This window comes from Ornithodoros turicata, chromosome 1, assembly GCF_037126465.1.
Source record: "Ornithodoros turicata isolate Travis chromosome 1, ASM3712646v1, whole genome shotgun sequence".
NCBI classification, from domain to species: Eukaryota; Metazoa; Arthropoda; class Arachnida; order Ixodida; family Argasidae; genus Ornithodoros; species Ornithodoros turicata.
In genome coordinates this window covers 231,354,280-231,422,321 of record NC_088201.1, presented here as the reverse complement: position 1 = coordinate 231,422,321, position 68,042 = coordinate 231,354,280, and the positions used below count along the sequence as shown (strand labels likewise).

The following is a 68,042-nucleotide window of genomic DNA, read 5'->3' as shown; positions in this document are numbered from 1 at the left end:
TGGCGAAAGAAAAAGCCCGTGTTGTTGTTGTGTGTCGTTGCGTGTGCCGTGGAGTGTGGCGAAGCGTGCGCAGGCTGGTCGGACTCCGGTTGAAAGAAAGGTGAGAGCCGTGGGCGTAAGGTCGAGGAGGCAGCAGAAGTGCAGCCCCCCCTCGATTCGTGCCCCATAAACGCACGGAAAGTAACGGAGATTTTCACCTGTCTTTTGTCTCTGTGTGGTAGCCAGAAATGGGACGAATCCAAAATTTTTCGAATCCGGATCCGGATCCAAGGGAGGTTCTACAAATCGAAGAATCTTACGAATCTTTCTAATTCTTTCTTTAAAAACGAGCTTAAGACGCCAGAAAAAAAAAAAAAAACACCTCTACTGAAAAGTGTTGTTGGAGGAAAATTTAATATAACGTGGTAATGCATACAAGTGTGAATACGACAATTAGTACAGCAAACAAACAGCAATACATACATACAGCAATACATACAGAAAACTCCACAACTACAAAGAACACAAGTCAGTAAAATCAGTCTATATACAGTTCATTACACGCAACATCTCGGCAAGCGACGTGCGACAACAAGACAGCAGAATATTTACAACAAAACCTCTCACACAAAAGGAATAGAGAATGTACAGCAGCAAGGCATTGACCCAACAATGTGTAATAAAACCGCAACAGCACATGCAACAGCAAGCCTGAAAATATATACAGCGACACCAACAAAAGGAAAGTACATTATGTACAACATTAAGGCATAAGCTAGCCCAAGTATGCGCAAAACCGCAACAGAAAGATCAGGTTTTGAAGCACAATACGATATCTTTGTTTAGCGAAAAACGAATTAAAATAATGCTTCGGTTTCAGGGGAAAATATTCCCATATATATATAGTGTTCTTAAACGTAATTTATTTAACGTGTTGTTCACTTACTATAAGAAACGCGTAAATACTCGTGGCTGAATTATTTCCATAAAACTAGGCAACAATCACAACCAACACCAGGTTACTCTTAAACTTGTAACGTAGCAGTTACTGCCCGAACTGTTTCAGTCCAACAAACAAACAACACTCTTAAAACTGAACTTCACCGCATAGCCCGCTCTTAGCCAACCATCATCTCGAATGATATCGTTATCTGCCCTGATTTGTTGAAAATGGGAGGAGTACGCCTTTTTTGTGACAATTATGAACAGCATAAGTGTCACAAAAAAAGGCGTACGCCTCCCGTTTTGAACAAATCAGGGCAGATAACGATATCATTCGAGATGATGGTTGGCTAAAAGCGTGCTGTGCGGTGAAGTTCATTTTTAAGAGTGAAGAAAATGCCTCTCGGCCAATGAGGCTTTCGGTGAACCCAGGAGGTTCCAATTTGAAAGGGATTCGAAAGATTCGATTCGCTGTTTTGAGCACTGGGATTCGGATTAGCAAATCTCGAATCCCAGCCTAGGATTCGTGGATTCGCGGATTCAGTCTTCACATCCCTACACTCTTAAAAATGAACTTCACCACATTGCACGCTCCTCGCCAGCCATCATCCCGAATGACAACGTTCTCGCCCCTGATTTGTTGAAAACGGGAGGCGGAGACTATTTTGTGCCATTATGCACGGCACAGAATAAGCTCCGCCTCCCGTTTTCAACAAATCAGGGGCGAGAACGTTGTCATTCGGGATGATGGTTGGCTATAGGAGCGTGCTATGTGGTGAAGTTCGTTTCTTAGAGTGTACTTTTAGCCTTGAAAACAAATTCAAGAACTTGATCACAAACATCATTAAAAGAAATGCTGCCGCGAATACTCTCTTCGGCATCATCTGAGTCGCACCATCATCGTAAGTTTTTTCTCTTTCCCTTGTATGTCGTAGTAGTGAGCTTTAGCGAGCCAGTTTGCAACGTCCCGGAACGGTATCACGTTACGCGAGACTGACTTGGTTGAGGTTTCCAATACATCGTTGAAGGAGACGGTACGGTTAATTAACGTCATAGCGCTCCCACATGGCATATACCGAACCCTGATCCGTAAAAGCCTTTCGGGGCTTTACGCTGTTGAGGAGTTCTGTCATTGCAATTCATTTCGTTGCATCCACGAAGGCGTTACTCGCAATCACCTTGAGCAGCATAAAAATGCTATGGGAATCCGCACGGCCACCTTGCTTCTCGCGTTAGTTGGCCTAGTTTTCTTCTTGGTTTCCTCGCAGAGCCCCGCACCCCGTGTGACGTCTCGATCACACTGTACGCTACGCTAGCACGGTACGCTATTCCTCGAGGAACTCCGTACCGGCGATACGCTAGCAGAGCTCCAATAGCGCCGCCCATGCACCATGAGACCAACGCCATTGCGGGTATCGTATATCGGAGATGCCAAAATGGTCTACGAAAACAACTCTCTATTATATCACAAACGAACACAACATATGCTATACGTGCAGCCAAAGAGCTCCGGCTATTTTTTTTTCCCCCTTAGATACTTCACTGACTTTGCACTGGGCTTTCAGTAGTGCGTTAGCACACCCTGACGGGAGGAATCACGTGTTACGTGGCCTTCAGACGCCATCCACTCAAACGTTGCCTGCCTGCGTACTGCTAGCGATGACCCAATAAGGCCAAAACGGCTGTTCAGTACTGGCATGGCCACGTTTGAGCACTTACGAACTGCAGACGTATGCTATACGGGCAGCCAACGAGCTCCAGCTACTTTTTTTCCTTACGGACACAAATAGACATCTTCGTTCACCATGATCGTGATCCGCGAGTCCACCACTTCGACAAGTTCTCTAGCTACACTCTTAAAAATGAACTTCACCGCATAGCACGCTCCTAGCCAACCATCATCTCGAATGATACCGTTATCTGACCTGATTTGTTGAAAACGGGAGGCGTACGCCTTTTCTGTGACAATTATGAACAGGATAAGTGTCACAGAAAAGGCGTACGCCTCCCATTTTCAACAAATCAGGGGAGATAACGATATCATTCGAGATGATGGTTGGCTAGGAGCGTGCTATGCGGTGAAGTTCATTTTTAAAAGTGTAGTTGTACAATTTTTTCACTTTACGCATCCAGGCATATACTGCTCGGATTACCGAGAGTCATGGGCCGTCTTCATTGTGCACGGTGTCAATATTTGTCCTGAAGCATCAAATCAGTAAAGCCGACGTTCAGAACCTCACCCCGGCCGGTCAAACTTCCAGTGTCAGGTTGCAATCCCATTGCCGGTTAATCTGTACATCACACTATATATATAATCTACCGTAGGCCTATTGGTCTGAAGGAAAGACAAGCCAGTTGTGTCATCAACCCCCGTTGTTTCAGTTGCACCAACACTACCGGACAAAAAAAACAAAACAAAAGAAGTCAATTTGGGACCCCGTGAACTGTGAATGTCACACACCTTGTGAGACTCGTTCCATTTTCTTCGTCCCCCCACTCTTTATATATCCTTCTTTAAAAAAAAAACGAGACTCTCCGGTAAATTAAAAGGCCCGTCGCATTCTTGCTTGGCTAAACAGGAAGATTGCCGGTTTGACCACCGTACCATACCGACATCTTCGGCATCTAATCACCGTGACGTCACGTGAAAGACTTCCGGTGGAAGGACGTCTCACTTAAAAGGTGAGGAATACGGAGAGGAATAAAAAAAAAAGTTGTTGGCACCTCGGCGGCGTGTGAGGGGATCTTTGCGAACAATGTGTGAGGAGAAGATAAAAAGGCACCGACGGCCGCAAGGTGGAAGTCTATGGAAAGGAAGCTTTTCTTTCACCTTGTTTTGCTTTGCGTTTTCTTTCGCATTTTCTTTTTTGTTTTTGTTTATTTATTGTTGGCCTGCGAACCCCCCCCCCCCCCACACACACATTTTGGTGGTGTATCCAACCAATATACGATGTCCCCTGTTACCTTATAGCCTCCGGATTTGATGGCAGCACCGCTGAGCGACTATGGCTGTAAGCGCTCTGGAGCTCGCGTCCGTGGCGAAGCGATAATCCCCTATAAGAACTTTCGGGTGCCGTCTAATCGCTGGTTCCACACTCTACGACGATAAGATCAAGATAGGATTATTTATATATACATCGTTTTCCAGCCAGCCTCACACCCAGCTGTTTTGCAGCCAGCACAAGCCAGAAAGCAGGATAGAGATACAAAGCAGTAACCTTCTCTATGGATGCAATAAACTGTTTTCAACGTGCCCCCCCCCCCCCCCCCGTGATGCTAGATTGCATTTTGCAGATGATTTCTGTGATGCTAGATTGCATTTTGCTTTAAATTTAGCGACATTTTACATTCACACAGTGCCACACGTACTAATCATGTTATGCTTACACATTCCTTTTTCTCACATTTATTCTTTTAATGCTACATTTCATTCTGCTAATAAACATAAACTATGCTCACTAACCCAGACATCAACACTAGATTGTTAGGAAGCCCCTGACTGTATACACTAAGTCACGCATGTACGTATTACGCCACAATAAACGATACGACAGAATTTTATATAATATTTCAATGAGATTTATAACACGACGGTATGCATAAACTGGCATTTATACAGTGATACTCTTCTGCAGATATGTCGTACCACCATGCAATGTATTTCCATTAAATTGGTGGCCAATTATTTGCAATTGAGTACTATAGCCGGTGCTTTTGCTTCCGTGACGCCATAAGTTCCGGTTCCCGTTCAGTCACGCAATCATTTTGTTGAAAGAGGCAGTCCAAACACAAACACATGTTAAACAAACTATCACACGCTTTGAGACGCCGTGCGAAATATTTGGAGTAAATTCGTAGCATGTTATTTGTAATTAAATTCTGTACCGATGCAGTGTCTTCAGTGACGTGAGCATACCTGTGTAAATTACTCCTAAAATGTAATTGAATTGCGTTACTCATTACTCCAGTTAGAATTTAATGAAATTACATTACTCATTGAAATGTAATGAAATTGCATTACAATTACTACGAAAAAGTAATGAGATTACTAAGTCATTACTGCGAGCTTAATCACACTCTTCTATTTGTCTCAGGGTGCCACGTATGACGTATATCGTTCCACAATGTATAGAGACGAAGATGACGCAATGCCTCACGGCAGCAGGAAGACTGGCCGGAGTATGGGGCCAGCAAACAATGATTCACAAGTGCCACAAACCGTTAACCTGAATACTCGATTCTTTAAAAAGTAATGAGTAATGTCATTAAACTTACAGCCCAAATGTAATCAAATTACATTACAAATTACATAATGTCAAAAGTAATGCATTACATTACAAATGACCAGAAAAAGTAAATAACAGTAAAAAGTAATAAAAAGTGTAGACATTAGAGATGTAGACAGGTGGAAAGAGGAAAGCAGGAAGGAGTGGGTGACAGGGTTCTTTTTAATGCGTCCATGGGCCGACTTCAAGAGGAACTGCGCCGCCATTCCTTCGCAAAGTCTTCGGAAAACCCAAGGGAAAACCTCAGACAGCACAGCCGGTGATATCGGATTCGAACCCACCACCTCACAGTCTTGAGCACGACATTGGCTACCGCAGAACGACCCAAGACTGCGGTTTCTCGCGCGTATACGTCACGGCGAAACTAAACCAATTGTGAACGTATTTCGTGCAATTGAAATTTGGTTCGCATTTGTTAGGTGTGTTTCACGGAAAGTTCCTGTGTGTTTCAACCTCAAAACAGTTGATGATGATGATGTTGATGTTGATGAATAAAACAGTTACTTTCTTAACATGTCGTCCGTTTATCTTAAAAACCACGGCCCACTGCTATGTAGATACACTTTTTCTCTTGGAAGCCTATACAGGGTGTTCAAAATTAGGTTTCAGGTTTCAGGTTTTATTTACAAATTTAAGCATTCACTAGCACTTTATAAATAGGCGAACAAAGGAAAGCTGGTAGGAAGGGAGTTGCCTCAGGACAGAAGCCGCCGATATTTCGAACAGAGACTGTTCTTCTTCTGGGCACCGTCTGGTGCTATTTTTCTGTTCCTTGAGTAAGAAACAGATACTACATAATTAGCAGCACCTGTTTCTTGCACAAGTAGCGTAAAGTTATCATCTGGTTTCCTGTCACCGCTGTGTTTGCGTAGCGCTCGTGAAAGCTTAGTTTTGAACACCCTGTATACATTGAAAATCACGGCTTAATACAACATAAATCTCCGATCTAAAATCATGTGAGAGCTCCAGAATGCCCTTTTAAATACGGAAACAATTAGCTTTCAGAGTTTCAGAAGTTTTGTTTCATTAGTACCGACCTTAGTTGTTGACCTTGATGAAGGAATCAAACGCTATCTCCCGTGAGTGAGAGCGCGGAATGCATTAGGCTTAGGAGTTATGCATTAAAGCTACTGTAAAGCGGTAGACAAACAGGATATGCTGGCAACGTGGCTTGAGACTTTGTTGCCTGTAAATCCCAGATGCGGAGCCATACGACCGACAACGCTTTCTAAATATTTCTAATTTATCATGAAAAATCCGGCGTAGTGTAGGCAGCACACAACATAGGTCCAACATTGGCACAAGGCCGGTTTCATTTCGGACACATATGGAGGCCCAATCAAGTAAAAAAAAACACTTTATTGGCTAGATTTCCTCGCAAGCTTAAGCAAACCCCTGCCTCTGTCTTGTTCGTACTATGTGTTCTGAGGCAGTGAACCTCATCGTCCTTGTCGACAGGTTACACGAATATGCATCGTATCTAGAGATGCGAAGCCCCCTCTCCCCCCCCCCCAAAAAAAGAAGAAAAGTTTGAAAAAAAAAACGAAAACGTTTCTTTTTCGTTTTTTTCCTCGTCTCCAGAAAAATAGCCCAAAATTTCCAGGCGACAAAATTAAAAAAATGACAGTTTTCGTGCCTTTGATGCGTTCCAACCGCCAACAGTGCCTTAGGTGCCTCTAATCCACCAACAACCACCAACTTAGTGCTCCGTCTGGCTGCTCCAAGCGATCGCCATCGCGTTCACGTAATGTCGGAGCTTTGGACGGAGTGGACGGGTTGTTCTAATTACCTATCGCTGAATAGACAGCAGTCTCATGGGATGCTCTGCTCTGCATTTATGCCTAGAGGATGAACATTACTAAAGCTTCTAGCTCATTGTGTGCTGTGGTTTAGCCGACCATGCTTCGACTCAGCAGTAACCACGTTTGTTTCCATTTTCTCCAATTTTTCGGGGGAAAAAAAAAACCCGAAAGAAAACGTTTTTTTTTAGCGATTCAAAATTTCCGGAAATTTTGCATCTCTAATCATATCACGACCTATACTAGTATATAACGACCATGTCATAATCGGCAGCCCCTATGAGGAGCCCGACCGCACGATCCGCCAGGGGCGCTGCTCATCGGGCCGCGAGATCTACGTCATGATTGGACAATGAAAATTTGAAAGGCGGACGTACGACTACCATAGCAGACGACAGCAACAGCTCCTATGAAAACGCGTAGAATGATGATAACCAACTTTAGATTGACGCATCTCTCTTGGGACACCCACCGCTTCTACAAAAATACTAAGGTAAGTTGAAGTACAAAGTATTGCAGAAATTCAGGAAGCAATACCCGGGCCGATAAGTAGCGCCACCGCTAGCCTCCAAATGGAGCTAAGCTCCAAATGAAAGATGAAGAAAAGAAAAAGAAAAAAAAAAGAAAAAAAGGAAGTGTAATAATGTAGCGTTTCCGCTTACATCTGCAGAGGCAACCAAGTAATGGAAGCGTTTTTATTTCCAGATTTATTCGTCCGTGCATATCTCTTGGTATAGTATGAAGAACAACATCAATTCGTTGTTTTGGTCAAGAACGCTGCTTCTGGACACGAATCTTGCGAATTATTTTCCCTTTTTCTTTTTTTTTCTCTCATATCCAGTTGGTTACTCGAGTACTTGATGGGTAAGTACAAAAGAAAAGTACTTAAATTGCAACACAAAGTACCCCACTAGAAATGCCCCTAGAGTAGAGCACAAGTACTCAGAAATGCACCTAACTAGAAAGGTATTGTAACGAAGCGAACAGAGAGGTTATGTTGGCGGCGTCACAGTTTAACAGTTTGTTGCTTGCAAACCCAGCACAACAAGTTATATACGTGACAGGAAACGCAAATACTCTTTTTAAATGTCCTAGTAAAATTCCGGTAAAATGGCTCGGGACGGCGTTTGGTGCACGTTTATAGCCAACGTAGCCTGGTAATTGCCAATATTGAACCAATATTTCCATGCTGAAGCCATTATTGGCTGGCCATTGGCAAAACCGGTCCAATATTGGATCAATCCTTCCAATGACCAACCAATATTGCTCCAAAATCCAGTGCTGCCTGGGCACTTTGTCAAGCAGCACTGATCTATGTTCCCGACTGTCCTGCTGCTCTCGGCGGCTACACTGTAAACTGGAAAACACCCTTATGGGTGTAAATGGCTTGTCCTATAACTGACACCTCCTTTTGCACCGTACATGGTCTGGAACACCCTTTTTAGAGGGTGTATTCCGTGTAAATCACCCCTGGAAAGGGCGCTTTTCTTTGAAAATGCCCTCTTTTGCACCCTTTAAACACCCTTCTAGGAGGGTGTAAGATCGTTAAACACCCTCCTAAAAAGGTGTATAAAGGGTGCAAAAGACGGCATTTTCAAGGAAAAGCACCCTTTCAAAGGGCGTTTTACACGGGATACACCCTCTAAAAAGGGTGTTCCAGACCATACGGTGTAAAAAGAGGAGTCAATTATAGGACAAGCGATTTACACCCATAAGGGTGTTTTTCAGTTTACAGCGTACGTAGCCAACACGTGGCTGACTTCTTTTGTTTCCGACACAGTGTTATGCGCATGCAGTGTAGTTTTGCCGCCGTACTAGGCCAGCATTGCACAGTTCTGGTGGCAACTTCGACACAGTGTTGCTCGTCATATTATATTAGAATTTTCTAGTTAAAAAAAAAACGATGTTAACTTAATGGGTAAGAAAACTATGACGTAAGAGTATTGAGGGCTCAGGTTAGCAGGTAACTTTCCTGATACTAGAGCTCTACTGGTATGCAGTAGTACTTGGAAGCAGACATGTACATTTCAAAACATTGTACATTGAGATACTCAAAAATGTATTTAAGATAAGATAATAAATACTGACGTTAGAATGTAATTAGGATAGAGTATAAATACATGAAAATTAAAGTAATTAAGATACAGTACAAAATAGTTCAAAAAGTATTTGAACTACAATTAAGATACTATTTATCCTTGAACGCAAAAAGTCACCGGTCATTGGTCAATGCGGCACGTCGCCGCTATGTCACATGAGGTACCCGGGTTCGAATCCCAGTGCCGGCTGTGCTGTCTGGGGTTTTTCCTGGGTTTTCCTCAGACGCTTTCAGACATATGTCGGCACAGTTCCCTTAGAAGTCGGCCCAGGACGCACATTCCCTCAGGGCGTGAGTCGTGACGTTGCCCACATACGTGAGGCCGGCAACGGCAAGCCCTATCACCACCACCACCACATGAATCACCTTAACCCCGCGCACTACGCTAGCCGCCGCTGTGTGACAGGAGTCATCTAAACACAAGTCCCAAAAAGATGACAAAGTGATACCACATAACTCCACTAAGTATATGTGACCCAGAACGAAGCTCAAACTTCTAGCAGGTTCCTGCTCGGCGAGGTCAGAATTCGGCGTCACCGCGTCAGGGCACACGTAATAGAACACTCGCTGGCCAAGGATTAGTACACACGGGGCAAGATCTCTAAGTGGAGACTTCCAAGAAGGGCCAGTGTCCGGGTCAAGTCCGAGGGACCCAGGAAATTTCCACTGAACAAGCAAGATAATGGAAAGACGAGACACAGAAAGTTTGAGAGGGTGATCCAAAATATGTAATTAGAGTATATTGAGTAGAAAATACCTAAAATGTATTTTAAATAGAGTACAAATACACAAAACAAAAAGTATTGAGTAGAGTACCAAAATACCGCAAATTGTATTTAAAATACAGTAATTTAAATACAATACTCCAAATACGTACAAGTCTGAGTCCGAGGCTCAGGAAATTTCCACTGAACAAGCAAGATAATGGAAAGACGAGACACAGAAAGTCTGAGAGGGAGATCGAAAATATGTCATTAAAGTATATTGCGTAGAAAATACCATAAAATGTAATGTAATTTAAATGTAATTTAAACCAAATAATGTATTTTAAATAGAGTACAAATACACAAAACAAAAAGTATTGAGTAGAGTACCAAAATACCGCAAATTGTATTTAAAATACAGTAATTTAAATACAATACTCCAAATACGTACAAGTCTGCAGTTGGAAGTACTCCCCCTCAGTGAAGCTGCAATTCCTTTAAAGGACAAATGCAACTGGAACGCCAGTGTACGTTGCAGCACCCTCGCTACGAGGCAGCTACGAAACAGGAGCCCCGCCAGAGGGCGTCGTCAGCTCGAACCCCTAGCCCGAAAAGAAGCATGGAACTCGAATGGTTTTAATAGGAGAGCTATAGCAGACGACAGAGCCCTCTCATTAGCCGTCTCACGATCCATTCTCCAGGTGCACCTTTTTCTCCGGACCGAGCCTTTGTGGCGCATTGTCAGTTACAGGGCGAGGCTTCGTCCATCCATTCTGTCACCCACCCACCCGGTGTGTCTCACGGTGTAAGCGGGGCGACGCCCCGCTCCTCTCCCAGGACCGTCACGGCGGCGACGAACGTATACGCAGACTTGTACGTATCTTGAGTACGTACTCAAAATACAGTATTTTGAATACTTTTTCCGGTATTTTGGTACTCAGTACTCAAAATACTTTCCTTCCTGGTCAAGCCATATCCAGCACGCTTTCCGCCGTGCCGAGATTTTCAGCTCACTGGAATTTAACCCCCTTTTTCTTCGTTTTCTTTTTTTTGGGAATTCGCGAATCTGTCATTTATCCTCTTGTACACTAGGCTGGTCCCAAACCTGGCCTTGCTTCTCAATAGCAAGGTTCGTCAGAAAACCGTTCCTATTCATATTGCCAGGTGAATCACCAGGGGATTAGGTACAAGATAATCCCGGCATTTATTTCCTTGGTCATCAAAGCAATAAACACGTGCCCGAGGTTGAAAGACCCGAACCGACATACAGGAGAGATTACGAAGTTTTGGGTCAGAACATATCAACAAAGTTTACTTGGGTTCACCAAAGTTCTCCAAACATTACTTGACACCAAGTAACTTGTAAGGCCACGTTCAGAATACGCGTTTCACTTACTGCTAATACTAAAGTACTTTAAATAGTATCTTAAATACTTCTTAGAGTATTTAGTACTCTACTCACATTACTTTCAGTTTTGAGTATTTTGTACTCTATTTTAAATACTTTTTCTGTAGAGTATTTAGTATCTTATTTTAAATACTTTTGCGCAGTATTTTGTACAAGTCTGCGTATACGCCACAGTCTTCATTGCCCTCCAAAGTTATAGCAAGGAGGGAACTCGAAACAAGATGGCGCGCGTCTGGTGTGCGCATCAACGGTTAAAACTTTGCTACGAGAACAAACACAAAAGAAAGGAGAACGCAACATTCCAAAATTTCGCGAATACACTCTCAGAGAGCGAGAGAAAGAGAGAGAGAAAAAAAGGATGGAGCAGTTACACATTTTACGGGGTAATAGTTGTAGCATACACTCTAAAAACTGAACTTCACCCGATAGCGCCAACCATTGCCACGAATGAACGTCTTCTATTCGGCCACAGGTGCCGATGAGCAAATGATTGTATTAAATTTGACGAAGATGCTTTGTACAACAAGCTCATTTGGTAGCCGCTATCGTTGTCCGCAACAGTGAGAGACTCGCCATCTAAAATGGTTTGTCGAATGCGCATGCTATCGCAAACACGGCATTACTGGACCCCAAACTCACCCTTCTTCCCTGAAGGTCAAATGCAAGGCAACTTTAAGATGCGAGTCAGTATATACTGTATTTAGAAGTATTTATAAGGTATTTACAAGAGTAATTACCCAAAAAATTTTATTTAAATATAATTATAAATACATTTTCCAAGTCTGTATTTAAATACAAAATACATGGTGTTCAAAATTAAGCTTTCGCTAGCACTTTACAAATAGGCGAACAAATGAAAGAAAAAATGGTGCTACTTTTTCTGTTCCCTGAGTAAGAAACAGGTGCTACATAATTAGCAGCACGTGTTTCTTACACAAGTAGCGTAAAGTTGTCATCCGGTTTCCTGTCATCGCTGTGTTTGCGTAGCGCTCGTGAAAGCTTAATTTTGAACACCCTGTATAAATACATGTATTTATTGTATTAATGTAAATACATGTATCAAATGTATTTATATTTGAAATAGCATTTTAATTACAATGTATTTAAATACGGCCCATCTCTGTCAAAGGTTCTGATAACAGATCTAGTCCCCAAAAGGTAAATCCAGTCGGTTCCACCAGCGCGCGTAGGGTTGTGGTTAGGGTGATCGCTTCTCAACGTCGCGACTGGGAGGTGAGGCGGGTTCGAAGCGCGGCACATAGCTGTGGTGTCCGAGGTTTTCTTTGAGGTTCTTTCTTTGAGGTCTGAGAACATTTCAGACGAATGTCCGCACCGTTCCCCCGAAGTCGGACCAGGACGCGTACTAACTCCCCCACACACTGTTTCCTGTTGTTTTCTCTCCATCTGTCTGCACGCTGCTCACAGTCAAGATTGTTTCACGGCGCTAACTGGAAATTTAAAAAAAAAAAGAGTCTGTTCCACTTCCATGTAGTTCACTGTCTCTCTCAAACTGCGGGTCACGAGCCTTTTCCGCGGGGGGGGGGGGATATGTTTATTAAGAAAAAAGAAAGGAAATGTCAGCCAGACGTGGTTGGCTTGCTATTCCAAAAAAAAGGAAAATGGGGAAGAAAAGAAAAGGGACAGAAAAATAAGTAAAGAAAAGAAAAAGTATTAAAAAGGAGAAAAGGGAAGACAAAGAAGAAAAGAAACGAAAAGGGGAAAGATCCTGGGATCATGGAGGGTCCAAGCAGTCACACGATATGCCTCGAGACACGCAGACCAACGCATTGATTTGCTTGTATCAAGAAAGCAAATACATCCTTCACATTCAAATACGTGATTAAATCAATGCTTCAACAAAAAAAGAACAAAGAAAACACGAAAAAGCTTTTTTTTGGTAGCTCTCTCTGTGGCTAATATATTTTACAAAAAAATACGATGTAAATGCATCTGCGTCATTAAAAAAAAAAAAAAGTAAATTTTCGGGAGCCTTATAAAGGTGGGGGGTTATGGTAGGAGTTTGGTACTATACTCAAAGGGGCCACGTATTGGAAAAGTTTGAGAAACACTGATTTGGTTCATTAATCTTTTTTTCTCGCTTACAGAGTACGAACTGGGGGGGGTGTTAACTAATGGAATCGTCCGCTTGCAACAGTGCTCCCGTTTTCTTGGTTTTGGCTCCGTTCACGAAAAACCAGCTGCCGCCGCCTCTCCAGACTGGCTTTTATAGCGAAATTGGGAACTCCCAAGCCCGGCGGTCACCTTTCCTCCTCCCCCACCTCAAATATCTTCCTCCGACTTGCTTTATATAGCTTCTTTTCTCACAGAAGGACTCTTCGCACCTTTCAACTTCACACGTCAAATAGGTCCCGGTGCACCTAGACTTTCAGTTTGCCGAATTCCCCGCTGTGTTTATTTTCCGCAAAATCCCCGACGCAAACCGAGGGTGTTGTATATTCACAAAAATGTGGGACAAAATGCTCCGCGCTTCTTCTTTTGTAAGTTTTTCGGTCTGAAAAATTTCTTTGAATCGATTGGATTGGATTGGAAAAAGAAAGACAAATATGGAGATTCTTTGAGGCGAGTTTTTGGAGCGTCGACTAAAAGGATCTCTCGTCGACGGCTGTTATGGTGTTGTTTGCCTCACGTGCAAGAAAGGGAGGCAGAAGAGGAAGATGACCTCCTGGAAGAAGGCATTCAAGTCTCCCGTCTGTTTGAACTTTGGGCTCTTTCTTGAAGACGGTTAATAAGGGAGGAATATGTCTCAGAAGAAGGTGGTGGTTCCCTGAACCGAGGGGGGACTGGTCACGTATTTGCGTTACAATAGAGAGGGGACGACGTGGAACGATATTTAGTACGAGGATTGGCGGGGCAAGGGTCCCAGGGACTCGATCACACACGCCTTCTCCCTATTTTCGATTATGGATATCTTTACACTTATCAAATACAAATTAATTTTACTAGTACACAGATTGGTGTACTCCACTTGTGTACTTAGTTCTGTTTCTCTCACATATTACAACACAACTTACTCGTCGCGCAGAACATACATGCACCTTAGAATGCCCTTCCCAAGAACAAATTTTGGTATATATAGATTTAGTTATTGCGGACCAAAAGCATGGAATGAATTACCAAACGAGCTTCGGCAATTAAATAACTTTTTCTTATTTAGAAAGCGACTACGAGCACATTTAACTGGGCATTAATACACCGCTATTATTGTCACTGTTTTACTGTTTGATACTGTTGTCGCTAGTGATGCACGTCATTTAGTATTATTAAGGCTAGTCATTTTACTTTAGGTGTTAGCATTGTAGTTGAGATAACTATTACTGATGCTGTTAACTTGTCGTACATCTATTATTTACCTGTGGTTTCATTTTATTACATTTGTGCCGATAGGCTGACCCACAAGACATGTAACATAGTTTTCATATTGTTTGCTCACACGGGACTACATAACAGGCTGCGGCCTCGTAGTCCCACATTTCATCAGTGTACGAGCAATGTGTCAGTAAATAAATAACTAAAAAAAATAGATAAACAAGAGGAAAGAAACGTAAATTTCAGTGCGCTGAAAGACTTGAAGAAAGAATTGAACGATCAGTCAAAACAGCCATATACATCGCACAGGACTTTGAGCGCGTTACACAGGAACTACAAGGCGCCAGAGTTGTACGTAACGCGTTACTAGTAATCGCGTTACTAGTAATCAATTGCTTTTTTTAGTAATTTTATAACGTAATCAATTAATTTCATGAGCAAGTAATTTTCCAAGTAATTTGACTACAATTTTCGGTAATCAGTTACTGAGTATTCGATTACTTTTTTGACCTTCTGTCAACAATGGCAACCCTTTTTGTTATAATGCATTTTATATGCATTTTATATCCGCATTTTGGTTATAATGCGGAATTGTCATATTAACGGGGGGGATCTGCGGAGGTTTCACTACATTGTTCCCCAGGAGTATGGTCGTAAAGCGCGTATGTCAGATTATCGGGGGTCATATTAAAGAGGGTTCACTGTATTATACGAATCCCCTGCGCCGACTGTTCGGTCTGGGTGTTTTGTCTGGATTTCCGCAGGGTTGTTTGGATTTTAATCCACATGAATTTCATGCGGTAGATTTTTTTTAGATTTTATCCTTACAATTTAATCCGGATTTTTTTATAGAGATTTTGCCGAGATGCGATGTGAAAGACGATCTTAATTCAACGTCACACGGAAAGCTCCCGCTCTATTTTATTGTGCAGTGTTGGCCGTTTACAAAAGCCCAGGTACGCGCAACATTAACTTCTAACTTTATAATTTTTTAGCTTGACTTTTTGAACTTTTCAGATTTAATTTTTTTCCCCGTTTTCTTCTACTTCTGACCATTCAGGAAGAGGCTTTCATTCTGCTTCCTGGAGGCATTGTAACTGAAGTACGACAGCTAATGCAGGCGTGCAGGATCTACAACCATTCACCCACGCATGCATGGCACTCTAACTTTCGGAAAATAATGGAAACTCATTCAATGTTACTGGGACAGGCGGTTCCATAAACCGAAACTATGAGAGGTCACCCGAAATCTAGAAGAACAGCAAGACACATTTGGTTTTACTCCGTGTCACATTTCTGGGCTTGTCTACATTCTCTAAAAATATAAAAAAATATATCCGGGTTTTATCCCGAAAAAAGCCCACTGGAGATGATCTTTTTTTAAAAAATATCCAGATTTTTTTTCAACCCTGGGGTTTCGTCAGACGCTTTGAGACAAATGTCTGCACAATTCCCTTTGAAGTTGGCCTGAGCCAACTTCAATTTCGATTCAGTTCAATTCTTTATTTCACGAACTTGTTTGGGAAATAAAAAGAAGTGAATTGAATTGAAATTGAAGTTGGCTCAGGACCCACGATATATATCCCACCCGCGAGCAACATGCCGGCAGAGGGCTCGGAAATGGTACCTCACCACCACTCCAAAACAATTATTGGAACTTAACTAACTTACCTAACCTAACCCAACCTAACCTAACTTTTTTTTTGTTTGCTTGATTCCGCGTTAGGCGCCGCGAAGAAACTGTGGCTGCGAGCAGCCTACAAGCGTGCACAGATGACAGCAGGAGGGAGTGATGTACAAGGGGGGTTAGTGTGCGTCCTTGGCTGACTTCAGGGGGAACGGTATACCGACATGTATGGGAAGTGTGCCGGAAAATACAGGGAAAACCTCAGACAGCGCAACCGGTGGCTGGACTGCAACCCACCACCTCACAGTCTTCAGCACGCAGCGGGGCCAGTAGGTCATGCTGTTCGTTCTGTAGCGTTAGAACACTACGTGCCGCAACGGCAATAGCGCATACAGGTAACAGCAATTTTGATTGCGCCGAACTTTTATCTTTCACGATTAACAGGTTGTTAGTCAAAACTAATGTTGACGACGTCCAAGGAGTTTGCCAGTGCTGAGTTAAGGTGACCCACTTAATTCAATTCAATTCAATTCAGTTAATTCAATCGTATTATTAGTTATGCCATACACAGTATACAGTAGGGGCCCCGTAGCATTGCTAGAGGTGGGGCCTCCCGGAAACAATCTGAATATCATACGTGGCGACAACATCAGAACAAGTCATAGAATATAATGATGCACATTATATGGAAGGTCAAGGGAATATACTGTCACGGTCAGGGAGAAAGCACAAGAGGGCGAAAGAAAGAAAAACAAACAAAATAAATAAATAAATAAATAAATATAAGAAATAAAAAATGAGAATCAGCAAAAATGCGGCGCTTATGAAGGTAAACAGCGCAAGCGCAAAAGCCCATGGAAGAAACAAGACAAATAGGGGAAAAAGCTAATGTGTATGAAAATAAGGAACTAATTCATGAGGTGGTTCCTTATTAAGACGATCCGAAAGCGATGGAATGAACGCACTGACTGTAGATAAGATTAAGACACAATATATGTCGCCATTCACTGTCATTGAAAGAAATGATAATAAACTACGTTTTCGCCTTGTATAACATTCTGTCCGTAGCTAAGGCAGACACACTGTGCAGATAATAGTAACGGGAAAGGGGAATCCAGACAGCCGAAAAGTAATACAGAAGTAAAAATAAGCGATACTCTGTCGGGAGCTTACGATGATCTAGAACGTCAGTAATCCGTAGCAAGTTGACAAATAACAATTTTATTTAAATGATGATAACTGTAGGGTTATAAAAATCGGTACAAGTGGAGGCCACGCTTCGTCAGAAGCTTCGACGTCGAAGTGACTCGACGAGTCACAATCAGTTTCAGAGTGACGTCACGCTGACATCACTGTCGGGTTTCTATATTTATTTATTCATCTATTGTTTCATTTCTTTTGATATGCGCACCCGTGCATGTAATCCTGAGGGGTTTGGTAGATCCGCGAGGACGTGAACTCCGCGTGTACCGCATCTGATAAGCATAACCCTATCATTATATAAGTTATGGTTCCCACAACTGGTAGTAAATTATGAAACATAAAATCAGTAATCGATACATTAATCGATCAATCGATCTCCTCTTAAATGTCACTAGGGAGGACATTATATAGCGAAGTGATACACGAATAAGAAACGAGCCGCGATAAAGAAAGTAAGCACGCTTCGAAGAAAAATAAACCAGCATGTTCATTGTACTACAAAGTAGTATTGTAATGCTTATACCGCAATGTTTGATATGTTTGTTTGTTTCTTGTTGTTTTTATGTTGATTGTTTGATATGTAAACCGTAAAGTTTGGTACCGAAAGCTGGGTGGGTCGGTTGTGATTGCAGTATCAGATCGGAGTATATTCCATTATTGAATTCGCGAAGGAAGAGCCACGCAGAAAGAGCCTCAATGGATTCATGAGTATTATACTCCTATTAAGATTTTTATTTTATTTTTTTTTTAGAAGCGCGCTAAAATGTCTGTGAATGTCTGCGTTTGTGAACGTGTATATACTCATGTCCCCCAAGTTCACTGCAAGTTTTCGCCTACCGCGAAGGACGCGTTGCTTTTTAGTTGAATAAAATCCACAAATCAATATTATATCAAATATTCATATCAATGAAATATTTACGTCACGTATGATCCACAACCCGACATGTCTGTCCGCGCAACGAACACAAACACAACGCCCATTTCCAGACCCACGCAACGCGTTTCAGCACCTCTCAGAAATATAGGCTTAGCGCTAACGGCCATATCTGACACACTACGGCGTACTGAAGAAAATAGCCCCCTTTTCTTTTCTTCTTCTTCTTCTTTTTTTTTATCGCCAGCGTCAACCGCAAGTAGATGCGAACTGCAGAAACACACAATGACGGCGCATTCCTAAGCCTAAAGATTCCGCGGGTTGCACTACCGTCAGAAGACATCAAACGCGTCTCAAATATATAGGAGGGGACGATGCAGAAGAAAAGACGTCAAGTTTGACGGGACAGAGGCAGTGTAATAGTATAACGTAGGGCCGTTTCTCAAGTGGGGGGGGGGCGCTCTGCTCGATGCATTTGCAGAAGCCCAAGCTTGAAAAGCATTTCAGGAGAGTAATTTCTCGATGCTCCTGCACTGCAGCGTCTTGACGGACGATGGCGGCGTAATGGTCGTCCGCGTAAATCAAAGTGTCTCGACGACGATGTTTTAAGAATGAAGATGGGACGACGTGTGCGTGCGTTAGTACGTGGGCTATGATTTGCGCGCGTGCATTTGCAAAACTGGGGTGCCACGGGAACGAGGAAATGGCGTTGCTTATCGACACGGATTTTAGAAGGAGGCGGATCTGTAAGTAATGTCGGCACAGCAGTTCCGCTTCAAGTTGGCCCAGAAAGCATGCTAACTCCTCCCCTCCCCAATCTCTGTCACCAACTCCTTCCTGCACTCGAGAAAAGAAGGTGGAACGACAGTTTGTACTTTGTAGTTTGTGTCTACTCTGCTGTTACACACAAGACAACAACAACAACAACAACAATAAATGATGACGATGAGATGGTGTGTTTCACCGCGGTGGTGCGGTACCCTATACCTAGGGTTGCCACCTTTCGGAGTGAAAAATACCGGCTGAGGGAGAGGAGGTTGGAATAGAGGGAAAGGGGGAAAGGCTCGTGGGAAAGGGAAAGTGGGTGAGGAACGTTCTAGCTGGCTCGACACAACCACGAACAGCTTTACACAACCACTGCTCTTGTACCCTCCGAACACAAGACGTAATGAATAACAATGAATAATAATAATAATAATAATGAATAACTAAGAAAACGACTGGTGACTGCGGAGTTTCGTCTGTGCTCCAGATTTATTCAAGCTGTAGTGGAATGTTGAAGGAAAAACCCCGTAAAAGCCCTTATGAAAGGTCTTGAGCCACAAATACCGGCAAAAGGCTGCCGGTATCATCTTCCTACCGGCAACCGGCAGGGGAAGCAAATAACCGGCCGTGCCGGTATAATACCGGCCTGGTGGCAACCCTACCTATACCCCATTGCACGTGGAACATTATGCGAAGATGATGAAGGAAGGATGAAAACACAAGAAAGAACTAAAGCGTCTGGAGCAATCCAGTGGACGACAGGAAGTCCGCGAACAGGTGAAGAACCCGACGATGGAGCACATGGTCTTCACAGGGGCCAATGAGTGCAGCTAAGAAGACATAGCAGGTACTCATTGGCCCCTATGAAGATCCTGTGCTCCATTGTCGGGTTCTTCACCTGTTCGTGGACTTCCTGTCGTCCACTGGATTGCTCCAGACGCTTTAGTTCTTTCTTGTGTTTTCATCCTTCCTTCATCATCTTCGCATAATGTTCCACGTATGTGCAGCTAAGAAGACACAGGAGGTACTCCCTGGTTTTCTTTTAAATAATCAATCAATTAATCAATCACACAGGAGGTAACATTGCTTTCGGTAGAAATGTGTTTGCAATACAGCTCTACCTAGATGGGTAGCAAATCCTGGATATAAATGGCGTATAGATGGAGTCTAGTTGATGGATAAACTCCATGATACACCCTATGAGCCTTTCTGTTGTGTTCTTTACGTGTCTTGCCCATCGCTCAGGATGTCCTATAATGTAGAAAATTGTACTTTTTTTTAAGGATTGCTCCCTCTTCATCTGTCCACGTTACGCGACGCTCGTATAGCCACCGCTGCTTCGCGGCGCTAACGCGGAATAATAATAATAAAAAAAAATAAACTGACTCCTCTCCTAGATGTCGTCACAGCGGTGAGTTGACCCGGAAGGATGTTGAGCACATCCATCTCCATTGCCCGCACTACCGACCATCAGAGGGCGATCTTGCAACATGAAATAGAGATATTTCGTAACGTGCGTGTACACTCCTAAACTTTTTCACACCTTTAAAGGTGTGCGCTATGAACATTCAACCTGGTTGCGTAACATTGCATCTCCAGGATGATATTTTACAAAATTCGGAAAGCATTACTAAAGATCAAGTGTCAGTGCAAATCTTGATTTCATTATGTCTTGGATATCGTAGGTACGAGCTAATGCATATATGCATCGTTATCGATAATCGACACGCGCAAGTGTCTTTAATACTGTTGAACAATGTCGAGATGTTGCAAGACTGAATTTTTGGAGGACAGACAACACTCGAGTAAAGAAAATTTGTGCGAAACCGTGCTCCATTATGATGTAACCAAAATTACACCTAAACAGGCGTGCGCCATGCACGTTATAACACATTTAAAGGTGTGAAAACATTTAGAGTGTATACGTGTGTTCTTTGTGCTTTCTTATAGAATAACCCACCACGACCGAGTTCGGAAGCTGCGTAAGGCAGACAGAAATGAAGAGAACTATAGGTGGCGCTCATGCAGTATTTTAAGGTTGAAATAACGTGGCTGAAGTTATGCTGCATGCACCAGTTGGAAGCACCATCGTGCTTAGAACATCTGTGTGAATCGCTGTCCTCTATGTAAATTATTACTCTGTACGTGTGACCTGCGTGTTGTGTACCCTGTAATTTTTATATCCTGTGTATTCGGATGCTATACTGTGTGCTGATAGGCTTCTCCGTTTTCGGGTTTTATGATTTTTCCAGTGATGGCCAGTAGTTAACCACATGCAGTTAAACTACTAGTTAAACTATCTGATTGTAGTTAAAAAGTAGTTACCAACTACTTGCAGAAATGTAGTGGCAACTACTAGTTAAACTACTATTTTAAGCAGTTAACTACAGTAGTTAGGTTACTGAAGGCGCCAACTACTTCTGATTGTGCCGCAAGCTTTACGGCACGATTGTGCTTCCGACTTTTACCTTGAGCTACTTGTTTGATGAGAACGGAGGTGCAGAGCAATTGTGTTAGTGCATGTGTACTAAATCTTCACTTTTAATGCTCGTCTAGTAAAAGTCTCATTTGCTGTGAAATAATTCTGCAACTTAGTTTATCGCGTAGGCACAGAGAGAATCCCGCCGCAAGCTTTGTATTTGACGATCGTAGCAATGGCTTGAGCCAAAGTTTATTATTGCTTGTGATTCGTATTTAGGTGCCCAAGAACACTACAAAGGATTGGTGTTGGTGAACAACGTTAAGTAGTTATAGATGTAGTTAAACTACATTGCAGTAGTTAAAAAAGTAGTTTTAACTACTCCCCTGAAAAGTAGTTGAACTACTAGTTAAACTACTCAATCACAAAGTAGTTAGTAGTTATAGTTAAACTACTGTAGAAGTAGTTAGTGGCCATCACTGGATTTTTCAAATTCGGGGGGGGGGGATAAAAATCGGGTGCTATATACACACGAGAACTCGGTTAGAAATCGGGTCGAATTCGATCTCTGTTTGATATGTCATCGGGGAATTTTCGGGTGAAACGATATTCCCGCTCGAAACTGGGCCAGTAAATGACCGTGGTATTCAAAACACTTGTCCGTGACCACAAAAGCTTCTCCTTTCTTCTCCTGCAGGAGGGGATTATAAAATGAGTACAAATATGTTGATACAAATAGCTCTCTTTGCTGCTGATATTACGATGTACTTTTCCGATGGCTTACCTACAACCACAAGTTGAAGAACCGAAAGGATTTCGGGTAGATATCGGGTTTTACCCGAACTCTTGAAAACTTGTTCGGGGAGAACTATCGTGAAAAATCGGGTTTAACCCGAGAACGAAGAAGCCTAGTGTGCATCATCCATCATCCATCACTCATGAGCCTTTTAGTCATAGCTTATTTTAATGTCTCTAAATAAATGTTATTACCTGTTGGGAAAAAAAGCCCGGATAGCTCAGTCGGTAGAGCGTTAGGCTTTTAACCTAACGGTCCAGGGTTCGAGTCCCTGTTCGGGCGATGTTGTCATTTTGAGTACTTATATACAGGATGATCTTGCAACAAGAAATTGAGATATTTCGTAATGTGTATGTTCTTGTTTTCTGATTTCTTATAATAATACCACCGCGTTTTAACCTAATGGTCGTGGCGGTGCGAGTCTCCGTTCGAGCATTCTTCTCGTTTTGGGTCATCGGGGCTGGTATTGCAACATGGATATGAGCAGTTCTGTATTTTTTGGAGATTTAATAAGCATTCGTCCAGTGTGTAAGCTCGGGTAGCTCAAAACGGTACAGTGGGTAGAACCTTACCCTTTTAACCTATCAGATCGGGCACCGAGACGCCCGTCTAAGTTCTAATCGTTCCGGTAGAGAAAGCACACTGTAAACTGAAAAACACCCTTATGGGTGTAAATCGCTTGTCCTATAATTGACTCCTCTTTTTACACCGTATGGTCTGGAACACCCTTTTTAGAGGGTGTATCCCGTGCAAAACGCCCTTTGAAAGGGTGCTTTTCCTTGAAAATGCCGCCTTTTGCACACTTTATACACCTTTTTAGGAGGGTGTTTAACGATCTTACACCCTCCTAGAAGGGTGTTTAAAGGGTGCAAAGGAGGGCATTTTCAAAGAAAAGCGCCCTTTCCAGGGGTGATTTACACGGAATACACCCTCTAAAAAGGGTGTTCCAGACCATGTACGGTGTAAAAAGAGGTGTCAGTTATAGGACAAGCCATTTACACCCATAAGGGTGTTTTCCAGTTTACAGTGCAGCTTAACACGAAATTGAGTAGTTCCCCAGTGTATTGCACCGCTTCGTTGTAACTGTCTCAGCAGAAGCACGAATAGCTCAAACTGCTCTTTACGCACTGTTCCTGTCTGAGAAACCTCCGTGTTAAAATAAAGACCTAGGTCCCATCTTTATACCATAGTTCGAGGTAACCATGCAGTTACAAGTAACTCGTTACTATATAACTAAGTTCCTTTGTTTGGTAACTTGTAACTTAACTCGGTACTTTTGTGGTAACTTAACGTGGTAACTTTCAGAGAAACTCGTTTCTTTTTCAGGTAACCTTGCCAGAGTAACTTCAGCTAAGTTCCAAGTTACTTTTAATCCGATTTTCACTCACATCCACTTATTTTCTTGCTTTGTCTCCGGTTCTTTCGTGGAATTTTATGCCACAGAACGTGATATTCAATCAATGGCAGTATTCTATTCAGCAAGTAAGAACCGCTGCCATTGAAATGAAGCTGAATCATTGTGCACACACAGGGAGTAAGATGCAAAGCGTTCAAATTTTTGAACATAAACGAAAACTATCTAAGCGTTTTAACCTAAGCGTAAATAAGTTTAACTAAAGCGTAACCTAAACTATCCTAGCCGTTTTTTCATTGTCATATCTAAGCGTGTTGCACTCCTCAGCAGGCAACTCAAGGTCGAACTCAACTGCGCACGCGCGCTGCACCTGTGTAGTGCTATTTTGTGTCCGAAGTAACTTGGAAGTAACTCGTTCTTTCTTTCTTTTTTTTTTTTTGAAGTAACTCCGTAACTGCGAGTTACATTTCAGGCTGACGAACTTCATTATTAACTTACATTTAAGTTACATTTTTCACACGGTAATAAGTTACATTTTTCATTTCAAGTCACACATTTTTCATAAGTTACATTTTTCACACGGTAACTCAACTCGCAAGTTACGAGTTGAGTCGTTGCGTTGTGTCGTTACGAGTCGTAACCAGGGATTTCGCTACACCCCCCCTAGGGGGGTGTACACCCCCTCTGCATTTTTGCAACACCCCCTGAAATTTCTCAGGTGACCCCACCCAGCTCGGCCACCAACACGTTCTGGTAGAGAGTCCAGTGCAGCGAATTACATCCTGTACTGTCAAACTTGGGCTGTTGGACCACAGTCATGCAGATGATCGTACCATGCATTTGTCCAATCTGTGTGCTAGGTATTCATTGAGCTTCGTGAGACAAGGTGCTAGTCTTTGTCCGTCGTGTGATTATGCATCTTAATGTTGAAATGCCGTTCATAATGAATCTGTATTCTAATGTCCATGCATTGTCCATCATGCATTGTCCAAAACATGCTGCACAAAGAGGCATCTTGAGGCTGACCCTTGGCCATCTCGACAGCAGGGACTTCAGCATAGAGAAAGTCTTAGGCGTATGGGACGCTAACCACAGGGACGCGGCCTTCAATGCTCTTGTCAATTTCATTGTGAAATGTGGACTAGAAACTCTATACTAGACGGAGCGTGGACATTACGGCGGATGTGAACGGCGCGCTCGGTCCTGCGTTGTCGCGGTCGAGACGCTCACCCCGGTGAGCTTTTGCGGTGCGCTCGCACATCCTGTGGTGCAATCGTACCGTTTCCTTTCTTTTTTCTTTTCTGCTTTGGGGTGTACCGTCTTTCTTTTTTTTGGGGGGTAGCAGAATTCGCTTGCGCGAATTCAACCTCCCCTTGTTATTTTACCAACCACCACCACCACGTATTCTAATGTACTGCGTTCTAACGTAGTAACATGTAGAAATAAAACGGGAAACCTCTGCAGAGATGTCACCATTGTGCCACGATTCTTTCCGTGTCTAAGAAAAATTCCTTAAGTGGAACCTTCACCAAGCATAACCCCCCCCCCCCCCCCCTTGAAAGCTTGGCACCCCCCCCCCCCAGCAGTGAATTTCTGGGGAAATCACTGGTCGTAACGACTTATTTTTGGCGGGTAACTTCTCAATCTATGCTTTATACACTGTCTTAGTGCCACAGGTATACCGTTTAAACCACGTTCAAGAGGCCGCTTCACTGCACAGCAGTGAAGCGGCAGTGAAACATTAATCGAAGTTTTTTTCCCATACACTAACGACTGTTACAGACTTCTCATTTCCACTTCCCAATTAAACGGCGCACCTCTTTTTTTTTTTTCATGCGCACAGCTTTCCAACGGACTGAAACTCACCCACGAGTACATACATTCCTAACCACGCGTGACGTAATCCCCGCGTACACTGACTACCACCTCCTTTAGTGATTCGCAAGACCATGGCTGAACTCGCATGCAAATCACAAACTCACACCACAAAAAAAAAAAAAAAAAAGAACAGCGCACGCTGTCCTACGGTCTCAACGGTATGCGGGCATCAGAAAGAAAATCACTTATGAGGTGCCTAATAATTGGAAGCACAGTCCAGCTCATTGAGCCCGACCAACCAACACAGAGAAAGGGACGGCCAAACAGATGATGAGTGAGACAATGCAAGGCGAAACACAGAAGAAGCGGCAGCTGGCATTTTGCCAAGCCCTCAAGCGGCAGCACACGCTGATTAGGTTCTGGACGCGCAGGTTTGTTTTTAAAATATGCGCCAGGGCGTCCCGTGTGTCTATGGTCACCTGCGTCCAGCGCGTCTGCATGGTGACATAGATGAGTGGACTCCTAACGAAGCTTCGATCTTCTCGGCCGATTATCCGGACGCCTTCCACAGGTGCTACGACAATGGGGGGGAGACGCAACAAAAGGCGCCCTTTGGGATGCAAATGAAACCAATGGGGCGACGACGATAACGAGTGTACGGTTCATCGGGCACGGTCAGAGAGATGAGGACGCATGGCTGCCTTATCGGCGGGTTTTATTAGTTTTTGTCTGCGTGTTGTTGTTGTTGTTGTTGCTCTGATTCGTTTGCTACCCCCGCGAAGCAAGTGCAGTTGTGAGGGGGATGTCGCAATAACGCAGCGTTTAAAATTCGGAATAGCAAAATCCCAAAATTGCAAGATTAAGGCTTGATTCGTGGCAGGTCGGAGGACGATCGGGTCCAGAAACTGGATAACACGGTACATATCCTGTACGCATCCCAGAGGGAACACTACCTGCTGTGGACGTCCGAAATAGATCCTCATGTCTACATCCGGAAATGGATGTCCGAGGGACATGTCTAGCGGCGATTTCGAGGATTGTGCGGAAGAGGTCCAAGATGGGATGTCACATGGGGCATTTCTCGCGCGCGCGCGCGAGAGAGAGAAAGTCACCGTGTTAGTGTAGCACCGCGCGATGACGACAGTTGGTGGACCTATACGAAATGTCTCATACGAAAACCAGGAAACGTACTAAGAAAAAATAGATATTATACTCATAATGAGTTGATGTTCCAATCAATGCTGAGAAGCGTGGAGCACCCGCTTCTCAATTCCACCGGCGCGGCCATGGAGATCGGCCACCGTCATCGCCGGTCGGGGCTCATGTAGAGGAAGACCATCGTCCTCTACACGTAGTACTTGCCAGTGGTGTGACCATACTCAAACTATTTTTCTTTTGTATAATTAAGTAATTAATCGAGTGAAATTAATTAATCAGATTTTAATTATAAGGGTTAGAGCCTAAATGTCGTTGAGCAGAAAGTAGCGGGCTATGCAACGACACGAAACCCGTTGATTGCGACTCTGTACCTCTAACGGGTCCTCTTTCTTTTATTTTTCAACTCCAAGGCAAAGTTTCGTGTTTTCCAAAAAAAAAGAAAAAAAAAAGAAAAACGACGCTGGTCCTTTCGCACACGCGCAAGGGGTCAACATGTCAAACCCAAAATGTGAAAATGTCAATGAAAACTGTGACTAGTCTTGGTTCGATAACAGGACGCTCGAGAGACCTGTGATCCGGGTCTCCACGAGCGTGTTCGACAGGTCCCGTCGTTTTTTTTCTTTGCAAACCCAAATGTTAGTCTTTGGATCAGACCAAAAAAGAAAAAAAAAGAAAGGATCCGTTAGAGGTACAAAGTTGCAATCAACGGGTTTCGTGACGTCATATCGCCAGCTACAATTTTCTCATTGACATTTTTGCTCTAAGCCTTATAATGAAAAACCGACTATAATTAATTAAACTTAATTGATTAATCAATTGCAACACAAGGATAGGTTTGAGTACCCTCACACTACTGGTAACAGTATGCAGTCCGTTCTTCCCAAGCAGCACAAAATGTTGGCCCATGCAATATTGGTTGAAGATTGGACCAATATTGGGCCGGTATTACCGATATTGGGCCAACATGTTGTGCGGCTTGGTGTGCGAGGAATCATTTTTTAAAAACTTTGGGTCATTTTTTTCGTGATCCTGTATATAGGCTTCACTTATATGGTCACCGTGTCAGAAGTCAGAGGTCTAGTCATATCGTCAGCAGGTAACTGACACTAGAGCGACAACGCGCTCTGTCCCTTACTTCTTGAATGAATGATTCGTTTGTCAAACGCCTGGAGAAAGGTCTTGAGTCTATAGGGTTTATTCACTGACTTCACCTCGCCGCCATACTGTATAGGTCCCTCGAAGTTATGTTCCCGCCTTCGTTCGCTGCCATACGCTTTTTGGATGAGTATTAACGTCGGAAACATGGAAATTACTTAGATATGCTACATATCACGCAGCACAATAACTTTGAAACACCAAATATACGGCGAACGTAGATGGGTAGAAATCCAGCGAACCGGTAGAATGTAGGAAGGAGTTGCCTCAGGACAGAAGCCGCCGATATTTCGAACAGAGACTGTTCTCAGAAGAAGAACAGTCTCTGTTCGAAATATCGGCGGCTTCTGTCCTGAGGCAACTCCTTCCTAAATATACGGCGAGTGCGATATGGGGAGCGGCTTGGATGGGACCTACACTCTTAAAAAAAAGGGTGTACTTTAACTCCTTTTTTTGCCACATACATAACACCCTTTTGGAGCGTAGAATTACGCTCAAAAGGGTGTCTCCTCACTCCCTCAAAGGAGTAGCATAACACCTTCTGCCTGCCTTACTCTCCAGTAGGGAGAAAGGTGTTATGCTACTCCCTTAAGAGATTGAGGAGACACCCTTTTGAGCGTAATTATACTCTCCAAAAGGGTGTTATATATGTCGCAAAAAAAAGGAGTTAAAGTACACCCTTTTTTTAAGAGTGTACAATATGGCGGCCGATGCAGCACATCTGCCTGCAAGCGGCAGTGGCGGTCTCCTGCGGATGACGTCATGTGAATAAACCCTACAGAGGTAGCTGAACCGCATCTTAGGAACCGCTCCTCCATAGGAAAAAAACTCGGATTAATACAGCGCACCGGTGTAATTATCGCGCTTTGCGTCTTCGAGACTCGTTTTTCTTCTTCCCTTATCTTTTTCTTTTTTTTAGCGGTGTATAACTATCTGTGTGACTTTTTTTTAAAGAAAACCCGATTCCCCCGAATTAATCCTTCCCGAATCAATTTAGGCGCAATCCGTGTTCAAACCGATTGTACTTCCAATTCTAATCGCATATCAAGTTTTACCACGTATCGCACGCATACTTATTAACAATTTGTACGGATGTGTGATGATGTTATTTGAGTGCAATAATAATTGTAAGAAGAGCACATTTGATTCGGCGATAGTCCCTATCAATCGCGAGATTGTTTGACCAACATATGCATGTTAACCGATGGCGGCTTGCTGGACAAAAAAGCGAAACACGTTATAACCCGATAACACCCGAATGTAGCCAGTAGCACCTGATTTCATCCCGATCTGCAGATTTGAAAATGGCACCCAATTCTTCCCACCCGAACCCGGTAAAACCAGTGAACTCGAAAAAAGAAAAGAAAAAAGAAAACAAATACAGCAACAGCAAATAAAGAACAAGAATGAAACCCGTCTACAGTATAACAAGGGTTCCGGTTTTCGGGGTTTTCGGTTTTTATTTTTGGGCGAATAACGGCGTACGTTTTTCGCTGTTCCGATCTGCATCAGCAACTTGCTCAGCACGTGCAACAATTTATATATCTGTCATGTCCTGGAATGTCCCTCTGTATTCGGTGTTTTTCGATTAAAACCGAATCAAGGAAAATTTGCCCGTGTTGTTCGTTGATCTCGGTTCAGAATATTCATCGACGTTGGTGACACCGGGCCTATGAGACTCAAAGCTCGGACTAACATGAACCATGACGAAAAGTAACCATCCCTATACCCCATATTCAACAACAACAACATCAACAACCCCGTGCGTTACTTCGCTTCGGTAGTTACTTTTCGTCACGTAGCCACTGCAGAAGCTGCCGCGGGAGCAGGTGTTGATGAAGGGTGCGGTGTCGGAAGACGGCCGCCGTCGTCCAAGGCACGCAACACCTGTCACGACCAAGTGGGCTGTATGTAGCCTCTCTCTCTCTCTCCCGCGCCTATCTCCGGCAATGTGCGGAAAGCGTTACGAGCCCGGATAGCTCAGTCGGTAGAGCGTTAGGCTTTTAACCTAACGGTCCGGGGTTCGAGTCCCCGTTCGGGCGAGTTTTTTTTTTTTTTCATTTAATAGCAATCTATTGCGATTATTTCTTAATTTATTATTTACAGAAAACCGAATTTACTATACCATGGTTGGCAGTCATCCGCAACGTACAATGCAGCTAAGAGACAGACACTTTCAAAATGTGTAGTTGCTGTTTTATTTAAAGTTGTCTTTTTTTAATCAACTCTGTTCTTTATCCGTTTGTTCCACCCACATCTTTAAAGTTTTTCGGACGTTTCTATACAGGGTGTTCAAAATTAAGCTTTCACTAGCACTTTATAAATAGGCGAACAAAAGAAAACGGGTGCTACTTTTTCTGTTCCTTGAGTAGGAAACAGGTGCTACATAATTAGCAGCACCTGTTTCTTACACGAGTAGCGTAAAGTTATCATCCGGTTTCCTGTCATCGTTGTGTTTGCGTAGCGCTCGTGAAAGCTTAATTTTGAAAACCCTGTATTCTTGTAGCCCGTGCGGCACGTGAAATAATCGATCAATTTCCAACCAACAACGAAACATACTACAGTCAACCCTCGATTTATGAACACCCTCGGTTCCCCGAAAAATCGTTCATAAATCGAGGAATTCATAAATCGAAAATTCAGTTAACTGACTACTATCGAGCAAATGCAACAGTATTTCCGAGTTGGGATTGTGTTTATAATGCCATATATTGTGTAATTTTGCTTTTGAACATGCCTTCTGCTGTGTCAATCTTGTAAATAAGAGATGTCACCACATTCGCACGGGACTGGTCTCGGATTTCCTCCGGGATTTTTAACCTCCGTTTATTAACCTCCGGGTGACAGCGACCACCTTATTCATCAACCGAGGTCAGGAACACTTGGTCGCAGCTTGTACGACCCCAGAAAACCCGTTTGTTGTTCGGATTTCGAGGGGTTAAGAACCGAGGGTGCAATACCTGGAAAACGTTTTGTCCGTTCAGGCGTCATTCATAAGACTACGGAATTATCCCTTTGAAGGTTTCTGTTGACCTCGGAACGATCCGTTCATAAATTGAGGGCAAAAACGCTGGGCAACTCCTAGTTGGTTCCCAGAAATTCCGTTCATTATTCGAATACCGAGGTCCATAAAACGAGGGAAAAATGAATGGAAAAAGTTTGGTTCCCTGTGCTCGTGTTCATAAAACGAGGGAATCCATAAATCGAAGGTTCATAAATCGAGGTTTGACTGTATTTGTTTCAATTACTTTTCTACTCTACCTCGACCGCACGCGTTTCGTGAAAATAAATTGTAAAAGATGGAAAGACGGCGATTAGCAGTCAGTTAGAAATTAAACTGCTAAGGATTTCCCCCCGATTTTCAACTGGAACCTGACGTTCACGACAGCTCACTTCGCTCCAAACCATTATCTTACAGTGCGTAGTCCACAGCCGGCCACCGCTACGAAGAGGAGGACCATGCCGCGGCTGGTGATATCACATCAGGTATAGACGTCACGTTGTGTCACTTGACCTTGCTGGCTGGCTATATCTGTCGCGTCGGCTGCAACAAAGATTGCGCTCCCTGGCTTGCTGCTTCATTTACTTCGAGAGAGCGCTTTGTCTGGAAGCCACGCGTATTGTGGCATGATGAGCGAACGCAAAGAAACAGGGTTCCTTGGGCGTCTTTCTTGGGTCTCTTAGTTTTTTTTTATCAGAGCGTGTCAAAGCTTGAGTATCCAATTTTGGTAATTTTTTGTACTTCAATAACGCGTTTAGAAAAATGTCTTGAGAAAAGCAATATTTTTTCCTGAAGCGACAAAGCGCATTTCCGAATGCTATCCAACAAGGCCAGTCTCGTGAAAATCGGTTCATTATTTACCGAAAGAGACGGCAAAGTTTGTCCCATAGAAAATACATGGGGCCGCCGGAGGTGGTATCCCCTCGCGGGGACAACGCGCATCACAGGCGGCGGTCCTGCCCTCTGGCGTTCAGCACCTCTTGCGGGAAACATGCGCAAACATTGCCTGTAATTCGGTAATGGGCATAAATAGATTTTTCGAGTATTTAAATATAGATACAAAATACTTTGTTGAAAAAGGCATTTAAATAGCCAGCATTGGTACTCTTCAATGTGAGTATTTAAATACAAAATATAAATACAGTGTTTAAATACACCAACTACTACTACTACTGTAAATACTGTGAGGAAGATGTCATCTGGATTAAGAGAAGTAATGATGATCGTAACAACAAATCAACAAGGAGCGATAGTATTTATGTGTTCGAATATCATGGTGATTTCAATATTAGAAATTGATGTTCTGATGCTGGGAACACATAGAAATGACAAATACAAACAAAGCCTCAAAGTGTCTAAGAAATTAATGACGAAAGATGGAAGTCACTGAAAAGGTTAGCCAGCTGTAGGACTCGAACCCACATCTTCTGGATTACCGGATTACCTTCCGGTAATCCAGAAAGTGTGGGTTCGAGTCCTACAGCTGGCTATCCTTTTCGGCGACTTCCGTCTTTCTTTCATCAATATTAGAAGCTTCTCGAAGTCTGCACTTGCTAGTTATCTTTTGTTCGGCACATAGCACCAGATTCGCAAAGGAGAACACCTCTCTACATGAGCCGATCAAGAAAGGATTGTATTAAATTTGACTAAGGTGCTTCGCGCGACAAGGTAGTCGGGTAGTCCCCACCGTTGTCCGCAACAACAGTGAAAAACTCGCCGTCTAAAATGGTTCGTCGCAAGTGCGTGCTTGCGAAAACGCGGCATAACTGCGCGCCTCTCCTAGCTCCGCTTTGCCCTTCTTACCGAAAGGTCCAACGCGGGGTAACTTTAAGATATCAGTCAGTATCTTGCGTATTTAGGAGTTTTTATAAAGTATTGACAAAATAAATACTCAAAAATTGGAAGTGAAATATATTTATAAATAAATTTTTCGAGTCTGTATTTAGATAAAAAATATAAATACATTTATATGTATATGTGTATACATAATTATTAATATTTTAATATAATATTTATAATATGTAGTCCTGACGAAGGCGGAGCTTCTGCCAGAACGTTTGCTTCCCCCTTAACTTTTCACTAGTAAATAAATAACTCCCCCTTTTCCGACTTCTTCCATCTTCGTTGTCTGCCTCAGATTTTGTTAGTACCTATTTAATTTAGCTGTCGCCGGATCCCCTTTCTTCCAGCATAAATTATTTGATTTTAATTACAATGTATTCAAATACTGCACCCATCCCTGCTGTCACGTGACCTGGTGCGGGAGCCAGGCGAGCAATTTCCGAGCGCAGGGTCGAGCCGCCGCGTTTTGACCACCAGAATTTGCCATCAGTGCATCGGAAGAACTCTACGAGAACGATATACGGTAAACGAAGTTATCACATCCAAGCTCAGCGACGTGACCCGTGTCTGAGAAACAGCGCGATTGGCTTATCATATTTTCAGAACCGTTGCGCCTTCGGACCTCCTAACACTCGCTCATAGCAACCTCTTTAGTTTGATCGGAATGTGTTCACGATAACGGCTCTGAAGATATGATAAGCCAATCGCCTTTCTTTGAAGCGATTGACGTCACATTACTAAGCTTTGATTTGGCTTTCTTTACGTTACGTCACTTTTGGAGCGATTCAGCTGGACTTGTGCGCCGATGGAATTTTAATCGGCTGCGGCGTCGTGCCCATCTTACCACCGCTGGCCACGACGGCGAAGGCACGAACACATTCGAGTCAAATGGCGACTCGATCAATTAAATAATAATTGATCAATTCAATATTTATGTCATATAATATTGATGGGATGCGCTTGAAAATGCGATAAACAGGGCCCGGATAGCTCAGCGTTCAGCCCGGATAGGAAACAGCGCAATCAGTACATGGATTACTATTTCTCAATTTAATAGCACGTATGAACCTCTGTAGAGGCAAGTGGTAACTTTGTAGTTAATCAATTAAATAATTAATATCATATCATATTGATGCGAAGCGCTTGAAAATGTGATAAACAGAGCCCGGATCGCTCAGTCGGTAGAGCGTTAGGCTTTTAACCTAACGGTCCGGGGTTCGAGTCCCCGTTCGGGCGTTGTAACTCTTCAGTGGACGTTCCGGAAATATTGGGTCCTCGTTGTTTTACCCAATTTATTCTGAAACAACGCAATCAGTACATGGATTATTTCTCAAGATAATAGCACGTATGAACCTCTTCAGAGGCAAGTGGTAACTTCGTAATTAATCAAATAAATAATTAATATCATATATTGATGCGATGCGCTTGAAAACACGACGAACAGAGCCCGGATAGCTCAGTCGGTAGAGCGTTAGGCTTTTAACCTAACGGTCCGGGGTTCGAGTCCCCGTTCGGGCGATGTAACTCTTTCGTGGACGTTCCAGATATATTGGGTCCTCGTTGTTTTACCGCAATTTGTTCTGAAACAACGCAATCAGTACATGGATTATTTCTCAAGATAATAGCACGTGTGAACCTCTGCAGAGGCAAGTGGTAACTTTGTAATTAATCAATTAAATAATTAATATCATATCATATTGATGCGAAGCGCTTGGAAATATGATAAACAGAGCCCGGATCGCTCAGTCGGTAGAGCGTTAGGCTTTTAACCTAACGGTCCGGGGTTCGAGTCCCCGTTCGGGCGTTGTAACTCTTCAGTGGACGTTCCGGAAATATTGGGTCCTCGTTGTTTTACCCAATTTATTCTGAAACAACGCAATCAGTACATGGATTATTTCTCAAGATAATAGCACGTATGAACCTCTTCAGAGGCAAGTGGTAACTTCGTAATTAATCAAATAAATAATTAATATCATATATTGATGCGATGCGCTTGAAAACACGACGAACAGAGCCCGGATAGCTCAGTCGGTAGAGCGTTAGGCTTTTAACCTAACGGTCCGGGGTTCGAGTCCCCGTTCGGGCGATGTAACTCTTTCGTGGACGTTCCAGATATATTGGGTCCTCGTTGTTTTACCGCAATTTGTTCTGAAACAACGCAATCAGTACATGGATTATTTCTCAAGATAATAGCACGTGTGAACCTCTGCAGAGGCAAGTGGTAACTTTGTAATTAATCAATTAAATAATTAATATCATATCATATTGATGCGATGCGCTTGGAAATGTGATAAACAGAGCCCGGATAGCTCAGTCGGTAGAGCGTTAGGCTTTTAACCTAACGGTCCGGGGTTCGAGTCCCCGTTCGGGCGATGTAACTCTTTCGTGGACGTTCCAGATATATTGGGTCCTCGTTGTTTTACCGCAATTTGTTCTGAAACAGCGCAATCGGTACATGGATTATTCCACAAGATAATAGCACGTACGAACCTCTGTAGAGACATGTGGAAACTTTTTAATTAATCAATTAAATAATTAATATCATATCATATTGATGCGATGCGCTTGGAAATGTGATAAACAGAGCCCGGATAGCTCAGTCGGTAGAGCGTTAGGCTTTTAACCTAACGGTCCGGGGTTCGAGTCCCCGTTCGGGCGATGTAACTCTTTCGTGGACGTTCCAGATATATTGGGTCCTCGTTGTTTTACCGCAATTTGTTCTGAAACAGCGCAATCAGTACATGGATTATTTCTCAAGATAATAGCACGTGTGAACCTCTGCAGAGGCAAGTGGTAACTTTGTAATTAATCAATTAAATAATTAATATCATATCATATTGATGCGATGCGCTTGGAAATGTGATAAACAGAGCCCGGATAGCTCAGTCGGTAGAGCGTTAGGCTTTTAACCTAACGGTCCGGGGTTCGAGTCCCCGTTCGGGCGATGTAACTCTTTCGTGGACGTTCCAGATATATTGGGTCCTCGTTGTTTTACCGCAATTTGTTCTGAAACAACGCAATCAGTACATGGATTATTTCTCAAGATAATAGCACGTGTGAACCTCTGCAGAGGCAAGTGGTAACTTTGTAATTAATCAATTAAATAATTAATATCATATCATATTGATGCGATGCGCTTGGAAATGTGATAAACAGAGCCCGGATAGCTCAGTCGGTAGAGCGTTAGGCTTTTAACCTAACGGTCCGGGGTTCGAGTCCCCGTTCGGGCGATGTAACTCTTTAGTGGACGTTCCAGATATATTGGGTCCTCGTTGTTTTACAGCAATTTGTTCTGAAACAACGCAATCAGTACATGGATTATTTCTCAAGATAATAGCACGTGTGAACCTCTGCAGAGGCAAGTGGTAACTTTGTAATTAATCAATTAAATAATTAATATCATATCATATTGATGCGATGCGCTTGGAAATGTGATAAACAGAGCCCGGATAGCTCAGTCGGTAGAGCGTTAGGCTTTTAACCTAACGGTCCGGGGTTCGAGTCCCCGTTCGGGCGATGTAACTCTTTCGTGGACGTTCCAGATATATTGGGTCCTCGTTGTTTTACCGCAATTTGTTCTGAAACAGCGCAATCGGTACATGGATTATTCCACAAGATAATAGCACGTACGAACCTCTGTAGAGACATGTGGAAACTTTTTAATTAATCAATTAAATAATTAATATCATATCATATGATGCGATGCGCTTGGAAATGTGATAAACAGAGCCCGGATAGCTCAGTCGGTAGAGCGTTAGGCTTTTAACCTAACGGTCCGGGGTTCGAGTCCCCGTTCGGGCGATGTAACTCTTTCGTGGACGTTCCAGATATATTGGGTCCTCGTTGTTTTACCGCAATTTGTTCTGAAACAGCGCAATCGGTACATGGATTATTCCACAAGATAATAGCACGTACGAACCTCTGTAGAGACATGTGGAAACTTTTTAATTAATCAATTAAATAATTAATATCATATCATATTGATGCGATGCGCTTGGAAATGTGATAAACAGAGCCCGGATAGCTCAGTCGGTAGAGCGTTAGGCTTTTAACCTAACGGTCCGGGGTTCGAGTCCCCGTTCGGGCGATGTAACTCTTTCGTGGACGTTCCAGATATATTGGGTCCTCGTTGTTTTACCGCAATTTGTTCTGAAACAGCGCAATCGGTACATGGATTATTCCACAAGATAATAGCACGTACGAACCTCTGTAGAGACATGTGGAAACTTTTTAATTAATCAATTAAATAATTAATATCATATCATATTGATGCGATGCGCTTGGAAATGTGATAAACAGAGCCCGGATAGCTCAGTCGGTAGAGCGTTAGGCTTTTAACCTAACGGTCCGGGGTTCGAGTCCCCGTTCGGGCGATGTAACTCTTTCGTGGACGTTCCAGATATATTGGGTCCTCGTTGTTTTACCGCAATTTGTTCTGAAACAGCGCAATCGGTACATGGATTATTCCACAAGATAATAGCACGTACGAACCTCTGTAGAGACATGTGGAAACTTTTTAATTAATCAATTAAATAATTAATATCATATCATATTGATGCGATGCGCTTGGAAATGTGATAAACAGAGCCCGGATAGCTCAGTCGGTAGAGCGTTAGGCTTTTAACCTAACGGTCCGGGGTTCGAGTCCCCGTTCGGGCGATGTAACTCTTTCGTGGACGTTCCAGATATATTGGGTCCTCGTTGTTTTACCGCAATTTGTTCTGAAACAGCGCCAATCGGTACATGGATTATTCCACATGATAATAGCACGTACGAACCTCTGTAGAGACATGTGGAAACTTTTTAATTAATCAATTAAATAATTAATATCATATCATATTGATGCGATGCGCTTGGAAATGTGATAAACAGAGCCCGGATAGCTCAGTCGGTAGAGCGTTAGGCTTTTAACCTAACGGTTCGAGTCCCCGTTCGGGCGATGTAACTCTTTCGTGGACGTTCCAGATATATTGGGTCCTCGTTGTTTTACCGCAATTTGTTCTGAAACAGCGCCAATCGGTACATGGATTATTCCACATGATAATAGCACGTACGAACCTCTGTAGAGACATGTGGAAACTTTTTAATTAATCAATTAAATAATTAATATCATATCATATTGATGCGATGCGCTTGGAAATGTGATAAACAGAGCCCGGATAGCTCAGTCGGTAGAGCGTTAGGCTTTTAACCTAACGGTTCGAGTCCCCGTTCGGGCGATGTAACTCTTTCGTGGACGTTCCAGATATATTGGGTCCTCGTTGTTTTACCGCAATTTGTTCTGAAACAGCGCAATCGGTACATGGATTATTCCACAAGATAATAGCACGTACGAACCTCTGTAGAGACATGTGGAAACTTTTTAATTAATCAATTAAATAATTAATATCATATCATATTGATGCGATGCGCTTGGAAATGTGATAAACAGAGCCCGGATAGCTCAGTCGGTAGAGCGTTAGGCTTTTAACCTAACGGTTCGAGTCCCCGTTCGGGCGATGTAACTCTTTCGTGGACGTTCCAGATATATTGGGTCCTCGTTGTTTTACCGCAATTTGTTCTGAAACAGCGCAATCAGTACATGAATTATTCCACAAGATAATAGCACGTATGAACCTCTGCTGAGGCAAGTGGTAACTTTGTAATTAATCAATTAAATTATTATGTCATATAATATTGATGCGATGCGCTTGAAAAGGTGATGAACAGAGCCCGGATAGCTCAGTCGGTAGAGCGTTAGGCTTTTAACCTAACGGTTCGAGTCCCCGTTCGGGCGATGTAACTCTTTCGTGGACGTTCCAGATATATTGGGTCCTCGTTGTTTTACCGCAATTTGTTCTGAAACAGCGCAATCAGTACATGAATTATTCCACAAGATAATAGCACGTATGAACCTCTGCTGAGGCAAGTGGTAACTTTGTAATTAATCAATTAAATTATTATGTCATATAATATTGATGCGATGCGCTTGAAAAGGTGATGAACAGAGCCCGGATAGCTCAGTCGGTAGAGCGTTAGGCTTTTAACCTAACGGTCCGGGGTTCGAGTCCCCGTTCGGGCGATGTAACTCTTTCGTGGACGTTCCAGATATATTGGGTCCTCGTTGTTTTACCGCAATTTGTTCTGAAACAGCGCAATCGGTACATGGATTATTCCACAAGATAATAGCACGTACGAACCTCTGTAGAGACATGTGGAAACTTTTTAATTAATCAATTAAATAATTAATATCATATCATATTGATGCGATGCGCTTGGAAATGTGATAAACAGAGCCCGGATAGCTCAGTCGGTAGAGCGTTAGGCTTTTAACCTAACGGTCCGGGGTTCGAGTCCCCGTTCGGGCGATGTAACTCTTTCGTGGACGTTCCAGATATATTGGGTCCTCGTTGTTTTACCGCAATTTGTTCTGAAACAGCGCAATCAGTACATGAATTATTCCACAAGATAATAGCACGTATGAACCTCTGCTGAGGCAAGTGGTAACTTTGTAATTAATCAATTAAATTATTATGTCATATAATATTGATGCGATGCGCTTGAAAAGGTGATGAACAGAGCCCGGATAGCTCAGTCGGTAGAGCGTTAGGCTTTTAACCTAACGGTCCGGGGTTCGAGTCCCCGTTCGGGCGATGTAACTCTTTCGTGGACGTTCCAGATATATTGGGTCCTCGTTGTTTTACCGCAATTTGTTCTGAAACAGCGCAATCGGTACATGGATTATTCCACAAGATAATAGCACGTACGAACCTCTGTAGAGACATGTGGAAACTTTTTAATTAATCAATTAAATAATTAATATCATATCATATTGATGCGATGCGCTTGGAAATGTGATAAACAGAGCCCGGATAGCTCAGTCGGTAGAGCGTTAGGCTTTTAACCTAACGGTCCGGGGTTCGAGTCCCCGTTCGGGCGATGTAACTCTTTCGTGGACGTTCCAGATATATTGGGTCCTCGTTGTTTTACCGCAATTTGTTCTGAAACAGCGCAATCAGTACATGAATTATTCCACAAGATAATAGCACGTATGAACCTCTGCTGAGGCAAGTGGTAACTTTGTAATTAATCAATTAAATTATTATGTCATATAATATTGATACGATGCGCTTGAAAAGGTGATGAACAGAGCCCGGATAGCTCAGTCGGTAGAGCGTTAGGCTTTTAACCTAACGGTCCGGGGTTCGAGTCCCCGTTCGGGCGATGTAACTCTTTCGTGGACGTTCCAGATATATTGGGTCCTCGTTGTTTTACCGCAATTTGTTCTGAAACAGCGCAATCGGTACATGGATTATTCCACAAGATAATAGCACGTACGAACCTCTGTAGAGACATGTGGAAACTTTTTAATTAATCAATTAAATAATTAATATCATATCATATTGATGCGATGCGCTTGGAAATGTAATAAACAGAGCCCGGATAGCTCAGTCGGTAGAGCGTTAGGCTTTTAACCTAACGGTTCGAGTCCCCGTTCGGGCGATGTAACTCTTTCGTGGACGTTCCAGATATATTGGGTCCTCGTTGTTTTACCGCAATTTGTTCTGAAACAGCGCAATCAGTACATGAATTATTCCACAAGATAATAGCACGTATGAACCTCTGCTGAGGCAAGTGGTAACTTTGTAATTAATCAATTAAATTATTATGTCATATAATATTGATGCGATGCGCTTGAAAAGGTGATGAACAGAGCCCGGATAGCTCAGTCGGTAGAGCGTTAGGCTTTTAACCTAACGGTCCGGGGTTCGAGTCCCCGTTCGGGCGATGTAACTCTTTCGTGGACGTTCCAGATATATTGGGTCCTCGTTGTTTTACCGCAATTTGTTCTGAAACAGCGCAATCGGTACATGGATTATTCCACAAGATAATAGCACGTACGAACCTCTGTAGAGACATGTGGAAACTTTTTAATTAATCAATTAAATAATTAATATCATATCATATTGATGCGATGCGCTTGGAAATGTGATAAACAGAGCGCGGATAGCTCAGTCGGTAGAGCGTTAGGCTTTTAACCTAACGGTCCGGGGTTCGAGTCCCCGTTCGGGCGATGTAACTCTTTCGTGGACGTTCCAGATATATTGGGTCCTCGTTGTTTTACCGCAATTTGTTCTGAAACAGCGCAATCAGTACATGAATTATTCCACAAGATAATAGCACGTATGAACCTCTGCTGAGGCAAGTGGTAACTTTGTAATTAATCAATTAAATTATTATGTCATATAATATTGATGCGATGCGCTTGAAAAGGTGATGAACAGAGCCCGGATAGCTCAGTCGGTAGAGCGTTAGGCTTTTAACCTAACGGTCCGGGGTTCGAGTCCCCGTTCGGGCGATGTAACTCTTTCGTGGACGTTCCAGATATATTGGGTCCTCGTTGTTTTACCGCAATTTGTTCTGAAACAGCGCAATCGGTACATGGATTATTCCACAAGATAATAGCACGTATGAACCTCTGCTGAGGCAAGTGGTAACTTTGTAATTAATCAATTAAATTATTATGTCATATAATATTGATGCGATGCGCTTGAAAATGCCATAAACAGAGCCCGGATAGCTCAGTCGGTAGAGCGTTAGGCTTTTAACCTAACGGTCCGGGGTTCGAGTCCCTGTTCGGGCGATGTAACTCTTTAGTGGACGTTCCAGAAGTATTGGTCCTCGTTGTTTCACCGCAATTTGTTCTGATACAGCGCAATCGGTACATGGATTATTCCACAAGATAATAGCACGTATGAACCTCTGCTGAGGCAAGTGGTAACTTTGTAATTAATCAATTAAATTATTATGTCATATAATATTGATGCGATGCGCTTGAAAATGCCATAAACAGAGCCCGGATAGCTCAGTCGGTAGAGCGTTAGGCTTTTAACCTAACGGTCCGGGGTTCGAGTCCCCGTTCGGGCGATGTAACTCTTTAGTGGACGTTCCAGAAGTATTGGGTCCTCGTTGTTTCACCGCAATTTGTTCTGATACAGCGCAATCGGTACATGGATTATTCCACAAGATAATAGCACGTATGAACCTCTGCTGAGGCAAGTGGTAACTTTGTAATTAATCAATTAAATAATTATGTCATATAATATTGATGCGATGCGCTTGAAAATGCCACAAACAGAGCCCGGATAGCTCAGTCGGTAGAGCGTTAGGCTTTTAACCTAACGGTCCGGGGTTCGAGTCCCCGTTCGGGCGATGTAACTCTTTCGTGGACGTTCCAGATATATTGGGTCCTCGTTGTTTTACCGCAATTTGTTCTGAAACAGCGCAATCGGTACATGGATTATTCCACAAGATAATAGCACGTATGAACCTCTGCTGAGGCAAGTGGTAACTTTGTAATTAATCAATTAAATTATTATGTCATATAATATTGATGCGATGCGCTTGAAAATGCCATAAACAGAGCCCGGATAGCTCAGTCGGTAGAGCGTTAGGCTTTTAACCTAACGGTCCGGGGTTCGAGTCCCTGTTCGGGCGATGTAACTCTTTAGTGGACGTTCCAGAAGTATTGGTCCTCGTTGTTTCACCGCAATTTGTTCTGATACAGCGCAATCGGTACATGGATTATTCCACAAGATAATAGCACGTATGAACCTCTGCTGAGGCAAGTGGTAACTTTGTAATTAATCAATTAAATTATTATGTCATATAATATTGATGCGATGCGCTTGAAAATGCCATAAACAGAGCCCGGATAGCTCAGTCGGTAGAGCGTTAGGCTTTTAACCTAACGGTCCGGGGTTCGAGTCCCCGTTCGGGCGATGTAACTCTTTAGTGGACGTTCCAGAAGTATTGGGTCCTCGTTGTTTCACCGCAATTTGTTCTGATACAGCGCAATCGGTACATGGATTATTCCACAAGATAATAGCACGTATGAACCTCTGCTGAGGCAAGTGGTAACTTTGTAATTAATCAATTAAATAATTATGTCATATAATATTGATGCGATGCGCTTGAAAATGCCGTAAACAGAGCCCGGATAGCTCAGTCGGTAGAGCGTTAGGCTTTTAACCTAACGGTCCGGGGTTCGAGTCCCCGTTCGGGCGATGTTACTCTTTAGTGGACGTTCCAGAAATATTGGGTCCTCGTTGTTTTACCCAATTTGTTCTGAAACAACGCAATCAGTACATGGATTATTTCTCAAGATAATAGCACGTATGAACCTCTGCAGAGGCAAGTGGTAACTTTGTAATGAATCAATTAAATAATTAATATCATATCATATTGATGCGACGCGCTTGAAAATGTGGTAAACAGAGCCCGGATAGCTCAGTCGGTAGAGCGTTAGGCTTTTAACCTAACGGTTCGAGTCCCCGTTCGGGCGATGTAACTCTTTAGTGGACGTTCCAGAAATATTGGGACCTCGTTGTTTTACCGCAATTTGTTCTGAAACAGCGCAATCAGTACATGGATTATTTCTCAAAATAATAGCACGTATGAACCTCTGCAGAGGCAAGTGGAAACATTGTAATTAATCAATTAAATAATTAATATCATATCATATTGATGCGATGCGCTTGAAAATTTGATAAACAGAGCCCGGATAGCTCAGTCGGTAGAGCGTTAGGCTTTTAACCTAACGGTTCGAGTCCCCGTTCGGGCGATGTAACTCTTTAGTGGACGTTCCAGAAATATTGGGACCTCGTTGTTTTACCGCAATTTGTTCTGAAACAGCGCAATGAGTACATGGATTATTTCTCAAGATAATAGCACGTATGAACCTCTGCAGAGGCAATTGGTAACATTTTAATTAATCAATTAAATTATTATGTCATACAATACTGATGCGATGCGCTTGAAAATGTGATAAACAGAGCCCGGATAGCTCAGTCGGTAGAGCGTTAGGCTTTTAACCTAACGGTCCGGGGTTCGAGTCCCCGTTCGGGCGATGTAACTCTTTAGTGGAGGTTCCAGAAATATTGGGTCCTCGTTGTTTTACCGCAATTTGTTCTGAAACAGCGCAATCAGTACATGGATTATTTCTCAAAATAATAGCACGTATGAACCTCTGCAGAGGCAAGTGGAAACATTGTAATTAATCAATTAAATAATTAATATCATATCATATTGATGCGATGCGCTTGAAAATTTGATAAACAGAGCCCGGATAGCTCAGTCGGTAGAGCGTTAGGCTTTTAACCTAACGGTTCGAGTCCCCGTTCGGGCGATGTAACTCTTTAGTGGACGTTCCAGAAATATTGGGACCTCGTTGTTTTACCGCAATTTGTTCTGAAACAGCGCAATGAGTACATGGATTATTTCTCAAGATAATAGCACGTATGAACCTCTGCAGAGGCAATTGGTAACATTTTAATTAATCAATTAAATTATTATGTCATACAATACTGATGCGATGCGCTTGAAAATGTGATAAACAGAGCCCGGATAGCTCAGTCGGTAGAGCGTTAGGCTTTTAACCTAACGGTCCGGGGTTCGAGTCCCCGTTCGGGCGATGTAACTCTTTAGTGGAGGTTCCAGAAATATTGGGTCCTCGTTGTTTTACCGCAATTTGTTCTGAAACAGCGCAATCAGTACATGGATTATTTCTCAAAATAATAGCACGTATGAACCTCTGCAGAGGCAAGTGGAAACATTGTAATTAATCAATTAAATAATTAATATCATATCATATTGATGCGATGCGCTTGAAAATTTGATAAACAGAGCCCGGATAGCTCAGTCGGTAGAGCGTTAGGCTTTTAACCTAACGGTTCGAGTCCCCGTTCGGGCGATGTAACTCTTTAGTGGAGGTTCCAGAAATATTGGGTCCTCGTTGTTTTACCGCAATTTGTTCTGAAACAGCGCAATCAGTACATGGATTATTTCTCAAAATAATAGCACGTATGAACCTCTGCAGAGGCAAGTGGAAACATTGTAATTAATCAATTAAATAATTAATATCATATCATATTGATGCGATGCGCTTGAAAATTTGATAAACAGAGCCCGGATAGCTCAGTCGGTAGAGCGTTAGGCTTTTAACCTAACGGTTCGAGTCCCCGTTCGGGCGATGTAACTCTTTAGTGGACGTTCCAGAAATATTGGGTCCTCGTTGTTTTACCGCAATTTGTTCTGAAACAGCGCAATCAGTACATGGATTATTTCTCAAAATAATAGCACGTATGAACCTCTGCAGAGGCAAGTGGAAACATTGTAATTAATCAATTAAATAATTAATATCATATCATATTGATGCGATGCGCTTGAAAATTTGATAAACAGAGCCCGGATAGCTCAGTCGGTAGAGCGTTAGGCTTTTAACCTAACGGTTCGAGTCCCCGTTCGGGCGATGTAACTCTTTAGTGGACGTTCCAGAAATATTGGGTCCTCGTTGTTTTACCGCAATTTGTTCTGAAACAGCGCAATCAGTACATGGATTATTTCTCAAAATAATAGCACGTATGAACCTCTGCAGAGGCAAGTGGAAACATTGTAATTAATCAATTAAATAATTAATATCATATCATATTGATGCGATGCGCTTGAAAATTTGATAAACAGAGCCCGGATAGCTCAGTCGGTAGAGCGTTAGGCTTTTAACCTAACGGTTCGAGTCCCCGTTCGGGCGATGTAACTCTTTAGTGGACGTTCCAGAAATATTGGGTCCTCGTTGTTTTACCGCAATTTGTTCTGAAACAGCGCAATCAGTACATGGATTATTTCTCAAAATAATAGCACGTATGAACCTCTGCAGAGGCAAGTGGAAACATTGTAATTAATCAATTAAATAATTAATATCATATCATATTGATGCGATGCGCTTGAAAATTTGATAAACAGAGCCCGGATAGCTCAGTCGGTAGAGCGTTAGGCTTTTAACCTAACGGTTCGAGTCCCCGTTCGGGCGATGTAACTCTTTAGTGGACGTTCCAGCAATATTGGGTCCTCGTTGTTTTACCGCAATTTGTTCTGAAACAGCGCAATCAGTACACGGATTATTTCTCAAGATAATAGCACGTATGAACCTCTGCAGAGGCAAGTGGTAACTTTGTAATTAATCAACTAAATAATTATGTCATATAATATTGACGCGATGCGCTTGAAAAGGCGATAAAGAGAGCCCGGATAGTGGACGTTGCAGAAATATTGGGTCCTCGTCCCTATGTGACAACGAAGTTATTAATGAAACAAATAGGAAAGTAAATGCGGGCGGAAGGTTACGGGATCTGCGATGTCAACAATGTTCTGGTGGGAGTGAGTTGCACTCGATTTCGGAGAGCGGGTATGAAAGAGTGTCTGAAGGACTCGGTGCGAGAAAAAGTAGGCACACTTCATGACTGTGATCGGAGCGATGAGAAATAAACCGGACGCCGAATGATTAGTACCGGTTCCCCAAGGAACAATGAACGCGTTCCAACGGGCCCAAATTGCCGTGTGTTTGGGGTGGGGGGAGTGGGGTTGTCAGAAATCCCTGATTTTTCGTCAAATGTCGTCTATTGACCGTATATTAATCGTGCTCTGACGGGACTGCTGCCCCGCAGAACCTCCCTCGAATACAGTACACGTCGTCCCTCACGCAAACAAAATGATCCGGAATCTATACGTGTTTCTCACGCGTCGTTCCGTATCAGTGAACGATACCCGGAGAAAATAACAGGGCGACATGCAACGGCTCTTCCGCCGCAGTGCCTTTGTACCTCGCCGCTTCCTTCGACCCCCGTATTTATTTATTTTATTTTTTTGTCTCGATTTTTTTTCCTGACTTACGTTTAGTGATGCCCCCGTTGCCAAAATGATGTCACCGTGTCTCCCTACTACACTCTTAGAAATGAACTTCACCACATAGCACACTCCTAGCCAACCATCATGCGGAATGATAAGGTTCTCGCGCCTGATTTGTTGAAAACGGGAGGAGGAGCCTATTCTGTGTCGTGCATAATGCGCACAAAATAGGCTCCGCCTCCGGTTTTCAACGAATCAGAGGCGAGAACGTTGTCACTCGGGATGATGGTTGGCTAGGAGTGTGCTATGGGGTGAAGTTCATTTTTAAGAGTTTACACTTTAAAAAACAGAGCTTCACCGCATAGCGCGCTGTGCGCCAATCATTGCCGCGAACGATAGGGTTTGAACGCTTTTGATTCGAGCAGAGAAGGAGGCGTACGCCTTTTTGTGGCAATTTGGGTATATGGTAATTGCCACAAGAAGGCGTACGCCTCCCTCTCTCCTCGAATCAGAAGCGATAAGCGTATCGTTAGCGGCAATGATTGGCGCACTACCTGCTATGCGGTGAAGTTCGGTTTTTTAGAGTGCATGCTGCCACGCCATGCTACACTCTAAAAACAGAACCACTGAAAAAAAGGACCACTATAAAAATAGAAGAAGAAGACAGAAAAAAAGAAGAGAAAACAGAACCACGTACACACACAAAAAAAAAAAAGAAAGAAAGAAAACAGTTTACGGAATGCACGGGGTGATGACGTTATCATTCCTGATTTCCTGAAAACAGGAGGCGTACGCCCCTTTTGTGGCATTATGCAGTTATGATAATTGCCACACAAAGGCGTACGCCCACTGTCTTGAACGAATCGGAAGTGACAGCGTTATCGTTTCGTAACTTCTACAGTTACCACGTAGGTCAACATGGCGTCTGATAGAGGGTGCAAACGGGTGGTAAAATCCATTACCATACATCCAAATTGCTACAAAAAGACGTACGCCCCCCCCCCCGTTTGCCGAATCAGAGTGGTAACCCTATCATTCGCGGCAGAGAGTGATAGGTAGCGGGTATAACTTTGCAACCTTTTATGGGCACAACACACTCTCAGAAAAAAAGGGTGGAGCAGTTATACCTTTCAGAAGGTAATATTTGTCGCATATGTTGTGCCTAAAAGGTTGCAAAGCTCTACCTGCTACCTCACTCTCTCCCACGAATGATAGGGTCACCACTTCAGATTCGGTTTGCGAGGGGGGCGTACGCCTTTTTGTAGCAATTTGCATATATGATAATTGCTTTAACCACACTTTTACACCCTTTGTCAGACGCTATGTCGACCTAAGTGGTAGCTGTAGAAGTTACCACCTTTTCGCATCATTTTTTTCTGAGGGGGCATATGCGACAAATATTACCTCCTAAAAGGTGTAACTGCTTCACCCTTCTTTCTAAGAGTGCACCTCTAGACAGTTGACCCAGTGCAGTAGGTTCCTTGAGGTCGTGCTGGCGCGACCACTGGCTCCCTCGAATAACACAGATCGAGAATCACTGTACTAGGCTATAGCGTCTCGAAGAAGAGAAGGACAAGACAGCCCATCTGGTCGAAGTTATCGTCAGAGCAGGTAAAAAAAAAAGAAATAAAAAAGAAGAGCGCGCCCATTGTTTTGCGCTGCTTCTGGTTCTTCCGTCAAAGTAAAAAGTCAACACAAAAAAAACACGGACAATAGGGAGCAACAAACACGTGACCCGCACGCGACCCGCCTCGCGCTCGAGATAACGGAGTCATTTTTTTTTCTCTCTCCACTTTTTTTCTTCATTATTTGTTTCTCTAGAAAAATAAAATAAAACAAAATCAACCTTTTGTAGAGGCCCGCAGAGGTTCATCAGAAGCTGCATGACCGGTGGTAGCTTCGAGTTGCGACTTTTTAAAGAGGCATTGTTCCTAATTTTTCTGCAACAAGGAGACACAGGAAGAAGTCATCTATTTATCATTTCTCTTCTTTCTTTTTTTTTTCGCTATCTTTTCGGTCGATCTTTTTTAGCCGAAAACAATAGTTGAAGCCGGTGTCGCTTATTTTCTCTTATGTCTTCGTGCCGCCCCTCCGAGGACGTCGCCGTTCTCAAATGAACCGCAGGCGCTTCTTTCTTTTGGAGCTACCTCAGCTTAAAAAGGTGGATCTTGTTCCGGGCTGTGGCGGTAATCTTTTTGTGTCCTCACCTGTTTTTTTTTTTTGGTGGCACGGAGCAGGGAGATAATATATGGGTGTTTTGTTTCGTAAGGTAGTCGGCTTTGTCACTATTGGAGCACCATATGTGGCGCTGTGCTTTTTCCTGGCTCGATAGAATGGCAGAATAGACCTCTACCTGTTTGTAAACAAATGACGTCATAATATTCGACAGCGCCACGAGTTTGGTAGAGTTGAGCTACGTTCAATGCTAGTGGCGAACAAGGTCGCGGCCGAAAGCCACGGTCTTGAGGGGATTACGATGGTCTCTGAAAAGGACGCGACCTACGGTCCTACTTTTCTTTCAATAGGAGGCAGCGAACAATTACCCATTCGTGGAACCCAGCTCTTTCCTTCCAATCTGTTTTGGTTTCGGTGTGTCTACCAACGGCATGATGACGTTTCTCGGGTAGAGGTTTATTGCAGTGAAAACAGCAAAACAGCAAAATCGTATACTGTAAGAAAAAAAGGACTACTTTTACTCCTTTTGGGGACTAAATGCATTGCCACAAAAAAATATAGTATCTTTCGGGAGTAAATGCATTGCCATAAAAATATAGTCTCGTTCGGGAGTAAATGCATGGGAGTAAATGAATGTCACAGAGTGGAGATTGCATTTAACGTGCTGTTGTAAGAGTCCGAGGTACATAATTCGTGTGCATGCACGAAAATATGCTGAAGCAAACCGTCATCCGTGATATATCGAGTGATATAAAACCTTGCGCCATACATAGGGCGCAGTTTGCGAAGAAAGATGCGCTAACAGTTTCTTACTCTGTGTGGCTGGAAAATTGCTGTGTTGGCTGAGTTATACAGCCTTATGCCATCAGACTGACCAAGGGCACATATTTACGTAGACTGTTGCATTCAGAAGACAACTCGCGAAGTTCAGTGGCAATGTTGCAGTCCTGGGGAGTAAATGTCGGGACTAAATGCGGGGTCGGGGGAGTAAAATGGGGAGTGATTGCAGTCCATGGGGAATATAGGCTGCAATTACTCCCCGTTTTACTCCTTTTTTTTTTCTTAGAGTGTAGTACGAAGCGAAGAAGCCAATGAAGAGTTGTCGTGAGATATGCGTGTTATGCTACGTTCCTAAACGGGCGGGTTCTGTTCCACTGACAACACTTATCTTCACGTCCTTCGGACAGCGGCGCCAGTCCGCTTCGCAACGCGCACTATGTTTTTTAACCGGGACTGCTCCATGACGTGGCACGCGCGTGCACGCGCATCTCCCACTAAAAACACCGATACACGAAATGAGGCGTCGTTCTCCGCTCAGCGCCGAAGCAAGAAACAGTCCGGTATACAGTCAACCCTCGATTTATGAACCTTCGATTTATGAATTCCCTCGTTTTATGAACACGAGCGCGGGGAACCAAACTTTTTTCCATTCATTTCTCCCTCGTTTTATGAACCTCGATATTCGAATAATGAACGGAATTTCTGGGAACCAACTAGGAGTTGCCCAGCGTTTTTGCCCTCAATTTATGAACGGAATCTTTCCGAGGTCAACAGAAACCTTCAAAGGGATAATTCCGTGGTCTTATGAATGACGCCTGAACGGACAAAACGTTTTCCAGGTATTGCACCCTCGGTTCTTAACCCTTCGAAATCGGAACAACAAACGGGTTTTCCGGGGTCGCACAAGGTGCGACCAAGTGTTCCTGACCTCAGTTGATGAATAAGGTGGTCGCTGTCACCCGGAGATTAATAAACGGAGGTTAAAAATCCCGTAGGAAATCCGAGACCAGTCCAGTGCGAATGTGGTGACATCTCTCCTTTCCAAGATTGACACAGCGGAAGGCATGGTCCAAAGCAAAATTAAACAATTTAGTATTGCATAATAAACAGGGTGTGAATGCGCTAACGTCTGTTCTTTGTGAGATTGATACAGCAGAAGGCATGGTCAAAAGCAAAATTACACAATATATGGCATTATAAACACAATCCCAACTCGGGAATACTGTTCCATTTGCTCGATAGTACTCAGTTAACTGAATTTTCGATTTATGAATCCCTCATAAAAAAACCTAAAGGTATTTTATCTCCTGATCATGATAAAATCGAGAAAGTTAAAATGAACGATTTATGAACGATTTTTCGGAGAACCGAGGGTGTTGATAAATCGAGGGTTGACTGTAGTTCTGATTGTACACTCTTAAAAAAAAGGGTGTACTTTAACTCCTTTCCTTGCCACATATATAACACCCGTTTGGAGAGTACAACGCTCAAAAGGGTGTCTCTTCACTCCCTCAAGGGAGTAGCATAACACCTTTCTCCCTGCCGGGGAGTAATATTGTTCTTCAGTAGGGAGAAAGGTGTTATGCTAGTCCCTTGAGGGAGTGAGGAGACACCCTTTTGAGTGTAATTGTACTCTCCAAAAGGGTGTTATATATGTGGCAAGGAAAGGAGTTAAAGTACACCCTTTTTTAGGAGTGTAGCTTCGAAACGGAATCAAACTTTCCATTTATTATCGATTAGACTGCTCGCGAAATGCAGTCTCCACTCTGTGACATTCATGTACTCCCGTGCATTTACTCCCGTAAGGGACTATTTTTTTGTGGCAATGCAATTACTCCCCAAAAGGAGTAAAAGTACTCCTTTTTTTTTCTTAGAGTGTATAAGCAATCCGGCATGTAGGGGCTGGCTAATTCTCGTTGTTTACTGTCGGCATCAGTGTCACGAACAGTGTCATGGCCATCTTAGCCAAGTATAATGTACATATTTTGATGTCGTGTTGTTTTTGTTGATTTTTCTATATTTCTTTATTTTATTTCTTGATGATACATGTTGTTTCTCAGTGTATGTACTCCTACAATGACGTCCAGAGGACGTTAGTAGTATCTGCAAATAAATAAATAAATGAATAAAAATGAACCACCCGATGCCGCGATGTCCGCGTCCACACGAATTTGCGAAATTAATACCCCTGTTGCACAGGGAGACTGAATGGCATTCCTAGCGAATGCTAGAGTCGCGTTTGCCTGGCATCGAGCTATATACGAAGAAACAGAATGTCATTCGCGAATGATGTTAAATGTCGATTATTTAGACACCGGGGAGGAACAGATGAATCATTACACAGGCACATTAGTTATATGTTTATTTCTTGCGCTCGAAACTAGCAAAGCATTAGATCAGTTCACACGATCGTTCCTTTTTTCAAGGCCACTTAATTGGCTAAGTACCACAAGGAAAGACAACAACGAAGCCTATATCTGCACCGCATTTGGCAACGCGACGACTGGAAACGAGGGTATAGTTTTCCAAAAAAAAAAAAAACAGTGTTTTTAGTCTTCTTCGTGTCAAAAGTTATCAAATTCGTGATAAGATACTGGAGTACAACTTTTCATTCGTCTTTCATTTCTTCAAACTGTTTATCGTCGTTGTTTTTGCCACCTCGCTATACTGCGAGGGTACGCTGTCGGTGGGAAAGGGAATAGTGAATGAGTTCCCCGAACTCATTCGCTGGGCGAATTTCATTCGCGTGTATTACCATTTGATTTCACCGTGTGACACGAAACGAATTTGCAGGGAATTAAATTCAATTTGCCGCGTGACAAGGGTATTTAACATCCCGCGAAATATTCTCGAAATGCGCTCCCGAACGAATTCGCGAATTAATTGAGACCGCGAAATTAACCAACTTCTACAGTATACCGGGAAGCGTGTGTCTATAGTGATAACAGGAAACGTAACCGGACAGCCCAAATGCACCTGCAGGAAAACGCACGTGAAATGGGGTTGGAAACCGCCCCGTCACACTTGAGACGGAATGCCCGAGCGTGCTTCTGAAAGGAGGAGAGTCGGAGGGGTGGGGGTGGGGGGTGGGGGTGGGGGGACGGGTGCCAAGTAGAGGCACCTGCGCCAACCAAGCGCTTCTCGATAAAGTTTTTTTTTTTTTTTTTCAAAAGGGAAAAACTTGACATACCCACGGCGAACGCAAGATAGAGAGTGCACGTCAAAGCGATAAAGATCGAGGCAGAGCCCACTCTTGACGGAAGCGGGACTCAATGATGAGGCGCACTCAGCATGGTGAGGTTGATGATGATGATGATGATGATGATGATTCGAGTTTTTCTGGCGCATCGGCAAAAAAAGGTCATAATGCGCCAAAACATCGATAGTAATGTGACTAATTAAAATGAAATACAACTACACTCTTAAAAATGAACTTCACCGCATAGCATGCTCCTAGCCAACCATAATCTCAAATGATATCGTTATCTGCCCCGATTTGTTGAAAACGAGAGGCGTACGCCTTTTTGTGACACTTATGCTGTTCATAATTGTCACAAAAAATGCGTACGCCTCCCGTTTTCATCAAATCAGGGCAGATAAGGATATCATTTGAGATTATGGTTGGCTAGGAGCATGCTATGCGGAGAAGTTCATTTCTAAGAGTGTAGTGAGATGAGATATGAAGATGCCTGAAACTTTCGATTAAAAAACTACAGAACGTTCAAAATTCCAATGTCTGTCAAAAAGTTAAAAACTTTTTTCTGTTAAAAGGGATAATTGCCTCATCACCAAGCAATAGGGCTGGGTGAAGAGGCGGATGATGTGCATAAAAACCCTCTAAAGTGATGTGTGCCTCATGATGAGGACATGGTGTGGTCTGACGGGGTTTGCGAGGGGCGCAGGGGCGTAAGCTATAGTCACGTGGTGGGGGGTTTGATCTGATGGGGGGGTATCATTTATCTGAAGAAATATAAAAAAATGAGAAAAATTAAGAACAAAATAAGAAAGAGAGGGCGGTCTGCCTGCCGAGAACTGTTTTCGTCTTCAATCTCGGGGGTGACGGGGCAATGTTTTCATCATGAAATAGGAAATATTGCAATTTTTTTTCATCAATTCTTTTTTTTTGTTTTTGTTTTTCGGTGCAGAGTGTTCTCCAACGAATAAAATGAGCTCCTGCTAAAGAACGAGGAGAGCAGATGAATTACATGGCGAATTTGGGTGGTCATTTCGGGGCAACTCCTTTTTTTTTTTTTTTTTTTTGCCAGATCACGCCTGTTCTTGCCAGTTTTGCCAGATCTCGCACGTTCACCTTGGCGCCTTCCGAGCGCCAGGAATTTGCCAGCTAGCAGTTTAAAGGAACTTTGAGGGCGGAGCGTTGGTGGACTCGATTTGGCCAGGGACCAAAAAATTTTGGTAGAGATATCGGGCGCGAGTCAAGCTGATTAAGACACCCGGATAGTGCTGTTCGCGAAGGTTGGTACAGTGTGGGCAATGGATAAGAATGTGCTCCTGATCCTGTAGAGCACCGCAGTGGCGGCATCTGGGAGAGTCTACTTGTCTCAATAGGTAACGCCACTGAGCTGTAAAAGCTACATCGGGACGCATATACAGTCGACCCCCGTTTATACGGACTTCATTTATCCGGATCCCGCGGTATCCGGACAAAAGGCACGGGAACGGATTTTCCTCCATGTATTTTGTTCTCGTTTATCCGGACTTCAGCTTCCGGACTCGGACAAGAATTCCAGGGAACGAAAATCGAAAATTCTTGTAATCCAGCTTCACTTATCCGGACTACCGTGAGTAAGAGGAGACGCTGACCCCGCTTCGTCACCCTTTTCGCTGTTTTGGGGTTATTCCCGTCACACGTCAGGGACCTAAATTCCTCTGTAGGGGAGAAAACCGTGCACGATGACCCCCTTTTCTATTTGTGTGCGTTGGGTCACGTTGACCAGTCGAGACATTTGGAAATATCTCGAGCAACTGTCCGGTTCTAGATGCGATAATTCCAACCCGAGGGACTGCTGCTTACGGCCCGTTGGCCGATGAAGACATTCCCCTAGTTGAGCTGCGATCCCTGATGCAGAGGCTCACTGCGACTGCCGTAGATGATGCTGCGGTTTCTGACTACGTTGACGTTGATAAGGATGATGACGCGTGTGCAGCTATGACTGATGACGGTGTGATTGCTGCTGTTGCCTCCGATGATGTGCAGCAAGACGGTGCCGATGACGCCAGTGAGAAACAAGGCTCCGACATTGACACTTTGCGACCGCACTGACATTCTTCGAGCAGCGCAACAGCGTGGCTCAACTCTATGCAATTAGCAAACGTTTGCAGGAATCGAGTGCCTACACTACTATGTAACAGCTGTCATTGACGAGATTTCTGTGTTTTAATTAAACCTTGCTCTGTAGGACGTTTCTATTCGGTCGTTTCATTTATCCGGATGCCCCGGTATCCGGACGATTTCGTCGGGAACGGCACCGTCCGGATAAACGGGGGTCGACTGTATTAATTGGAGAAGGAGGTAATACTTGCTTGACTTTGAGGAACACACAATACGAAGAGGACGACGCAGGACTCTTAGACTGAGTCTTGGTGAGTCTTCACTGTAAACTGAAAAACACCCTTATGGGTGTAAATGGCTTGTCCAATAACTCACACCCCTTTTTACGCCATATGGTCTGGAACACCCTTTTTAGAGTGTGTATTCTGTGTAAAACACCCTTTGAAAGGGTGCTTTTCCTTGAAAATGCCGTCTTTTGCACCCTTTCACACCCTTTTAGGGGTGTGTTTAACAATCTTACACCCTCATAAAAGGGTGTTTAAAGGGTGAAAAAGAAGGCATTTTCAAGGAAAAGCACCATTTCAAAGGGTGTTTTACGCAGAATACACCCTCTAAAAAGGGTGTTCCAGACCATATGGTGTAAAAAGTGGTGTGAGTTATATGACAAACCCATTTACACCCATATGGGTGTTTTTCAGTTTACAGTGTTGGATTGAGTCTTGTGTTGTCCTCTTTGTATTGTGTGTTCTTCAAACTTAAGCAAATATTACCCTTTTCTATACGGTACACTCTAAGAAAAAGGGTGTGAAAGGGTGGTAACTTCTATAATTACCACCTAGGTCAACATAGCGTCTGGTAACGGGTGTAAAAGGGCGGTAAAATAAATTATCATATATCCAAATTGCTAGGAAAAGGCGTACGCCCCCCTCGCTAATCGAATCAGAAGCGGCACAACGTGCTATGCGGTGAAGTTCTATTTTGAGTGTGAGGTAGCAGGTAGGAACTTTGCAACCTTTTAGGCACAACACATGCGACAACTATTGCCTCCTAAAAGGTGCAACTACTCCACCCTTTTTTTCAAAGAGTGTACAGCAGCTCGCTTACAGCATTCTAATTTGCTCAGCGGTATATTAATTGGTTTATAATCTATATATATATCTATACCGCGCAAAGATCGGGTACACATTTTATCATTCGAGTCAAAAGCAGACTCTTACACTCATCGCGCGAATACAGATTTCCTTGTAATTGTAACATTAGAGACGTAGAACCACAAAATAAATTTTCGTTATTAACGAAACGGATTGTCCTTTATCTGTACCGCTTCTATTTCGGACTCTGCGGTGATTGCCTCGGGAAACTGCTCGACTGAACTAACGAGTAATGGAAAGCTGAAACGCTTTAGAAACAAATGGTTTTGTCGTTGAATGATTGCCTCGAGAAAAAACCGCAAAACGTGTATCATCAATCCTAATGCATGTCGCCAATAAATGACAAGTCCAGACGTTCATGCTTTTTAACCGGGAAAGGGACTGTAGTTCATCTACTCCCTGGAAAATATTATCATCCTTTTGTGCCCTTCACAGCACACAGCACCATAGTTGAAAATGTAAAATAACTGCAGATTTTGCCAAATAATAGAGGGTGGTCTCGACTGAAAATGGCGTACATTGCTGATACATATATAGGCTGTTGGCCCGTCTAGGCTCACTCCTACACTCTTAAAAATGAACTTCACCACATAGCACGCTCCTAGCCAACCGCCATCCCGAATGACAACGTTCTCGCCCTAGATTTGTTGAAAACGGGAGGAGGAGCCTATTTTGTGCCATTATGCACGGCACAAAATAGGCTCCTCCTCTCGCTTTCAACAAATCAGGGGCGAGAACGTTGTCATTCGGGATGGTGGTTGGCTAGGAGCGTGCTATGTGGTGAAGTTCATTTTTAAGAGTGTAGATTTGTTGAAAACGGGAGGAGGAGCCTATTTTGTGTCATTATGCACGGCACAAAATAGGCTCCTCCTCCCGTTTTCAACAAATCAGGGGCGAGAACGTTGTCATTCGGGATGGTGGTTGGCTAGGAGCGTGCTATGTGGTGAAGTTCATTTTTAAGAGTGTAGATTTGTTGAAAACGGGAGGAGGAGCCAATTTTGTGCCATTATGCACGGCACAAAATAGGCTCCTCCTCCCGTTTTCAACAAATCAGGGGCGAGAACGTTGTCGTTCGGGATGGTGGTTGGCTAGGAGCGTGCTATGTGGTGAAGTTCATTTTTAAGAGTGTACGATAACCGGAACTTCACACTAAACACGCTCTTTTTTTTCGTTAATGCGTAACTTGCTGAACTAAGTGCACCTAATGAACATAGAAGATGGGCAGGAGCGAGCTGGTTTATATAGAATCGATGAGGGCAGCACGATTCTTTGAGTCAGAGGAGGAACTGCGCAAGAGACGAGACCAACTCAGACTCAACGAATTATGCATCAAGCATCCTTTGGACATCTGCTTAGAAGCGAGACGCATTAAACCATACGGGTACCTGTAACCGTTTTTACACCTTTAAAACATTTAAAGGTGTAATAATGTGCATGACGCACACCCTTTTAGGCGTAATTTTGCAAATCTCATAATGGAGTACAGTTTGGTACTAGTCGCACGTCCTCGCATGTTGTCCGTTCTCCAAAAATGCACTCACTGTAAACTGAAAAACACCCTTATGTGTGCTAATGGCTTGCCCTATAACTGACACCACTTTTTACACCATATGGTCTGGAACGCCCTTTTTAGAGGGTTTATTCTGTGTGAAAAACCATTTGAAAGGGCGCTTTTCCTTGAAAATGCCGTCTTTTGCACCCTTTAGGCACCTTTTCAGGAGGGTGTTCAACAATCTTACACTATCATAAAAGGGTGCTTAAGGGGTGCAAAAGAAGTCATTTTCAAGGAAAAGCACCCCTTCAAAGGGTGTTTTACACAGAATACACCCTCTAAAAAGGGTGTGAGTTATAGGGCAAGCCATTTACACCCATAAGGGTGTCTTTCAGTTTACAGTCCTCTTTCAAAATCTCAAATTTGTTGAGCGGTATTGTAGACACTTACACGTGCTTCATGGCCGGTAGCGATGCATATATGCATTAGCACGTATAGCTACGATATCCAAGACATAATGGAAGCAAGATTTGCACTGACACTTGATCTTTAGTAATGCTTTCCGAATTTTGTAAAATATCATCCTGGAGATGCAATGTTACGCAACCAGGTTGTATGTGCATAGCGCACACCTTTAAATGTGTGAAAAAGTTTACAGTTTACGAACATTCCGGAATACTGCAAGTGGAACGTAGTAACAACATCATAGTAACAGTAGAACAAGTAAGAACATGCAAGTAAATACTGCAATGCAGTGCTGCTGCACTTGTCTCGCAAGTGTGAGTTCCCCGATAAAATATACAAAAGCCTTACATACACGCGCTGCTGACTAATGATATCGAGCGCATCGCGACATGTCCGAAAGATGTCAGACTGTCGTGAAAGATGGTCGTATTCGCCCGCGCTTAGCATTGAATGCGGTCAGCCACACGTCTATATCCCCGTGTCGATCTCGTCGTCGCAGTGACTCACGACACCTCTCTACCGAAACTCAGAAGAAGAAGAAGAAGAAGAAAAACGCGTCCCACGCAACGCAAAACGCGGCACACACCACCACCCATGCTCACTATGCATCGATAACCTTTTCGCTTCCCAACTCTAAAAGATCTACATATATATTTTTTTTTTTCGACCGCAACCGTCGGGTAATCGGATTTCGCATCTTCTTCCGTTTCTTTTTTTTTTTTTTTTTTCGTTACCTATACAGTTCAGACACAAAGCAAAAAGGGTGGGACATCAAACCCCCCTGCCAGTTTATTATTTCCAGGGCAGGGTCTCCCACGCGTCACCCCTTTTAACCCTCTTGGCGCCCCTGTCACGTCAGGGGGTATACAGGCAGCGACCCCCCCCCCCCTTCTCCATCGAAGAAACGTGAACTTTGAGATGAGACAGCACTCTTATGTGTGACGCGAAGCAACAGAGGAATGAAATGAAGCAACAACAACGGGAGAGTCAAGTCCATAAAGATAACAGGTTATATAGGCGTTGATTTAGAGTCGGGGCAGCCGGTTTTTGATGGATGCGTTCTCCTGCGTCCCACGTGATGCTTTATGCTGAGGGTACATTATTGGCTTAATACGGCGCGGGCATGTGCGCAGAAGGCGATGGACTGCGAGCGGACGAAATGGGCGGCATTCAGACAGATATGTCAGACGGTTTCCAAGAAGGGGCATCGATCTTTCGTTTCATCGCGTGGGCGACGGTTCCATTTTATGAAATTATACTTAAAGACGCTAAAGAATGCGAGGCTCGCAGCCTGCAGTGTTTGCCGCGATGAACTGGGATGGTTGATCTGGAGACTTGGACTTCAAGAGCACGGTGTGTCATTAGAGGTCGCGTCTCTTGTGTTACATTTTCCTGTTTTTTTTTTCTTTTTTTCAATCACTGCTGCTTCGTTCGATTTAGTGACAGTCCTTGGACATTGGACCGACATCCTGCAACACGGTCGTGTCCTGCAGATTGTCCTGGGTTTTCTGCAAGACATCGATCTCCTTTAGGTTCTTTAGTCCTGATGTGCGGCCTTGCTACCGTCTCCACCAGGTCCCCCAAGGTCGCCATTTTCCCATGTATTTGTTCCTATCCCGATGCGTGCAATGCCGGAGGCCGCCCTTAGATACCCCATTGTTACCAGACGTTGGCTTGCGTGGATTGTAGCGCGCTAAAGATCCAGTTGAGGCACAATCCAAGCCAGGCCAAGTCACCGAAGTAGAAATGGATTACTGCAGCGCCTGCGGCGCCTGGTACGACACGTACGCTATGTGATGCACGCAGCCGTGCACTAGATCCTTCCGATCGCTCAACACGTTTAAAAACGGGACCAAAAAGTTAAACACGACAGAGAAAGTTGTTATACGCGTTTTATTTGGACATATAAAGACTAGATTCATTCGCAGAAACAACAAAAACATTTTGCCGCTAAACTTAGCGCGCTGAAGTGATCCGGAACGGCAACAGTGGGGTATCTAGTGGCGGCCTTCTTCGTTGCACGCTTTTCCGACGTGAGTTTGGGGGACCTGGTCTCCACCCCCTCACCCCCCACCCATCACAGAAATTCCGGAATTATATAAGCCGACGTAAGAAACGAGTAGATCCCGTCGAAATTCATGACACCATTGTTACGGACAAAAAAGAGGTTGCAAATTGCTTAATTGCTTTAATGGCTACTTTCAGACCGCCTTCTCTCCGTCTTTCCTGTTGATACTGCTCCTGATATCATTTCATACGAGGGAGATGCTTCACTTCTTCTTAACATTAAAACTAAGACATCCTGTGGGCCTGACAATATCCAGAATATCTTCCTCAGAAGATATGCTGAATCGTTAGAGCGCGTTTCTTGTGCACAATTTTTTTCCCGTTCAGTTAGCACTGGAGCAGCACCACAGGAATGGCTCGCTGCGCGCGTTGTGCCTGGTCTTCAAAAAAGGAGACGCCATGTCGGCAGACAACTATCGCCCAACCTCGTTGACATGTAGTTCTTGCAAACTTTTAGAGCATGTGTTTGCCAATTTCATGGTTAAGTTTCTCGACGAAAACAGCGTCTTGTCGTTATGGCAACATGGGTTTTAGTACAGGGTTTTCTCCAATCACTCAGCTGCTTGGTGTTGTCCATGATTTTGCTTCAGTTATTGATAAAGGCGGGCAAGTTGATGCTGATGTTCTGTTTCTTGATTTTAGCAATGGGTTCGATAGAGTACCCCGTAGCATTACTAAGGTACTTAACATAGGTTTACCTCAGTGGATTGTCAACTGGATACATGCCTACTTGTCAAACCGGTCCCAGATAGTAGATATTTGTGGCATCCATTCTGATAGTTTATCTGTTGCTTCGGGAGTTTCACAGGGCAGTGTTGCTGGAGGTTTATTGTTTTTGATTTATATTAATGATATTGTTGATGTTGTGAGCACAGGAGTCCAAATACGTTTGTTTGCAGATGATTGTGTGTTGTATTGCCAAGCTTATTCCCATGATGAACAAGTTCTTCTGAATCATAGTCTATAGCTGACATCTCCGATTGGTGTGAATTCTAAATGCGATACTGTTCTTCTCCGAATCAAGACCAAAAGGGAACCAATTCAGTTCAGTTACTTCACTGAGGATGTTCCAGTAGAGGAGGTGAAGGAATTTAAATACCTTGCTGTGACCTTTACATCTGATTTAAAATGGTCTAGACACATTAGCTTAATTTGCAGTGCCGCCACGCGTAAACTGGGGTTTCAGTTTCAGTTTCAGTTTGTTTTATTTTGGAAGATACATGGTTTCAAGAGGACTGCGAGGGCAAGCCTGTAAAGCAGGCCCTGTAAGCTAGACAGCATTAGCATTATATTAGAAATGGTCTTGTGGATAACAATAAAAAAAACAGAGGGAAAAAAAAGAGAAGACACAAAGACTACAAGGATTATAACAAAGGATACTCATGAACGAAAAACTGCGTTAATGTTTTTACAAAAGGTCATTAGATGGCTAAGAAACTGACACTAGCTTACATATCGAGACATTAGAGGTACCCAAGGCACTGTTGGCGGGTCGAAACGCATCGAAGGCACGAAAATTTAGATTTTTTTAATTTTGTCGCCTGGAAAATTGGTCAGTTTTTCGGGAGAAGAGGAAAAAAAAGCGAAGAAAAAATGTTTTTTTTTCCCAAAATTTCCGGGTTTTTTTTCAGGGGCTTCGCACCCCTAATAGAACCCCTCCAACCACGATATACGCGCCATCTTCACCCCCTTTCCTTTAAAACAATATTCGCTCGTACTTCAAACTAAACCAGCGGCGTGGCCGAGTGGGCTAAGGCGTCCGCTGTTGTAGACTGGGAGGTGGTGGGTTCGAATCCTACCGCCGGCTGTGCTGTCTGAGGTTTTCCATGGGTTTTCCGAAGACTTTTCAGACGAATGTCGGCACAGTTCCCCCTGAAGTCGGCCCAGGACGCATACTAATCCCCCTGTCCCCCACTCCTTCCTGCTGTCCTCTCTCCGTCTGTCCACATCTGTACGCCGCTCATAGCCACAGTTGCTTCGCGGCGCTAACACGCAAAAAAAAACTTCAATTTAAAAATTCGTTTTTTTGAAAAAAAAAATGGCTTTTTACATTATGCATCGTTTTTTGTTCGTACTGTTCATGAGTGGAATTCGTTGCCTCTGGGTATTCTTCGCAGGGAAAGTGTTGCATATTCGAAAGAGCTTCTCGACGACATTTGCACTGGTTGACATTGTTTATGTTCCTGCAAGAGTGATCTCTTTTTTGTGTCTGTACGTGGGAACTTGTTTTTTTTTTAATTATTCCTTTCCCTTGTTTACACTGTGTATTCCCTCCTTTTTTGTAAGCGGGAATAGCAAGTCGGCTTCTGGATCCAGGCTAACCTTTCTCCTCTTTTATTGTTTTTTTTTTGCAATAAACCTATATTCCCCCCCCCCTCCAGCTCCCCTCCACTGCGAGGCTCGCAGTATTTCTAAATAAATAAATAAAAATAAATAAAATCCCCTCATTGTCGTTTTACATCTCATGCAATTTCCGTCGACATTGGGGTAGTGGGCCACAAACCCAGGTGGCGAATTTCCCCATTCATCATCATCAGTGTATTTGGTTGGTGTTGTTCTAGTTTGTATCTAAATACTCATACTGAAAAAGTATTTATGTGCAGTATTTAAATACCTCTTTCAAGAACGTATTTTCTATTTTTAAATATCTAAATACTCAAAAATGTATTTATGCCCATCCCTGCATTGTGTGTTTCAGAACACATCCTGTTTTCTATGTTAACATTACAAATAACGGTGCCCCAGTACCTAGTTTGTTGCGCCATATATGAACGCACATAGCCATAACCATGACGTTAACATTTTTTTTTGCCTTATTTCTCTTTAACACATCATCCCTTCTTAACATTAATGTGCAATCACATGAACACTTTTGATTTGCTTTCAGATTCCTACACTTTCCCGATGTTTCCTTCACATTCTTGATGTGTTGTCTTGCTTTTGTTTTGCTTTTTGTATTGCTTCTGCCATGTTTAAACTGCTATTGACCTCGTTGGTGCACCATCCGGTAGACCTCACGTTTGTTGATGGGCACCGTTCAAAATAAATTATTATTATTATTATTATTATTATTGAAATATTATTATTATTGTTGTTGTCGAAATTCCAATTCCATGTAGGTAATAAATGTTAATTATCATGATTCTCTAGGCTAATTCCAAATACCTTGCATTGAACTCTTGTATTTTGCTTCAGTTGCTCTGTATATGACAGTTAAGCAGCTATGACACTAATGGCACTCTCCTGCGATTTGTCGTTGACGCCGGGTCCAGTGCAACAAGCCGTGTGGCTTAGGCGGACCCGCCTAAAGATTGTTACTTATGAAATAATAAAGTGTATTATTATTATTATTATTATTATTATTATTATTATTATTATTATTATTATTATTATTATTATTATTATTATTATTATTATTCCTCTCCCTCCTCTAATGAAAGGAACTTTATATTAGAACTGCGCAAGGTTCTGGCTTCGGTAAATTTAACAACCCTTTGTATGACCGGTGACGTAAATATTGATATATTAAATAACAAACGACGTATTGTCTTAGATTACCTTGACTTGTTGACACAGTTTGGGATGCAACCAGTTATTCAAGTTCCTACAAGGGTAGAAACGTGTCAAGGAAAATTGCATGCTTCATGTATTGATCATATAAATGTGCGAACCAGTGAAAGTGATCTATTCAGTTCCGTAATTACAGCAAAGATTGCAGATCATTATTTTGTGTTTTTGTCAATCCCTACGCAATCATTTAATCCGCACGGTGCCGAACCCATACACATTGAAGTTATAGATAAGAGAGTTCTCGACCAACTGATAACCCGCTTCGACTGGAATGCTGTGATTCTTACTGGCAGTCATATTCTAGCATATGATAAGCTAGTTGAGCACTTTCAGGACTTTTACGAGTCCTCAAAGGTTACAATAGTTCAAAAAAGACGCAGGCATTATCCTTGGCTGACAAAGGACATTCTAGTTGAAATCTCGGAAAAAAATGCGCTTTGGAAAAAAGCACGTGATAGGCCTTCAAATAAGGAACTAATGATACAATATAGAATTCAGAGAAACAAGGTCACTGCCCTGTTAAGAAATGCTAAAAGGCGATACTACCTGGAAGCGTTCTCCAGAAATCGTAGAAATCCAAAGGTTACATGGCAGTTGATTAATGATTTGCGAGGTTCTGGACCATCCGGTGATAATGATGATGTCATTATGAAAAACTTTGGTTCCTCACCGATTACGGTGGCGGATGACTTTAATGCCTTCTTTAGTCTCACATCTGACAAAGGCAGCTCTTCCTTTAACTGTCCTGTGAGTTTTTCGTCTTTAGTATCGGCTTTCCTGTATGAAATGTCGGAAGATGATCTGTGGGCAATCATATGTTCTTTCCGGACTAACAAGTCTGCTGGTGCAGATGGCATAAGAATTGGTGATCTACGGCGCAATTTTGCTGTGCTGAAGGATGTATTACTATATATTATTAACGGCACTTTTCATTGTGGAATTATTCCTACAGCGCTGAAAACTTCTATTATTCGTCCTTTGCATAAAGGTGGGAGACGTGACCTGTTGGCAAATTATCGTCCAATTTCAATTTTATCTACGATCTCTCAAATCATGGAAAAACATGTTTTTAAAATAGCAAGTTCATTTCTAGAAAGATTTGCTCTTATTTCAAAAACCCAATATGGTTTTGTTAAGGGTAAGGGTACTTTGGCACTTCTTGAAGACCTCTCAGACGTAGTGTACGAAGCACTAGATAACAATCTTATTACGACAGCACTGACAGTGGATCTTTCTAAGGCGTTTGATGTGATAAATCACACTCATCTGCTAAAAAAAATTGAGGCCATAGGATTTAGGGGTCCATTCCTTAGATGGTTCGAGTCGTACTTAGGAAATAGAACACAGAGGGTCAAGATAAAAGAAACATTAAGTAACTTCACTCCTGTCCGTGCTGGTGTACCACAGGGTTCGTGTTTAGGACCGCTTTTGTTCAACATATATGTTAATGACCTGTGTGAAGCAATTAAGGGCGCTCATGTTTACCAATATGCGGATGATACCATGCTACTCACAACTCACGTCTCCTATCTGCAAGCTGTGAAATCTTTACAATCTAATATTTGCCTGGCGATGGATTGGTTTCATAAAAATGGTATTGCTGTTAATCCCGCAAAATCGCAACTTATCTGTTTTCATAACCCGTTAAAGCGCCTAACATGCAATTTACCAGTTCATCTTCATACGTCAGATTGCACTGATTGTAGCTGTGAGGCTATGACATATGTTTCCTCAATAAAACACTTAGGTATACACTTTGATAGTGATATGAAATGGAACACGCACCTGGCATTTGTGGCTAAAAAATTGCGCGCTGTTTCATGCCTATTGTATAATCAAAAATCTTATGTACCTTACTCAGTACGAAAAATGATTTTGCAGTCCTTAGGATACTCTAGTTTGCGATATGGCATTACATTATTTTCTAACTGTTCTACGGAATGGGGGAATAGAATTGATCGCATCCTCAGAACTGCACTTAAGAATTTATCGTATGGGCAACTTCTTGGGTCAGATTTGGAAGGTGCTGATATGTTCCGTTTACACCGAATGTCTTCCTTTAAGAATCTATTTATTAGAACTGTTGTGCTAAAATTTTTTTGGATTGACAGGTTTAAGACCAGTCGTCCATATTATTATGGCTTCAGATGTCCTGAAGTTTACTATGTACCACGAATATTTACAAATTATGGTAAGGGTTTGCGGCGCTACTACGTTCCTAATATATTTAATACCTTGCCAACTGCTTCGTTGGATTTGATGTCAATTCGAGCTGTTAAGAGTGTTCTGGATGTGTTGCTAGACTGATAAATTAATGGTATTGTTACGGTTATTGTTACTAAGTCATGATTACTAACTCATTGTCTATTTCGAGTTGATTAGTTTTTTCAGATGTGTAACTAGAGCCATAAATCAAGGGTGTTGTTATTGTTAAGGTACCTCTACTGTTACTGTTGTTACTTAGTGTCCCACTAGATTGCCGGGTCCTGCCCACAAACCGTTATGGTTTAGGTGGACCTTATGACATGTACAAATGATCTAACAGATGGTAATAAACAATTCCAATTCCAAAAAAAAAAAAAAAAAAAAAAAAAAAAAAAATTATTATTATTATTATTATTATTATTATTATTATTATTATTATTATTATTAATATCACAGAATAGAAAACAGTGCAACGCAGCCTTTTTCAAAAGGCATCTCTGTATGAGACTTTTATCTAATTTTTGTCGGACCCAAACCGCTTTGATGGCGCAGCGCAAATCTCCAAAGCGGTTCTACAATCTTAATACCCGCCAGAAGGCACGTGACACGCATAGCTAACGACGTGTTTCTGTCAGTTCATCTTAACGCATATCTCACCGCATATGATCAGCCCACGCTTTCGCGGGAAGGCTTTCGCGGCTTAATCTGTAAAAAAAAAAAAAGTATACGAAGATAAAGCGGTTATTTATTTAGAAATCGAGCAGGGCTGCACAACTGCTATGGATGCAGCGCGATGTCCCTGCGGCGCCTACGTAGGTTTATAGTGTGGTTGTTGCTTTGGCGTGGCGCTTCTCGCATAAAGGTATCCTGTAATAGAAGAAATTCGAAAACCGAAACTCGTTCCGGGAAGGTGCATGAGCGGCCAACAACACTGGGAGATAGGTGAGGGTGGATCAGACAACGTGGTCTAATTCCACGCCGTCAGGCCACTTAGCAGTGCATCGTTCAAGGTGCGGTCGTGCCCCCTTTTTTTAAAAGAACTTTGATTGCGGCTAGAGTCTACGCTAATAAGCTAATAAGCTACACTTCAGAGTATCGACACTGAGGCAAAAAGAGCCGCCATGTTGTTTCGGATGACCTCCAGCCCCACCTCTATTTTGGCAGTAGAAATAGATGAAGGTGAAGTTCAGCAGTGGAAGAAGACAACGCTTCGAAGAGCGCTAAATGGATGGCGCTGGAGGTCATCCGAAACAACATGGCGGCTCAGTGTCAATACTCTGAAGCGTAGCTTATTTAGTGACTCTAATTGCGGCCAGGTTCAAAGACAAGAAGGTACGGGAAATCGCGGAAGCTTCACTTATCAGGAGAAGCGCAGACACAGAGACCTCTACCTGTTTGTAAACAAATGACGTCATAATGTTCGACAGCGCCACGAGTTTGGTAGAGTTGAACTACACGTTCAAAGCTAGTGACGAACAAGGTCGCGCCTGAAAGCCACGGTATTGAGGGGATTACGATGGTCTCTGAAAGGGACGCGACCTTCGCTCCTACTTTCTTTCAGCCGAGCTCATTCATGGAACCCAGCTTTCCCCTTCCGATCTGTTTTGGTTTCGGTCTGTCTATCAACGTCATGATGGGCGTTCGTCGGGTAGAGGTTTATTGTGTAAGCCAGCCTTCCATAGGCCTGTCCCAAGCGGAGCTGGAATATCTCAGTTTATAAAATAACCTTTCGTTCATTCTTGCCCTTTGCAGCTCTTGCCTTGATATCGTGATTGCACGTGTACCCGAACTTGTCTGACTCCTGTCCTTAGATCTTGTTCTACCTTGGTGCCTTTTCCGGATTGTTATCTGCTTCTTTTTCTGTCGATGACGGTTTAAATTTGTCTGTGCACTGCGATTAAAATTTAGTTGAGAGTTTGCAGTTTGCGTTGTGTGTTCTCTGTCTGTTTTGGCTGCAATGAACACCACGTTGAACTTGAACCAACTACCCCAGCTTGCCAGCCTGGTGGATCGGACGTCAGGACGTGTATGTCCTGTACATTTATGTGGATCAGTGTTGCTTTCTTCAATTAAAATTCGATCGTTTAAACGTTTCTGCAGGTATTTTCCACAAGGCGAATCATCGTATTAAGGAACACCGTATTTATTTACTTATTTATTTCCATATTGGGTGCCCCACAAACAGCTGTTAGGCTTTTGATAGCGGTGTATCATACAGAAAGAAGAAAAGACAGAAATATAAATTTAAAAATGCAAACAAACAACCTAATGGCAAGCGAACAAAATAAACGCTACAGGAATGCAAACATGCGCTCGAGAGTGATGCCCGAATCGGCATAACAACAACAACTTTATTTTCGGCCTTGGAGAGTGGGGAGTTTCATCGCAACAGGCGATACTCTACCCCAGTGCTTGGTGGAATGGGGGGAATAAAATAACGAGCCCCTTTACAATAACGATCGAAGTCCGATGGTGTCCAGAAATGTCAGAAGAGCTTTGAGCGCAGAGCGTTGCTGGGCTGGATTGGGCCAGGGACCAAGCAATTTCGGTAGGGAGAAAGGGCGAGAGTCCAGCTGACGAAGAGACTCGGAGAGTGTGATTCGGGAAGGTTCGTAGTGAGGGCAATGAAG

General features: G+C 43.0%; 44 non-coding genes across 44 annotated transcripts; all 44 read left to right on the top strand.

Annotated features, from left to right (window-relative positions):
* The first annotated feature begins 22,436 nt into the window (after window positions 1–22,436).
* Window positions 22,437–22,509, top strand: Trnak-uuu (transfer RNA lysine (anticodon UUU)). The gene has a single exon. It is a non-coding gene; the product is annotated as a tRNA-Lys (tRNA).
* Window positions 22,510–29,681: 7,172 nt separating this feature from the next.
* On the top strand, window positions 29,682–29,754 carry Trnak-uuu (transfer RNA lysine (anticodon UUU)). Its single transcript has one exon. It is a non-coding gene; the product is annotated as a tRNA-Lys (tRNA).
* A 3,964-nt stretch (window positions 29,755–33,718) lies between these two features.
* Window positions 33,719–33,791, top strand: Trnak-uuu (transfer RNA lysine (anticodon UUU)). Its single transcript has one exon. It is a non-coding gene; the product is annotated as a tRNA-Lys (tRNA).
* Window positions 33,792–34,000: 209 nt separating this feature from the next.
* On the top strand, window positions 34,001–34,073 carry Trnak-uuu (transfer RNA lysine (anticodon UUU)). Its single transcript has one exon. It is a non-coding gene; the product is annotated as a tRNA-Lys (tRNA).
* A 213-nt stretch (window positions 34,074–34,286) lies between these two features.
* Window positions 34,287–34,359, top strand: Trnak-uuu (transfer RNA lysine (anticodon UUU)). The gene has a single exon. It is a non-coding gene; the product is annotated as a tRNA-Lys (tRNA).
* Window positions 34,360–34,568: 209 nt separating this feature from the next.
* Trnak-uuu (transfer RNA lysine (anticodon UUU)) lies at window positions 34,569–34,641 on the top strand. Its single transcript has one exon. It is a non-coding gene; the product is annotated as a tRNA-Lys (tRNA).
* Window positions 34,642–34,854: 213 nt separating this feature from the next.
* On the top strand, window positions 34,855–34,927 carry Trnak-uuu (transfer RNA lysine (anticodon UUU)). Its single transcript has one exon. It is a non-coding gene; the product is annotated as a tRNA-Lys (tRNA).
* A 213-nt stretch (window positions 34,928–35,140) lies between these two features.
* Window positions 35,141–35,213, top strand: Trnak-uuu (transfer RNA lysine (anticodon UUU)). The gene has a single exon. It is a non-coding gene; the product is annotated as a tRNA-Lys (tRNA).
* Window positions 35,214–35,426: 213 nt separating this feature from the next.
* Window positions 35,427–35,499, top strand: Trnak-uuu (transfer RNA lysine (anticodon UUU)). Its single transcript has one exon. It is a non-coding gene; the product is annotated as a tRNA-Lys (tRNA).
* Window positions 35,500–35,712: 213 nt separating this feature from the next.
* Trnak-uuu (transfer RNA lysine (anticodon UUU)) lies at window positions 35,713–35,785 on the top strand. The gene has a single exon. It is a non-coding gene; the product is annotated as a tRNA-Lys (tRNA).
* Window positions 35,786–35,998: 213 nt separating this feature from the next.
* Window positions 35,999–36,071, top strand: Trnak-uuu (transfer RNA lysine (anticodon UUU)). The gene has a single exon. It is a non-coding gene; the product is annotated as a tRNA-Lys (tRNA).
* Window positions 36,072–36,283: 212 nt separating this feature from the next.
* Window positions 36,284–36,356, top strand: Trnak-uuu (transfer RNA lysine (anticodon UUU)). The gene has a single exon. It is a non-coding gene; the product is annotated as a tRNA-Lys (tRNA).
* Window positions 36,357–36,569: 213 nt separating this feature from the next.
* Trnak-uuu (transfer RNA lysine (anticodon UUU)) lies at window positions 36,570–36,642 on the top strand. The gene has a single exon. It is a non-coding gene; the product is annotated as a tRNA-Lys (tRNA).
* Window positions 36,643–36,855: 213 nt separating this feature from the next.
* Trnak-uuu (transfer RNA lysine (anticodon UUU)) lies at window positions 36,856–36,928 on the top strand. Its single transcript has one exon. It is a non-coding gene; the product is annotated as a tRNA-Lys (tRNA).
* Window positions 36,929–37,141: 213 nt separating this feature from the next.
* Window positions 37,142–37,214, top strand: Trnak-uuu (transfer RNA lysine (anticodon UUU)). Its single transcript has one exon. It is a non-coding gene; the product is annotated as a tRNA-Lys (tRNA).
* A 214-nt stretch (window positions 37,215–37,428) lies between these two features.
* On the top strand, window positions 37,429–37,494 carry Trnak-uuu (transfer RNA lysine (anticodon UUU)). Its single transcript has one exon. It is a non-coding gene; the product is annotated as a tRNA-Lys (tRNA).
* A 214-nt stretch (window positions 37,495–37,708) lies between these two features.
* Window positions 37,709–37,774, top strand: Trnak-uuu (transfer RNA lysine (anticodon UUU)). Its single transcript has one exon. It is a non-coding gene; the product is annotated as a tRNA-Lys (tRNA).
* Window positions 37,775–37,987: 213 nt separating this feature from the next.
* On the top strand, window positions 37,988–38,053 carry Trnak-uuu (transfer RNA lysine (anticodon UUU)). The gene has a single exon. It is a non-coding gene; the product is annotated as a tRNA-Lys (tRNA).
* Window positions 38,054–38,265: 212 nt separating this feature from the next.
* Window positions 38,266–38,331, top strand: Trnak-uuu (transfer RNA lysine (anticodon UUU)). The gene has a single exon. It is a non-coding gene; the product is annotated as a tRNA-Lys (tRNA).
* Window positions 38,332–38,543: 212 nt separating this feature from the next.
* Trnak-uuu (transfer RNA lysine (anticodon UUU)) lies at window positions 38,544–38,616 on the top strand. The gene has a single exon. It is a non-coding gene; the product is annotated as a tRNA-Lys (tRNA).
* A 213-nt stretch (window positions 38,617–38,829) lies between these two features.
* Window positions 38,830–38,902, top strand: Trnak-uuu (transfer RNA lysine (anticodon UUU)). Its single transcript has one exon. It is a non-coding gene; the product is annotated as a tRNA-Lys (tRNA).
* Window positions 38,903–39,114: 212 nt separating this feature from the next.
* Trnak-uuu (transfer RNA lysine (anticodon UUU)) lies at window positions 39,115–39,187 on the top strand. Its single transcript has one exon. It is a non-coding gene; the product is annotated as a tRNA-Lys (tRNA).
* Window positions 39,188–39,400: 213 nt separating this feature from the next.
* Trnak-uuu (transfer RNA lysine (anticodon UUU)) lies at window positions 39,401–39,473 on the top strand. Its single transcript has one exon. It is a non-coding gene; the product is annotated as a tRNA-Lys (tRNA).
* A 212-nt stretch (window positions 39,474–39,685) lies between these two features.
* On the top strand, window positions 39,686–39,758 carry Trnak-uuu (transfer RNA lysine (anticodon UUU)). Its single transcript has one exon. It is a non-coding gene; the product is annotated as a tRNA-Lys (tRNA).
* Window positions 39,759–39,971: 213 nt separating this feature from the next.
* Trnak-uuu (transfer RNA lysine (anticodon UUU)) lies at window positions 39,972–40,037 on the top strand. The gene has a single exon. It is a non-coding gene; the product is annotated as a tRNA-Lys (tRNA).
* Window positions 40,038–40,249: 212 nt separating this feature from the next.
* Trnak-uuu (transfer RNA lysine (anticodon UUU)) lies at window positions 40,250–40,322 on the top strand. The gene has a single exon. It is a non-coding gene; the product is annotated as a tRNA-Lys (tRNA).
* A 213-nt stretch (window positions 40,323–40,535) lies between these two features.
* Window positions 40,536–40,608, top strand: Trnak-uuu (transfer RNA lysine (anticodon UUU)). Its single transcript has one exon. It is a non-coding gene; the product is annotated as a tRNA-Lys (tRNA).
* Window positions 40,609–40,820: 212 nt separating this feature from the next.
* Window positions 40,821–40,893, top strand: Trnak-uuu (transfer RNA lysine (anticodon UUU)). The gene has a single exon. It is a non-coding gene; the product is annotated as a tRNA-Lys (tRNA).
* A 212-nt stretch (window positions 40,894–41,105) lies between these two features.
* Window positions 41,106–41,178, top strand: Trnak-uuu (transfer RNA lysine (anticodon UUU)). Its single transcript has one exon. It is a non-coding gene; the product is annotated as a tRNA-Lys (tRNA).
* Window positions 41,179–41,389: 211 nt separating this feature from the next.
* Trnak-uuu (transfer RNA lysine (anticodon UUU)) lies at window positions 41,390–41,462 on the top strand. Its single transcript has one exon. It is a non-coding gene; the product is annotated as a tRNA-Lys (tRNA).
* A 212-nt stretch (window positions 41,463–41,674) lies between these two features.
* Window positions 41,675–41,747, top strand: Trnak-uuu (transfer RNA lysine (anticodon UUU)). Its single transcript has one exon. It is a non-coding gene; the product is annotated as a tRNA-Lys (tRNA).
* A 212-nt stretch (window positions 41,748–41,959) lies between these two features.
* Trnak-uuu (transfer RNA lysine (anticodon UUU)) lies at window positions 41,960–42,032 on the top strand. Its single transcript has one exon. It is a non-coding gene; the product is annotated as a tRNA-Lys (tRNA).
* Window positions 42,033–42,243: 211 nt separating this feature from the next.
* Window positions 42,244–42,316, top strand: Trnak-uuu (transfer RNA lysine (anticodon UUU)). The gene has a single exon. It is a non-coding gene; the product is annotated as a tRNA-Lys (tRNA).
* Window positions 42,317–42,528: 212 nt separating this feature from the next.
* Trnak-uuu (transfer RNA lysine (anticodon UUU)) lies at window positions 42,529–42,601 on the top strand. Its single transcript has one exon. It is a non-coding gene; the product is annotated as a tRNA-Lys (tRNA).
* A 212-nt stretch (window positions 42,602–42,813) lies between these two features.
* On the top strand, window positions 42,814–42,879 carry Trnak-uuu (transfer RNA lysine (anticodon UUU)). The gene has a single exon. It is a non-coding gene; the product is annotated as a tRNA-Lys (tRNA).
* A 213-nt stretch (window positions 42,880–43,092) lies between these two features.
* On the top strand, window positions 43,093–43,158 carry Trnak-uuu (transfer RNA lysine (anticodon UUU)). The gene has a single exon. It is a non-coding gene; the product is annotated as a tRNA-Lys (tRNA).
* A 212-nt stretch (window positions 43,159–43,370) lies between these two features.
* Trnak-uuu (transfer RNA lysine (anticodon UUU)) lies at window positions 43,371–43,443 on the top strand. The gene has a single exon. It is a non-coding gene; the product is annotated as a tRNA-Lys (tRNA).
* Window positions 43,444–43,656: 213 nt separating this feature from the next.
* Trnak-uuu (transfer RNA lysine (anticodon UUU)) lies at window positions 43,657–43,722 on the top strand. The gene has a single exon. It is a non-coding gene; the product is annotated as a tRNA-Lys (tRNA).
* Window positions 43,723–43,934: 212 nt separating this feature from the next.
* On the top strand, window positions 43,935–44,007 carry Trnak-uuu (transfer RNA lysine (anticodon UUU)). The gene has a single exon. It is a non-coding gene; the product is annotated as a tRNA-Lys (tRNA).
* A 213-nt stretch (window positions 44,008–44,220) lies between these two features.
* Trnak-uuu (transfer RNA lysine (anticodon UUU)) lies at window positions 44,221–44,286 on the top strand. The gene has a single exon. It is a non-coding gene; the product is annotated as a tRNA-Lys (tRNA).
* Window positions 44,287–44,499: 213 nt separating this feature from the next.
* Trnak-uuu (transfer RNA lysine (anticodon UUU)) lies at window positions 44,500–44,565 on the top strand. The gene has a single exon. It is a non-coding gene; the product is annotated as a tRNA-Lys (tRNA).
* A 213-nt stretch (window positions 44,566–44,778) lies between these two features.
* Trnak-uuu (transfer RNA lysine (anticodon UUU)) lies at window positions 44,779–44,844 on the top strand. The gene has a single exon. It is a non-coding gene; the product is annotated as a tRNA-Lys (tRNA).
* Window positions 44,845–45,057: 213 nt separating this feature from the next.
* Trnak-uuu (transfer RNA lysine (anticodon UUU)) lies at window positions 45,058–45,123 on the top strand. Its single transcript has one exon. It is a non-coding gene; the product is annotated as a tRNA-Lys (tRNA).
* Window positions 45,124–45,336: 213 nt separating this feature from the next.
* On the top strand, window positions 45,337–45,402 carry Trnak-uuu (transfer RNA lysine (anticodon UUU)). Its single transcript has one exon. It is a non-coding gene; the product is annotated as a tRNA-Lys (tRNA).
* Window positions 45,403–68,042: the final 22,640 nt, after the last annotated feature.